General features: G+C 45.9%; 4 protein-coding genes across 7 annotated transcripts; 1 reads left to right on the top strand and 3 right to left on the bottom strand.

The window, feature by feature from the left end:
• Positions 1 to 27,231: 27,231 nt before the first annotated feature.
• Positions 27,232 to 46,972, bottom strand: Vps16 (VPS16 core subunit of CORVET and HOPS complexes). The gene is made up of 24 exons (XM_028878565.2): positions 46,821 to 46,972; positions 33,403 to 33,491; positions 33,074 to 33,171; positions 32,863 to 32,991; positions 32,639 to 32,783; positions 32,405 to 32,520; positions 32,184 to 32,306; positions 32,003 to 32,058; positions 31,577 to 31,666; positions 31,389 to 31,483; positions 31,153 to 31,229; positions 30,604 to 30,735; positions 30,379 to 30,506; positions 30,215 to 30,250; positions 29,964 to 30,072; positions 29,673 to 29,807; positions 29,468 to 29,576; positions 29,263 to 29,360; positions 29,068 to 29,175; positions 28,717 to 28,794; positions 28,457 to 28,626; positions 28,278 to 28,374; positions 27,541 to 27,644; positions 27,232 to 27,444 (listed from the first exon to the last, which is right to left on the bottom strand). The coding sequence occupies exons 1-24, from the start codon at positions 46,871 to 46,873 to the stop codon at positions 27,300 to 27,302; spliced, it is 2,520 nt and encodes an 839-aa protein (XP_028734398.1). The 5' UTR covers positions 46,874 to 46,972; the 3' UTR covers positions 27,232 to 27,299.
• On the top strand, positions 46,480 to 52,529 carry Pced1a (PC-esterase domain containing 1A). Of its 2 annotated transcripts, none has more exons than XM_028878567.2 (8): positions 46,480 to 46,775; positions 47,734 to 47,874; positions 48,371 to 48,450; positions 48,561 to 48,799; positions 48,891 to 49,041; positions 49,128 to 49,374; positions 51,437 to 51,712; positions 52,002 to 52,529. In XM_028878567.2, the coding sequence occupies exons 2-8, from the start codon at positions 47,751 to 47,753 to the stop codon at positions 52,247 to 52,249; spliced, it is 1,365 nt and encodes a 454-aa protein (XP_028734400.1). In that variant the 5' UTR covers positions 46,480 to 46,775; positions 47,734 to 47,750; the 3' UTR covers positions 52,250 to 52,529. The 2 variants fall into 2 exon arrangements, with proteins under 2 accessions (XP_028734400.1, XP_028734399.1); XM_028878566.2 differs by lacking the exon at positions 46,480 to 46,775 and adding an exon at positions 46,994 to 47,434 and having other exon boundaries at positions 52,002 to 52,362.
• Positions 52,530 to 66,115: 13,586 nt separating this feature from the next.
• Positions 66,116 to 67,664, bottom strand: Tmem239 (transmembrane protein 239). 2 transcript variants are annotated; one of them, XM_037205218.1, is made up of 2 exons: positions 67,200 to 67,664; positions 66,116 to 67,119 (listed from the first exon to the last, which is right to left on the bottom strand). In XM_037205218.1, the coding sequence occupies exon 2, from the start codon at positions 67,049 to 67,051 to the stop codon at positions 66,596 to 66,598; it is 456 nt and encodes a 151-aa protein (XP_037061113.1). In that variant the 5' UTR covers positions 67,052 to 67,119; positions 67,200 to 67,664; the 3' UTR covers positions 66,116 to 66,595. The 2 variants fall into 2 exon arrangements, with proteins under 2 accessions (XP_037061113.1, XP_028734394.1); XM_028878561.2 differs by having other exon boundaries at positions 66,116 to 67,065; positions 67,200 to 67,660.
• A 12-nt stretch (positions 67,665 to 67,676) lies between these two features.
• Positions 67,677 to 68,558, bottom strand: C4H20orf141 (chromosome 4 C20orf141 homolog). 2 transcript variants are annotated; one of them, XM_028878564.2, is made up of 3 exons: positions 68,478 to 68,558; positions 68,061 to 68,259; positions 67,677 to 67,970 (listed from the first exon to the last, which is right to left on the bottom strand). In XM_028878564.2, the coding sequence occupies exons 2-3, from the start codon at positions 68,216 to 68,218 to the stop codon at positions 67,733 to 67,735; spliced, it is 396 nt and encodes a 131-aa protein (XP_028734397.1). In that variant the 5' UTR covers positions 68,219 to 68,259; positions 68,478 to 68,558; the 3' UTR covers positions 67,677 to 67,732. The 2 variants fall into 2 exon arrangements, with proteins under 2 accessions (XP_028734397.1, XP_028734395.1); XM_028878562.2 differs by lacking the exon at positions 68,478 to 68,558 and adding an exon at positions 68,376 to 68,467.
• Positions 68,559 to 69,906: the final 1,348 nt, after the last annotated feature.

Here is a 69,906-nt window from a genome sequence, read left to right as displayed (position 1 = left end):
CCATGACTACAACAATCTGAAACCAGCACAAGAGAGAATGTGTATCCTTGGAAACCAGCATTTTGCTTCCCTCAATTAAGAAAGGGATAGGAGAGAGAGTGCTTTAGAATAATTTAACTTGGTCTAATGTGCCTATTGCACATGACAACCATAGGCAAACATCCTGTCCCAAGCCAAGTTGCAGAGAAAGTTGTGTGGTGCTTAATGGAAAAGTTCAAATTAGTACCACAGGGGAGGGGCTCGTGGTTTTTGTTTCAGTCTTTAAAAGAACAGCAATATAAGCTGTACTAATAAAAACTTCATGAGTCATATCTAAATAAGGAAAATGTTTACTAGTTTTTTAGCACCTTTCCTGTTCAACTGCATGCTACTAACATCTGAACTCATATATACCCTTGCATGTTCTGGAAGGGCCTTTTGTTTCAGGTGTTTTGTTTCCTTTTGACATTGTGAAATGTCAAAAATGGAAGATTTTTCCAGGTTATGAATCATTTAATATTCTCACCAAAGTACCTGTATTTCCTAACATAAGCTATACTGCATTCATCTCACTTACATTCTTCTTTTTGTCTTTTTTTTTAAGACAGGGTTTCATGTAGCTCAGGTTGGCCTGATTGAAATTTCTCTTGGGCTATCGTTAGTGCCCCTCTGTGTCAGATCTAACACCCTGCCACTAACAAGGTTAAACCTAACATCTGGATAAAACAAACCTTTGAACATATTAATTTAATAAAACCCTAGGTCTACCAACCAAAGGGCTAAGAATGCTCTCAGATAGCATCTAAGCCTACAGCTGAGAATCTCCTCTGTTTTAAGTTTCTACCAAAGTATTTGAAAAGTGCCCTGACTTAAGACTTTCTTTGTTCTGTTACTATAAAAACTTGATGAATCTGCTTCTGTGTCGGAACATGGAATTTGGGGCAACCTAAATCTGTGTTTCCAGAGTGAATGATCTCTCTTCTCCTCTTTGAAACGAGAGCTGTGCTTTTGCCTTGACAAACCCCAAACCCCAAATCTTTCCCAGGGATTTGTGCTCATTGGTTCTGTCAACTTTATAGAGACACATGAGAAGAGGGGATCTCAACTGAGACATTATTGCCATTAGATTGGCCTGTGAACATGCCTGTGGGGTATTTTCTTGATTAATGATTGATAGGTAAAGATTGTATGTAAGACTAGATTATCAAACTTGAGGGGTATTCTGTGGGGTGGCCAAGGATATTGCCTTATAGACAGAGAAGACTGGTATCTATATGGGATGTAGTGAAAGGGATGAGAGACATATTTGTCAAAGTCAGAAAAAGTGGAAAGACAAAAAAGAAACAATTCCATTGGGTTAGAATGGAATTAGAGGTATTATTGTGGCTTTCAGGTGTTTGTGTTTATTTATATGCACATGTATATTCAGCATGCATATCTATTTGTAATAATCTTAATATTTGGTAATTCATCATCTGGCACCTTGAAAGCAGATGCCAAAGTTAGAAGCAAAGTTATTTCTATCCATACCATCCTTGTTTTTGAGGGCATGCACAAATCAAACTGCAATACTCCCATACACACGGACCCAACATCTTCCCACCACTATAGGAACATGATTTCCACTCATGATTGTCTCTGGCTCCTCGCCTTATGACCATCCTAGTGGTTTTCCATTTGGTCCTGCACAGCATGGTGTATATCCTGCTGCTGGAAAACTATGGAATAATAAAGTTTGAGTGGTGTTGACCTGGGCTGTTACTCCGTTACCCCTATTAATTAGATCCCAAGAATTTAATAAAATAATCTCATAGCCAGGTGTGGTGACTCACACCTGGAGGCTGAGGCAGGCAGATTGTTACAAGTTCTAAGTCAGCCTAGGTTACAGAGTAAGTAAGCCCTGTCTCAACAACAGCAAAAACAAATTGTAGTTCAGGACTCAAGGTGTAAGGGAATCACATCCTAGTTGCAAGAAGCATTTGTAGTGCTCAGATTTGACGCCTAACAAGACTCTCTAAAAAGAACCAAAGTTCCTTGAAAAAAAATGATTGAGTCAGGACAAGATGAAATGAAAAATCATGTTATGCCAAAAAGAAAAATATGAGCATATGAAAAAAAAAGGACACAAGCTTGAAAGGTTACCAGTGACTAAATCTAGGACAACTTGATCACCAAAGTAAGTTTAAAAAGCAATAAAACAAAATAGGAAAGCATGTTGGTAATTTTATAAATTTAAAAGATAAAGTGAAAGCTCTTTCTTGTAGGAAATGTCAGATGAATGAAGAATGATGAATTTGTTTCTTAATTTGCCATCTGGCTACCACCATAGTAATAATAGATTCAGTCACAAATCTTCAATGAATACTAAAATTTGTTGGTCAGAATTTGAAATGGGCAATTTACATAACCTCGAAGTGTCACTCCCACAAAATGAGTATTTACTTATCAATAAGCACAAAAATAATTTTCAGCTAACTTTTCAAAGGCTTACCAGACAATGTCTTGACCATGTGATAAAACTGAACATAACCTGTAATGGCACAGATGGACATGTGCCTCCTGGTATAATGCCGGTGACAAGCACACCATGTCTGTGGTATTCTGCCTAAAATGCATCATCTTGATTTCCTCACGAGGGGATAGAGATGGCTCAACGCTCAAGAGCAAGCACTGCTCTTGCAGAGGACCTGAACCTGATTCTTCTCGCAACTGCCTGTAACTCCAGTTCCAGGCAATCCAACAACGTCTCTGGACTCCATGGGTACCCACACTCACACATGCATAAACCCGCATGCACATACACACATACATGCATAGCCAAAAATAAAATAAATCAAAATAAATCCTCAAATCTATTCTAGAGGAATCATACTAACTCAGATGTAGGAAAACTCTGCAAATTAATTAGACTACTTAAAAAAAAAAAAAAGTCAAATCAGGGCCTAGAAAGATGGCTTAGTGGTTCTGAGTACTTGCTGCTCTTCCAGCACCTGCATGGTGGCTCACAGCTGTCCAGAACCCCAGTTCCAGGAGATCTGACACCCTCTTCTGTCCTCTGAGGGAGTCCTGTCAGGTGCACATGCAGGCAGAACATTCATACACAGGCAATGAAAACAAATCTTTAAAAAAATGTCAAATTACTAAAAAGAAGACTGAGGAACTATTCCTCTTTGAGAAAAAGACCAAAGGACCATGACACTTAGGTGCTTAACAGTGAATGGTCCCTAAACCAGAAGTAAAAGAGGTGGAGAGGTAAGAAGTTTTCTAGTTTTTGTTTTTGCTGCAAAGGCTATAAGCAAGAGATCAGTGCACTCTAAGAGAGGTACAGTTTATCTCATCAATTTGAATGGACTGAGAGACACCTGGGAGGTTAGGGACGCACAATTCTAGGTGTGGCTATAACAGTGTTTCCAAGATCACTGCCACGGTAGCAACCAAGGGAAAAAAGACTCACCACAGAGGTGTACGGGTCCATCCGACAGGTTAGGGCTCCAGCTGAACAATGGGGAAGAAGAAAGAAGAAAGGCTAGGGCAGACATGCGAGCACTGTCTCTGACTCTATCACTCTCTCTTTGCTTCCTGGCTGCCATGAGATAAGCAGCCCCTCCTGCCATGAAGTCATACTTCACCAAAGGTCCATAGCAATGGACCAAATGAGCGGGACTGAAAACCCAAAACCACGTTCCTAAGTTACTATCTGAAAATATTAGAACGAACAACTGCAAAATCAAAATCATTTTCAGAAGCAAGTTACTATCTACCAATTTTCTTTAAACACTACTTAAAAACCTTTCTACAACTATCTTTTCCAAAAGATTGTCCTGACCAGGAAATGACATGCTTATTAGGTCATGTTGTTTCCTTTAAAAGGAGTATTGGTTCAAGCCAGGCAGTGGCTTATACCTGTAATCTTAGCACTGGGGAGGCGGAGGCAGCAAAAATCATAAGTGCTAGGCCAGCCTGGGCTACTGAGATCTTAACTGAAAAAAAGGAAAGAGTACTAGGTCACTCTATCTTACAGTGGGGGTGGGGTGAGGTCAATAGGGTTCTCACTCAACAACCACTCACTCATGCTTACTAGTTACCATATTAGAGTTGAGATAAAGAAAAAAAAAAAACTGTAAAACAAGTAAGACCCATACCTCTGTTCTCAAGAGAGCAATTCAGCACAGGAAAGAAAGAAACTAACAAAATGCTGAGATTAAGAGAGTCATGAAAGGCCAGATCGGAGGTCTGGAGAGATGGCTAGGTAGGTAAGAGGGGTTACTGCTCTTGCAGAGGACCTGGGTTTGGTTTCCAGTACCTACATGGTGGCTTACAAAACCATCTCTGTAATTCCAGTCCCAGAGGACCTGGTGCCCTCTTCTGACGTCCACGGGCTCAAGACATGCACCTAGTGCACAGACACATGTCTGCAGGCCATACACATAAATAAAAAATTTAGCCGGGCGGTGGTGGCGCACACCTTTAATCCCAGCACTCGGGAGGCAGAGGGATCTCTGAGTTCGAGCAGCCAAAGTGAGTTCCAGGAAAGGCGCAAAGCTACACAGAGAAACCCTGTCTCGAAAAACCAAAAAAAAAAAAATTTAAAAAGAAAGAAAGAAAGGTGAGGTTAGATGGCACGTGCCTGCAATCCCAGCTCTCAGAAGGCCAAGACAGGGAAGTTCAAGTCTGGGGCCCACCTACTAATACAGCAAGATCCTAGCTCAAAAAAAAAAAAAAAAAAACATTAAATTCAAAAAGTCAAAGTGTTCAAGTACTGCTGGGCAGCATTTGTGATTTGAATATAGTCTGGCAACCCAAGATTCCTTCAAATACTTTTCTTTCTTCTGGTAGAGACTAAATATTGAGCATGCCAGGAAAGTACTCTACAGCTGAAAAATACCTCTAGTTCTCTCTTGCTTTAACTTGGCCAGGTTAGCCTTGCAGTTACTGCACAGCCAGGTAGGCCTTGGATTAACCATCCTGCCTCAGACTCCTGAGCTAGGATTATTGGGATAGGCCACCAGGCCTGGCCGCAAACTTCAAATCCCGAGGAGTATATACAAACAGAATTAATGTATGGCTTTTGTTTGTTTAAGATAAGTTCTCACGGTTTAGCCCATGGGAACCTTTAACCCATGGGACTCTTCTTGCCTTAGCCTTCCAAGATCTAGAATTATAGGTGTGGTGCACAATGCTTTGTATGGCTTCTTTTTAAATATTACTTTTCATACAGAAAGTTTTAGTCCTTTAAGTGAAGCTACCAAGGCTCAGTGAATGTGAACAGTAAGTGAACTCAGTTCTGCTACCATCAACCTCAATGCACAAGTATGTAAACCCATGCCTCAGTAAAATTATGTATCAGGAAACTGTAGACCACAGAATTCCTTCTAAGACCAACGTTTAATCTGTATGTTGTATGGATTATCATACAAGTATACAGACTACCACACAATTTGATAAAGTAACATGACAAAGAAAAGTACAGCCGACTAGAGAGAGCTTGGCAGTTAAAAGCACTGGCTGTTCTCCCTGAGTTCTTGTTCCCAGCACCCACACAGCAGCTCACAATCCTCTGTAACTCCAGTTTCAGGGATCCAACGCCCTCTTCTCACCTCTGTGGGAACCAGGCACACAGGTAGTGCACATACTTCTATGCAAGCAAAATACTCGTAAGCATAAAGTGAAGAGATCTTAAAAAAAAGAAAGAAAGAAACACAGAACCAACACTGAGATCAGACTTGGAGCAGTGAGGAAACAGTTTGAAGCTGAGGTGAGTGGCCCATGCCTATCTATATACTCCTAGCACTTGGGAGGTAGAGCCAAGAGGACAGAGTTTGAAGCCAGTCTGGGCTACACAGCCAGACCATCTGTTTTTTAAAAAAATAAATGTTGATAAACTCAAATACTGATCCCTTCTTCACATACCTGTGTGTATTGTATGTCTCTTATAAGGGTACTTGAATTAGGCCCACCAGAGTAATTCAAAATAATTCCATCTTAACACCACATCTGCAGGGAGGATCCTTTGTCCAAATAAATTTCTCTATAGGGGCTTCCATTCAGTCCACTTGTAGGAGGCCTGGTACTGTAGAACAAGTATAACTCTGGAGTTGGGTAGACATGAGTTCAAGACCCAGCGCAGACATTCTCGGTTTTGCTTTCTGATTTTGTAGAATGCTAAAAGGGCTATGTGAGATATTGTGCTACGTAAAAAGTGAATAAAATGCTTCTGCTCTGGGACTAATTCATCTTTCATTGAAAGTTTACAGTACCAACTGATTATAGACAGATGCTGTACAGCATAGTTCCTGCAGTCAACAATACTGTATGGCATGCTTACAAATGTAGGTGGGCAGATCCTGTATTATGTGTTCTTACTACAAAAGTAAAAATTAAAAAAGTGAAGTGACACACAAGGAAAATTTTCAGGTAATAGATAGGTCTTTTGCAATGATTGTGGTGATGGCAGCCCTGTTTCACATGATAAATCTCATCAAACTGTACACATTAACATATACATTTTAATGCATATCATTATCTCTCATGTGCTGGCTTTTGTCACTTGACACAAACTGGAGTCACCTGGCAAAGAGAGAACTTCAGCTGAGAAACTGCCTCCATCAGCCCGGCCTGTGGACATGTCTGCGGGGCATTTTCTTGATGACTGATGGATGTGGTACAACCACTGTGACTGGTGCCAGCCTTGTGCAGGGGACCCTAGGTTATACAAGAAAGCAAGCTGACCAAGCCATGGAAAGCCAGCCAGTAAGCAGCACTCCTCCATGCTCTCTGCTTCACTTCCTGCCTCTAGGTTCCTGCTTGAGTTCCTCCCCTGGCTCCCTCAGTGATGGACAATATTGTGAATGGGTAAGCTAAATAAAGCCTTTCCTTTCCAAGTTTCTTTTGGCCAGAATGTTTTATCACGGCAACAGAAACCAACTAGAACACTTGAATAAAACTGTTAAAAATTTTTTTAAAAAAGCAAGTTGAATGAAAAAAAAAGAAAAAGCTTGCTCTGTTAACAAGTTTAGACTTTAAAACATGAATTATTATGATTAGATCATGAAGCCAAAAAGATCTCTCCAGGTAGCATGTAATCAAGAACATGGAACAAGGAAGAAATAATGATTAGAGAATGTATAAGTCCTATCTCCCTGCAGACTGATGTGAGAGTCATAGGGACATGAGAAATGGACCAAAGCAGGCACATCTGAGAGACAAAACCATAACATACTACCAATGATATGAATAACAACATTCAACATTCTGGTGTAGCTGCTGGGTTCTTCTATTCACCAAGACAAAGATTAGAAACAGGTCAGTCCTGAGTCTGCTGCAGGCGTCTGGAAACGCCTCAATGGGGAAAACAAACAGGTTGTTGCTTATCAACCAGATCTGATCTAAGGACAATTTTTTCCTCTAATTCACAAGAAACATGAAACCATAGACACACTCATGCCCTTCCAAGAATGTGTATGGTAAAACATGAAGCTGTGGATAGACTTTAGTAAGCCCAAGAGTGGTCAAAGAAAAACGGTCTGAGGGAAATGAGGAGAGACCAGAGAGGTAAAGATAGAGGATAGTGTGCCATGTAGTGGAAGCCTGTTCTAGATGTAAACGCTATAGTTTGTTAGTTTACCCAATTCTTTCCTTTCTTTCCCTCCCTGACCCTTTCTACATTTTCCTCTGTTAAAACCAGGAAGATTAAAATTAAAAAAAAAAAAGGCAGTTTCTGTGATCATTTAAGCACACAGCACAACCACTAGCCACATTCAAGACACTATATACACAGAGCCACCCTTGGAGTCCAAGTATCGCTATAATCAGAGCACCCAGGCTCTCCTCTCAGTCTTAGACCCTAACTACTGCATTACTGTAACCATGGCCCTGTCTTTTCCATCCAGTAACCTTGATTCTTCAAGACGGTAAAACTGTCCTCCAAAGCTGAGTAACATTACAACCCGGGAAGACAAGCTGTGAGTAATAAAATAAAGTAGATCAAAGTTGTGGTACTGATACTTGTTTAGGTTTAGGATGTGTTCTTAAGTGTTGGCGGTCAGTCTAGCCAACGAAAACCACCGGCCCTACAGAACCAGCTCTGCTGCTTTTGCAAGTTTAACTCCTTACAGTCAGATTGCTCAACTCTTCAGGAGACTGTGTGAAGGTGGTTCAGTCCCACAGGGCAAGTACTGGCTGTGCTTGCCGGACTTGAATGTATAAATAAATGAATGTATCTGAAACAGCTAGGGAAGACCAAGTCAATGACTAAGGGGGTTGGAAGAATTCATCCGTGAAATGTTGACATTATTTAAAAGAGCGAAGAAAGACAAAATACAGAAAAAGAATAAGAGTTTCCCCATTTCTACACAGTTACTGTTTACAACTACAATCAAACAAGACTAAAGAAAATCTGGCTCTTACTGCCACTTTACTATGTTAATTTACAGCCCTTCTCTATACAAAAGCCCCTCCCAGCATCCAATCCACACACACAACTGGCTGCTCTAACTACTGTCTGCCCCATGAGAGCTCCCTCAAAGCAGAACTTCTGAGAACTAAGAATGAATGGTGGTATGCAATCTGTATGACAGCAGGGACCCAGCTGTCTCTGCCCCCCAGTGCCAGGGTGACAAGCATGTGCCACCGCGCCTAGCGTTTCCACCGGGATTCAAGAGGATTGAATTGAGCTCCGGATGCTTGCCCAGCCAGCACTTTACTGACTGAGCTTTCTCTCCAAACTCCTAAGGATGCTTTTGTAAAAGGGAAGTTGGAGGCTGGGGGCAAGAGAAATGATTTTTACTATAAATCTCTACATATTTTAACATAAACAAACATTAATTACTTAAACATGTATATAATTTTAAAATGTAAAAAATTAGTAAAAAAAAAAACAGTACCAAAACCATGTGTTATACCTGTTTTGAATGTCCTACTCTCACCCTAGAAACTTAACTAGTGACAACTACTGCCAGAAACACTATAGTACTGAATGTTCATTACGGAGACAAATGGATCTTCTTGAACCCACAAACTAGAAGCAAGATCTCGGGCCACAAACAACCTCCCTGGGCGGCTGCTGCTTCTCAACTATGGGGGTTTCAGACTTGAGGACTCGGGAAACCCTCTCTGGCTAACACTCAGACTTGAGAAAGAGAAGCTCTACCTGGGAGCCACCGTCAACTCAGGTCCTGGAACAAAATGAGAAGGCCCAGCCAAGAGGAGGGAACTCTGGAGGGCAGCCACGTACAGGCTCGGGCAAAGGCACCCAGTGACTGACTGGCCTCACTCCTTGCAAGGTGGGAGAAGCATGCGCATCACTGGAGACAGAAGGAGAACAAGGGAAACAGAAGCATTCGGGTGAAAAGATGCGGCCGTCGAACATTCGAAGTCTTGGGACTGTCCCCATCACTCCATCAACAGTACTTGAAAGGCATTCTCTTTACCGATGGGCAGTATCAGTTCATCAGCTGATGTTGGGAAACCACACGCACAATTCCTAACAGCTGGATTTCAATTTCTTCTTCCACACAGAAGCTAGACTCACCAATAACCCTCTCTTCCAAAGCCCCAAATCTGCAACTTTTCTTTTTCTTCTTCTCTCCTCCTCCTCCTCTTCTTTTTTGAGGGTTTTTCTCTGTATAGCCCTGGCTGTCCTGGAACTCACTCTGTATATCAGGCTGGCCTTAAACTCACAGAGATCTGCCTGCCCTCTGCTTCTCTAGTGCTGGGATTAAAGGCATGTTCCACCACCCCTTGACCCCCCAAATATGGAACTATAAACACTTTTACTACTTAATCATATGTCCCAACTCCAATAGTATGCCTTCACACTAAACCAGTTCCAAATGCAGTTGCCAGTTGGGTCTGATGCCCTGGGTATCTGACACCTTCTTCTGGCCTCCACAGGCACTAGGCATGCAATGGGTGCACGGACATACATGCAGGCAAAACATCCATTCACATAAAACAAAAAAAAATTAAATAATGTTTTTTATGTGAGCCTCCAAGCTGTAAAGTGTTTTCTATGCAAGCCTGATGGCCTGAATTAAATCCCAGAACCCATGTAAAGGAAGGAGAGAATCGACTTCACAAAGTTGTTTGATATGTGTGTTGTGGCATGTGTACCCTTCTTCACATACATCATACAAACACACAGTAATAACAAAAATAAAGTTAAAATTTTTTATGTGGTCCATGAAACCAAATATTTTTCTTGATGGTTGAAACCTACCTTTTCTTTCTCTCTCCTTTCCTTGTTGGTATTGAACCCAAGACCTTGTGCATGCCAGACAAGCACTCTACCACTAAACTATATCGCCATCCTTTTAAAGCTCTCATTCTAGTATTTCATACCAAAGCAATGCAGCAGTCCGATTTCCAGTCAACACTTGGTTATAATGGACAACAGTAAGCATGGTTCCAAAAGGCAGGAGCTCTATGATGTGATATTTTCCCACCATTCAGTCACATAAACAATCTGCTTTAATTCTGGACAGAGGGTTGAGGGAATGGCGCAGTGAGTCAAGTGCTTGCCACAAAACACGTAAGTACAACGACCTGAGTCTGGATCCCTAGTGCTCATGTCAAAAGCTGGGCACAGTGGCACATGTCTGTAATTTCAGCATTGAGAGGGCAAAGAGAGACAGGCGGGTCCTTGGTGCTCACTGGCTGGCTAGCCTAGCTCAATCTGTGAACTCCAGGTTCAGTAAGAGACGATTAAAAATGGTATGGAGTGCAGAAGACACCCAATGTTGACTTCTGAAGATCCACATGCACACAGCAACACAAATACGCCTCCCCCCAACACACACTTTTGAGCATGGTGATCCATACATGCAATCCCAGCACTCAAGAGGCTGAGGGAGGAAGATTGTAAAGTCAGATCAGCCTGGGCTACACACCTAAATCCCATCTCATATCTTCCCCTGCCCTAAAATATAAAAGAATTCCAGAACCACAAAAATAAATAGATGAATTGGTCTAGCAAATGTCCATTTTTCTCTGATGCAATAACTAACAACTAATTAGAAGATGTTACTTTTTAACAAATGGGTTTGAAATCTATTAAAACTCTTCATTTGGACTATTATCTACCAGCACCTGCCAGGCAAGCATGAGGCCCTCAGTTTGATTGCCAGAAGCCATTAAAAAGTTTGGCATGGTGGTGTACACTTATGATTCCAGTGATGGGAGGTGAAGGAAAATCCCTGGGGTTCACTGGCCAGACAGCCTGGACTACACAATAAAGTCAAGCTGGTGAAAGACTGTCTTAAAAACATTAAAAACAAACAAACAAACAAACAAGGTGTGTGTGTGTGTGTGTGTGTGTGTGTGTGTGTGTGTGTGTGTTGGGGGTGTGGAGAGATGGCTCAGCAGTTAAAACTACGTATTACTCTTGCAGAGAATCCAAGTCCAGTTTGCAGAATCCATGTTGGTTGGCTCACAACCACCCATAACTGTAGTTCCAGAGGGAGCAAATGTTCTCTTCTGGCTTCCTTGGCCATCTGTACTCAACACACACAAACACATCTGGGTATGGTGGTCCATACACGCAATCCCCCAAATAAAATCTTCTACAAATAACCAGGTGAGGAGTGGTGAGACGGTTCATTTGGTAACAGTGCTTGCTGCCTGCCGAGCCTGACAATCTGGGCTGGATCTTCAGGACACACATGGTGGAGGAACGCAGCAACTCCCACAAGCTGTGCTCTCACCTCCACCCACATGCCACAGCTCATGAGTGTACATACACAAAATAATAAATGCAAAATTAAAAAACTGGAAATGTCCCCGACACTCAAGGAACACCCGAACTGATCACTGGTCTCCACATACGTGTGTACATGTATGTGAACCTGTAAGAACAAATGCACAAAACAAATCCAATGCCTCTTACTCAGTTTTAATAACTACCAATATAGGGCAATTCTTATCTCATCTATAATCCTCCAGATACACCAAATATTTTAAAGCAACGTCCAGACATATTATTTCATACTTGAGCTCTTATCTCTAAGACAGAAATAGTCTCTTTTTAAATATAACAATACTATTATCATATGTAAAAAAAAAATCCTTTAAAAACCATCTAATATTTGAGGGCTACTCAAGTTATTCCCAACAGTCTCAAAAATACCTTTTTACGGTGGTGTAGATATAAATAAGGTCTGCACATTACATTTAGCTGGTGTCTAATCTTTTAAATATGTAGCCATTCCTCTCCTTTTCTCTTGGCATACATTTGAAGTCACTAGACTCACTTTGCTCTATAGTATTTCTCACATTTAATTATGATTAATAACATTCTATAAACTGTTATATCCAGAAACTTCATCTTTAATTTAGCTGGTGGAGGAGGAAACAAGAATCCTCATGAATGATGTCATGTCTTTCCTATCCTGTCACACAAAGGAGTAAAGTTTAGTTACGCCAATTTTGGAGGTGGTATGGTTTATCATGATTGTTAGTTTGACCCATCATTCTCAAGTTCCTTAAATGATTTTAATTGTTATTGATGATCAATGCACAGGTCTTTTATTTCATTATATCATTACATAGAAATCTTCAAGAAACAGATTAAAGACATTTTTATCAGATTACAAAATCCTATTTACAAGTTCCTCATGTGTAAAATTATGAGAATTTTTTTAAAAGATGGGACAAATTACAATGGCATTCTAAGTCTGTAAAATCAAACCACAGATCAAAACTACCTCATAGTTACTAGGATGACTAGAGCTGAAAATAAAGACAGTAGACATTGACAAGGATGTGAAGAAAGGCATTTTCAGGTGGCTGCGGGATTGTCAGATGATGCAATGGTTCTGGAAAACAGTTCCACAGTCCCTTGGCAGATTAAACAGAGTTAACCAATTGCTTTAGCAACTCTGCTGCTAGATCTATGTATCCTACAAATCATATCCACAAAAACTTTCACTAGTCGGGCGGTGGTGGCACACGCCTTTAATCTCAGCACTTGGGAGGCAGACCCAGGTGGATCTCTGTGAGTTCCAGGCCAGCCTGGTCTACAAAGCGAGTTCCAGGAAAGGCGCAAAACTACACAGAGAAACCCTGTCTTGAAAAAACAAAACAAAAAAAAAAAAACTTTCACAAATGGGAAAAGGGATTTGCAAATCATATACCTAATAAGAGAACATATCTACAGTGCAAAAATAACTCAATAATAAAAGAAACCATGTTTTTTAAAAATGGACAAAGAATCTGAATAGACAGTTTTTCAAGTAACATATACTAATAGCCAATATGCACAAGGAAAAGACACTAAACTTTTTGTTTGTTTTGAGACTGGGTTTCTCTGTGTAGTCTTGGGTGTCCTTTCTAAGAAAAAGAAAGCAGTTACTTTTAGGACTGGAGAAACGAGTCAGAGATTTAGAGATTGTACTGTTCTTTCAGAGAACCCGAGTTTGGTTCCTAGCACCTACATCAGAAGGCTCACAACTGCCCATAATTCTAGCTCCAGGGGACCCAATGCCATTCTCTGGCTTCTGTGGGTACCTGCATTCATGTCCACATACCTATATGTGCATATGCATAATTTAAAAATAAAAATAACTTAAAAAGCAGTTACTTTCTCATTCGTTATCAAATAAACACCATTGGAGCCAGAGAGAAGGCTCTACAGGTACAGAGGACACAGGTTCAATTCCCAGCACCCACATCAGGCTGCTCACAATTGCACTAACTCTAGTTCTGGAGCAGTGGTTCTCAACCTACAGGTCACAACCCCTTTGGGGTTTGCATATCAGATATCCTGTATACCAGATATTAACATTAAGATTTCATATCAGTAGCAAAATAGCAGTTATGAAGTAGGAACAAAATAATTTTATGGTTGGGGGTCCCAACATTAGGAAGGTTGAGAACCACTGTTCTAGAGGATCTACCAGCCTCCCATTGCCTCAAGAGCCTGCATGAACACACCGTACAAACAGAGCAGGTGCACATACATACACACAAGACAACAATAATAAATCTGAAAAAAAAATCACCTTACTTGAAGAGATCAGCTACTGATCTTTTTTTTTTTTCTGATATTGCTAGGCAGCAGAAAGTTGGCTTTTTGTTTTGTTTTTGAAATGGGGTCTCATCATATAGCCCAGGCTGGCCTCATTTAATCCTCTTCCCTCAACCTCTGAAGTGAATGGGGATTACATATATGCACTATTAAGCCTAGCCAAAAAAAAAAAAAAAAAAAAAAAAAAAAAAAAAAAAATGGCATAAAAATTATGGAAGGTGTGATGACTATTATTGGTTGTCAACTTGACTCCATCTGGAATTAACTAAAACCCAAGTGGCTGGGTACACCAGTGATTTTTTCTTAATTAAATCATTTGAAGTGGGGAGGGCCACCTTTAATGTGAGTCACACCTTCTGCTGGCAGTCTAAATGAAGAAGGAAGCTTTTCGCTTTTTGCCTGCTTGCTCTCATTGGCAAGCCCATTTCTTCACTGGCATTAGAGCCTACTTCTTTGGAATTCTGGCACATACTGAAGCCAAGCTGAGACATCCAGCCTCGTGGACTGAACAACTACTGGACTCTTAGACCTGTTGGTAGACAGCCATTGTTGGACTAGCTGGACCACAGCCCATAAGCCATTCTAATAAATCTCACACACACACACACACACACACACACACACAGCACGCACACAGCACGAGCACGCACGGGAGAGGGTGGGGAGAGAGGGAGAGAGGGAGAGAGGGATTCATTCTGTAAGCTGTTGCTCTAGAGAACTCTGACTAACACACAAGTCATCAACTCCACTACAAGATAACAAGTGAATGATAATCTGACTTGTTGCCCACAAGGGGGACAAGGAATGGAGTCTCTTCTTTGTGTACACGGAAGAGTAAAACTCCACATCTACCTATGTGTATGTCAGCTAGTGAACAATCTAAAGTGTCATTTCTTAGGAGCCATCCATCTTATTTGTGTTGATTTATCTAATTTTAAAAATACTGTGTGTGTGCACGTTCATCACACAAAAGCCAGAAGGTGTCCGATCCCCTGCAGCTAGAGTTCCAAGCAGCTGAGAGTGGCCAGATGTAGATACTGATAACCAAGCTCTGGTTCTTTGCGAGACAGGGTTTCTCTGCGTAGCTTTGAGCCTTTCCTGGAGCTCACTTGGTAGCCCAGGCTGGCTCGAACTCACAGAGATCGGCCTGGCTCTGCTTCCCGAGTGCTGGGATTAAAGGCGTGCGCCACAACCGCCCGGCTGCAACACTCACTCTTAATGGCTAGTATATTTGCTGTTCTTCAAGTTTTATTTTTATTTTTAACTGTGTGTGTGGACATGAGTGCAGGTGCCCTTAGAGGCCAGAGACAGCAGAGGCCCTGGAGCTGGAGTTATATAGGTGGCTGTCAGCCATTCATGTGGGTGCTACAAACGACCTCTGGTCCTCTCAAGAGCACTCTGTGCTCTTAACCACTGAGCCATCTCTCTAACTCCTATACATGTATATCTCCCCCCCCTTCCTTTTTTGGTTTTTTCAAGACAAGGTTTTTCTTGTGTAACACCTGGAACTCTCTTTGTAGACCATGCTGGTCTCATACTCACAGAGATCCTCCTGCTTCTGCCTCCCAAGTGCTGGGATTAAAGGTGTGCGCCATTACTGCCTGGCATATATTTTTAAGAAATAAAGAGTAGGATTTGTCTGTGATAGCACTGCTAGAATGCCAAAAAAACAGTGACAGTATTGCAAATTAGTTCAACTTCAGCACGAAAATAACCCTCTGATTCAGACAGCCCTCTTGAGGGGTAAGTGTCCAATACAATCATCCAAAAGTAACTGTACAAAGAAAAAGGGGAAGGAATAAAACAGACTTCACAAACTACATGGAGTACCACATTTTAAACAAGATACAGAAATGAATAAATATCATTTTCATGACATTAAAATCTCAGAAACTACATTCGATATGTACTAACTACAAATAAAATCAATGTCAGTACACAACCGAATGTGAATTTAGAGTGAATAGAGTTTATTGAGTGGGTTCCCTTTTCCATAGAGAATGTATTAAAGTCAGCTTTAATTTGGGGTAGCTAAGTTTGCGGCTCAGCTTTATTAAGTTTGTGTTACACTACTGCTATTTTTGCACCTGGGACCAAAGAAAAAATTTTTCTTCCGTTTTGGAATCTGGAGCCCTTACTAGTTCCTGTACTAAAAGTAAGAAGACAAGATTCTATATTTGGCCAACTTCCTGCTTCAAACTCAAGCCCGCATCTCATTTCTCCACACGAAGACAGCAAAAATAATGCAGCCATGTTTACAAACTGCTGCGGAGGTCCTTCAGGAATGGTACTGGACAAACACAAACACCAGAGCTGCAGAAAGTAAACCACCATCATCCAGTTCCAATCAGCTTGCACAAATCACATGACTCCTTCTGAACCAGGCTGGCACAGGGAAGGGAAAGACATAGATGACCGCTGGAAAAGCATCCCAGGTGATTCTGCTGGGTATTCCAATTTACATTTACTGAGCCACAGTTTAGGAGACAGAATAAATGGGCACTACTTCAAAGGGGTGGCAACTTGTTGCTATGTCTACAAATAAAAAGTATACAGAGGTCTTTTGATCCAATAGTTCCACTTCTTAAAATACATTGTGCAGATAATTGTATAGGCATATATATAACAAAATATCTAGAAGGATGTTCATTGTATTCTTGTCAGAGAAAAACCTAGAAACAAATGTTTAACATAAAGACTAGTTACAAATACAAATAACAGTCCTATGCACAGACAAACAGCTTATTTTACAGCTGTGTAACAAAATAAGAAATGTCAACACTGGTTGTTCTTCTAGAAGACCTGAGTTCAATTCTCTGCACCTACATGGCAGTTCATAGTGGTCTATAGTTCCGGTTCCACGGGCTTCAACAACCTTTCTGGCCTCTAAGGGCACCTGGCACACAAGTGGTACACAGACATACACGCAGATATCAACACAAAGAGTAAACAACACTTTGTGCTAATATGGAATGATTTCCTAAACATCTAACTTACAATGACTGGTAATGGCTTACAGTGACTGGTATGGCCACAGAGAGAGGAGTAGATGCGTGTTTATAAAGGAGCCACAGATGGAAAGGTTTATATGAAAAACCACAGATGCTCAACACTTCAGCCATCCCTGGGAAGAAGTTAGCAGACAAGAGGACAGGAAGATTTTCTTTCTCTACATATCCTTTCGACCGCTTGAATTTTCCTCTCCAATGCTTTATCTTTCCCCAAACAGAATGAGACTATCTCAAGAGGAATAATCATCCTCTGGGTCTAAAAGAATGTGACTCTGTTTCTGCAGGTCAGGGCCACTGCTTCCTAAATTGCACAGGTATCAGTGAGCATGTGGCTCCATAATGCCGCCAAATGACTTTCCAAGTCCCTAACTCCTTTGGTGCCTCTACATTGTCAAAACCCTAACACAACAAAATGAGCCTTCATTCTGATCCTAACCTCACCTCCCACCTTGTTTTGCCCCCACCCCCTGCCCCAAGTCCAGCTACACTTCTTCGCAGTGCCCTAAGACAGAGGGGTCTCCTCCTCCAAGATCGCTTGTGATCCCCCGTCTCTCCTATATGTGCAGTTGACAATATACAAATGTTGATGTCTCCTTTAGGGTTTGCAGAGGCTTTCCCCTCCCAGGAAAGCCTTCCCAGATGACCCAGGCAGAGACTCTGGAAAGAGACTGTCAGAATTCAAACTCTATTTCCTCATCTGTCCACTCATTTCTAGTCCTGCAGAGTAGGAATGAGCCCTTATAATTATTGAAAAGATTAAGCAAGATAATTCATGTAAGGCATGTATTATGTAGCCTGTCACAGGCTAATAGAAAACAGCAATTATTATTACTCTAATAGCACCTATGATGTAACTGTTTATATCTACCTGTCCCGCATTGGTCTATAATCTTCTCAAAGATAAGAGTATGACTTTCTCACTTTCATTTTGAATCCCAAGTACTTTGTCTGGCAAATAGGTGGTAGATGAATGCACTAAATCAAAGGGTTTGCTCTTCTGGTTCTGTGTTCACCCACATACTAAATCAGTGGCTAAAAGGTACCCAGTGAATGGGCTCCTGGATCCCTCCATGCCTTAGAGTGAATTCGTCAGGCCACTTGAGGCAGAGAGGCTGAAAAGTAACCAAGGAGTTTTTGGCCTTTCAAGGACAGATTAGAAACAAGTAGGATATAACACCAACCAGTTTCTCCCTGATGATTACTCATGGGTGCTGGGTGAAACAGACATGTGGAGATAGGGAATCGGAGTATGAAAGTCCTAGCCCACATTCCAAGCAGGCCTTCAGGAAACACGAGAAAACATTTCTCTTGGCAAGTGGTTAAGAACCTATATAGCCCCGTTCTCAAGAAGCTTCTCAAATGAAAAGAGCTCTAAAGGATCGCCTGGAACCTGGCAAAGGAAGGTGTGAGCAAAGGGGAAGCCAGATAGCAAAAACCTCCCAAAATATGAAGGGTCAGGCAAGCAGCTCGGAAAGGCTAAACACAGGGTCGGAGGGAAGGAGAGTGAAAGGATAGAGGTAACCATAAAAGATTAAGGTTTGGCAAGATTGTCAAGAGCCTTGTAGGTAATGATAACGCATTTGGGGTTTCATTCATCTCATGGGGGGAGGAAAAGGAGGGAGGTTTGAAGTGCACAAATGACAGCGTCAGATCTGTGTTTTTGAAAGGAGTATCCAAGCAGAAAGATGTTTATCCCGTGTCAGCCAATCCTCATCCACCATCTTTTGGTTCTCTGGCTGCCTCAGTAGCCAGCAGGTAACAAGTGATGCCATATCCGGGGACCTGACACTGGTTTCCAACAGGGATTCCCTATCCTGCCCAAGGGCTTCGGCCAGCATTCCTCTAAGAGGGTTTGGAGCATTTCTTTTTTTCCTGTCTTACAAATAGCATCATTGACAACAACAAAAATCCGAATCTATCAGGATCATCTCCGCCTCTGTGGTTTTTATTTTTAGGAGATACAATTAGGAGTTGGCCCCTCCACCCCAAGTGACAATTTTTAAGATTTACTGAAAGTAAACAGAAGAGATGTGCGTTCCCAGGTGGCTCGTTTTGAATTCTGGGCAGCTTTGAGTCCTCTTTTCTTTCTTAAGCATACCCAACAGTTGGGATGGGGCGGCAGAGAGGGTCCTTGGGAGTAGGACCAAGGAAGGGATTTTAAGGGGGGGGGGATGATCACTGCGTGAGCCACCTTTCTCCTCCCACTAAATGGACCAGAGCAAATACCGTTCTCGCTGCTCCAAGCTTTTTTTTTTTTTTTCCTTTCTTTCAGAATGAACTAGAGCTGCGCCCTGGCCCGGGCCCCAGGAGGACGTCCGCAAAGTTCCAGCCTGTCGGTGTCCCGCACGTTTCCGGGACCCCCTCCCCCTGTCCACCGTGCCAGGATGCACAAGCCGGAGGCGCTCCTCCGGGAAACGATCCAGGGACCGCTCCCACGCGCGGCCGGCCGGGCCACCCCACCGTCCCAAGCCCACCCGACGGCGGCAGGCGCGAACGCTTACCGAGCCCGGCGCTGGGCGGGACCGCGGGGGACGCGCACGGCGGCTCCGCCTCAGCACCGCGGCGGCGGCGTCTCGGCCCGCTGCTCCCCTCAGGGCCGCCGCCCGGTCCGCTGCTCGGAGCCCCGCGGCGGCGGCGGCGGCCTCGCCTCCATGGCGAGGAGAAGCGGCGGAGAGAGGACTGGGCGGGAGGCTGCGATGGCGGCGTGGTCCAGGGGTCCTGTGCTAGATGCCCCCGCGAGTCCCTGTCAGCGCCTCACTCGCCGCAGCCTCACTCCCGACGCGGCCTGGGCTGTAAGGCGCTTCGTCATTGGCCGTTGAGAGACGGGCGCTGGTTCGCTGACGCTAGGCGGGCGTCTCCGCCTCCGCGGGCCCCACCCCTGCGCGCCCGGCTGCGCCGTCCGGAGTTCCCTAGGAGTCGAGGGGGGTCCCCGGGTAACCAGACAAGATGCTCCCCATCCTCCGGAGGCGCCTGCCTCCTGGCAGCGACGTCTTCTACCTCGCCACAGTCCTAGGGCCCGCGGCCGGGGCTTTCTTCCCAGTTTGCAGATGGGGAAACTGACACTAGACATTGACCACACCAGTATCTACCAACTGGGGAGCTTAGGCACTCGAAAACCATCTCTCCACCCCTTCCCAAATGTGATCTTTTCGTCCGTGACCCCTCCTCTCCCGGCCCCCACCAACCTTGCTGCAAGGTACTTAAAGGACGAAGGATGTAATTGCGAGGAGAGAGGTATTTGCTAGTCCCTAGAACGGGTCTGGCTCTGTGGATGTCATCTTAAATAAACCAGCCCACATCATCCCCACCCGCACCCCAGGGAAATCTCTCTTACTTTCCAGATGTGCATGCTGGGCCTGACTCTCTAGAGCTGGGTGGAAGCCCGGCACGTGGTGCTCTGCCGCGGGCGGGGAGGTGCCTTTTGATATGTGCTTGGGGGTGGAGGGGAAGATGGAAAGCGCTGTGAGACCAGGGGCGCGGACTCGGTTCTCACACGTCTGGGCATCGGTCCCTCGCCTAGCGCTCCGAAGCCATCTGGCGGTGCTTCCGGAGGTAGCGGTTCCCAGTTGAGCATCTCGCTTGCTGCAAGACCTGGGGCGCCAAGTTAGAACTCTATGCACACCCTTCTGTATTTGTGGAATAAGTGTGTACTGACCAGAGCCAGGGCCTGGGAATTTGCGTTGAAATACGTCTTCTTTAAACTTCCTCCCTCTGGGTAGTAAAACTCCTCCTTGACAAAGATTTGTTTGTGACTCTGGCTCTCCCTCAGCAAGGCCATTCCAGAGACAGCCTACCCAAGACTTCTATCCAGTCTCCTAAAAGTCAGATTCCAGCCAATGAGCACTGCTCCTCCTACATGTCCAAGAAGCTGTTTTCCTGGGAAGTACAAAGTCTATCAGGGATGCAAACACAGAGCAAACTGAAAAGTGACTGAATCAAAGCTCTGGCCTTACACTTGAACGCAATGCATGAAAAAACAAAACCAACACAAAACAAAAAAAAAAAAATCTGAAAAACACTAAGTGCTAGCTTAGTTCTCGGCTAGCTAAGAGAGCAGTCTTAGAGCAAACCCTATCAGCCAAGTTTTTCCTTATCTACAGCTAACCTACACTGATTATTTCTATTTTTATTTGAACTTACAGTATCATAAAAGAATTTGCCATACTAATATTTGGTAATGTAATTAAAATAAATAGAATAAGTGGTTCTCCATGAGATCACGTGACAGACACTGCTGGATTTGACTACATTTGGGAAAACCTGCGGTGAGGTGTGGAAGTCAGAGCTCTAGGTTTCCAGGTCTGCCCCGTGGTGGATGATCTGAGCTTACCTGACTCTTCCTGGAACCTTCCAGGTACTTGCAGCTAGGTAAAGTAACCCATTCTCAGAAAACTGCAAATTTCTTTTTTCTATATAATAGTCAAGCAGTGTGGTATTTGTGTAGGGGTGACACAGAACTTCAGACCAAAGTTCTTAAGTGACCCACCCTAGAGACCCTGGGAAGGAAGGCTCAGTGTAGACAACTACACAGAGTTTTCATAAGGACAGAGTCTTGTTCTTAGCTGCCTTCCTGGTGAAACTGGCCAGCTCTTGTCCTACTTGACTCCTGGTCCTTTTCAGACCCCCCTACCCTACGGGCAAAACCAAGAGCTGTCTTGGGAGAAAAAAAAAAGAACCCAGATGATAAGTTGGAGTCCCCCTGCTCCACACGCATTGGCACCCACAGGTAAGGACTGCAGTAGCAGGGCTGGAGGACAGGATTAAGGAGCCCTGTTTCCTGACAGAGTCACTTCCCCTCTCCAGCCCACCTTTCTGTCTAGCAAATGAAACAATGAGTTGTTCGCTCCATAGTTCTGAAAGCAGACCATGTACTTGATGCCACAGAGAGCAAGTCAGAGGAGATCTCAGCTCTCAGAAGCTTACATTCTGGGGTGTAAATGGATACTAAACAAATTAATAAGAACATTTACTAAAGTGCTAAAATGAAAATGAAGCCAGGAAAGATGAAAGTTGAAATAAATAAAACCAAGTGCCTTTCAGGCCACGGTTCATCTCTTGGGGGTCATTTGCTGAAGTTTTGTAACAGGACAGACCATACAGGCTCTCTTTCCTAACACACTCTACAGCCACCATCGAACTTGATCTAGAAGTGTTTCTGTACTTGGTTCCAAGCCTGAATACTTGCCCAACCCATTAGATAAGACTTGATCCCATCCAAGACCACAGACACAGGCGTGCTTGTTCAATTCTCAAGGTAGAAAATAGTATAATTTCAGTTGAGCAAATAAAAACTTGAAAGAAAAAAGTCCTACTTTTGACTTTCATTTTGCAGTACTAGGGATGAAGAACTGTTTGTGTGTGTGTGTGTGTGTGTGTGTGTGTGTACTTTTTGTTTATGTGTGTGCACTTTTTGTGTGTGCACTTTTTTGTGTGTGTACTTTTTGTTTGTGTGTGTGTGCACTTTTTGTTTGTTTTTTGTGTGTGCACTTTTTGTTTGGTTTGGTATTTTCTGTCTTACTGGTGTTTTCTTTTTTTTTTTTTTTTTTTTTTTTTTTTTTTTGGTTTGTCTTGATTTTCCTTTTTTGCTGGTTTTAAGGGAGAAAAGGGGAAAGAACCTGAAGTTGGATGTGTAGGCAGGTGGGGATAATCTGGGAGGAGCTGGTAAGGGGAAATATGATCAAAATATAGTGTATGAAAAAATGTTTTTTAAGTAAAAATAAAAAATCTGTGCATTTCATTGTATGTAGATTTCAATTGAATGGAAAATATATGTAAATACTCTGTAGTTTATGTGCTGGCTAGTTTAATGTCAACTTGACATAAGCTAATCATCTGAAGGGATGAAAAGAGAAAATGCCTCCATAAGATCTGGTTGTAGGGCATTTTCTTAACTAGTGATTGATAGTGGAGAGCAGAGCCCATTGCGGGTGGTGCCATCCCTGGGCTGGTGGTCCTAGGTTCTATAAGAAAGCAGGCTGAGCAAGCCAGTAAGCAGCATTCTCCCGTGGCCTCTGCATCAGTTCCTGCATCCAGGTTCCTGCCTTGTTTGAGTTCCTGTCCTGACTTCCTTCTGTGATGAACAGTGATATGGAAGAATAAGCTAAATAAACCATTTCCTCCCCAAGTTGCTTTTGCTCATGGTGTTTCATCACAGCAATAGGAACTCTAAGTAAGACAGAAATACCAGAAGTACCAGGATAGTAGGGTATTGTTGTGACAGACCTGACCATTTTGGGAGGATTGTGGAAGAACTTTGGAACTCTGCACTAGAAAAGCCTTTGAGTGCCGAGAGCTCAGTGAGCTGTTCTGTGGGAGCTTGGAAGATAAGAATGTTGAGAGCAGTGCAGACGATGGAGACCTGGCTGGTTAAGTTTCAGAGGAAAGCAAAGACTACTGGGCCATTTGTGTGACGATTCTGTGGTGTCTGGTTAGCTAGAGCAGAAAAACTGCCTGTGATTGCAGGGCGGCAGTGGCGCACACCTTTAATCCCAGCACTCGGGAGGCAGAGACAGGTGGATCTCTGTGAGTTTGAGGCCAGCCTGGTCTACAGAGTGAGATCCAGGACAGGCACCAAAACCACATGGAGAAACCATCTCGAAAAACCAACAAACAAATTGGCTGTGATTAGCAAGAGGTCAGAAACACTAAAGAAACATCTTCAGTTCATTGCAGCAATGGATGCTGGTGAGCTGGGGCTGAAGAATAAGCTGTGATTAGGGAAAGAACAGCATCACTGATGTGAATCTTCTGGCAAGTGTTTCAATACACAGGTATATTCCAGAAGTGTTCCACAAGGTTGTATCTCCTGTTAGCAGCCAAACTTGATAATGTAAGAGTCACTTGGTTAGACCTGGTTTTGAAGGAATGGAGGGGTCATGGAGATCTGAAGCTTGTCACCACGTGGCAGCGCTGGAGTCTCTGAAGAGAGTCCAGGAGAGGCTATTGGTGAAAGTGCAGCCCAGCTGCAGCAGAAGACCCCAGTGCTTTGGAGATGCCAGCATCATGAGATCACCACAAAGGACTGCAACAGTAGAGTGGAGCCAGCAGAGCCCAGACGACAAGCTGTGTGTGCTGCAGAGGGCACAGGAGCCAGCAGAGCCTAAAAGACAAGCTGTGTGTGCTACAGAGGATGGAGGTGAAGTGACCCAAGTCCTCTGGAGAAGTCCAGATCACTGACATTGAACTATTTACACTGTCACCATTAGGTTTTGCTTTGTTCAGATTATGACTATGCCCTGGTTCTTCCTCTTTTTTTTTTTTTTTTTTTTTTTTTTTTTTTTTTTTTTTTTTTTTTTTTTTTTTTTTTTTTTGGTTTTTCGAGACAGGGTTTCTCTGTGTAGCTTTGCGCCTGTCCTGGAACTCACTTGGTAGCCCAGGCTGGCCTCGAACTCACAGAGATCCACCTGGCTCTGCCTCCCGAGTGCTGGGATTAAAGGCGTGCGCCACCACCGCCCGGCTTGGTTCTTCCCTCTTGAAGTGAGAAAGTCTTCAATTTATTGTTGATTTTACATAAGCCCAAAGCTGAGAGACTTGGAACTTTTGAAGAGATTTTTGGAATTTTACAGAGATTTTTTTTTTTAAGTGACTGGGTATTTTAAAGAGACTTAATTTTTAAGTGTTTGGATTTTTAAAGACTGTGGGACTTTTAAAATTTGGGATGTCTATATTGTAATGTAGGTGTTAATGTGTGATCTTGGGGATGAACAAGGAAAGGTTATGGCTTTACAGTGATGTGTTTGTGTGTCAAGATGACTAGGTATCAGTTGAGCTGGCTAGTATGTGCTGCATATATTAAAAGTCCTCTGCTTTTAATCTTTAATAACTCTCCCTATGGACAAATCTGGTGCTTTATACATGTACTTTTTTCATGAGGTTATAATCACTGTGTGCCATTGTTGTAAATTCTCATATATTTCTATGTAGTGTTTACTGTTTGCATGTTACTTTGGGAGTGTGGATTTATCATGTATACTCTAAAAGCATTGGCCAATTCTTCCTTTCCAGAAAGAACCACTTTTCACTAAGAACTCAAATGTCAGCAGCAATCTTCCAAAGGACATCAAAGAGACAACTTGAGTAGTTGTCTGTGAGGCTGACTGGGGAGGAAACATGTCCAGTATTAGAGGTCCTTTTCCTTCCTTGGAGGTGTCTACTTGTTCCAAAAAGGAGATTAAGTCAAACTGACTCCTCAAACAGACCACAATCTTCCCAGAACCTTGTGCTCCCCTGTCAAGAGGTGAGACTATTTCATGTTGAGCTAGGTGAGGTAGGTTTAGAAGACAGCTTTGACAGAATGTGGGGGGACATGTCGGACTTCAGTGCTAGACTGAGAAAGGCAACAGAGATTCCATCTGGCTACCACAGAGAACACTTGCCCTTGGTTGTGAGGTGCACCAGCCTGCAGCTGTTCTGGTCCACAACAGACACAAAAATGAACAAGCCTCCAGGTGATTTCATCCCCCAGCTATCGTCACCCTCAGCCTCTGAGCATTCTGTCAGCTGCTCTCCAGACCCATGAGCCAGGTATAAAGCAGCACTGCTGGATCCTGACCGCCCGCATTCTCGACCCACACAATGAACGCTGTCAGAGTAAGTAGTTGTTTTACACTGAAATACATGTTCTTGAAGGATTTTCACAAACTTGCATTTACAAATTAGATGGGAATAAAGGAAGCGGCACCTTACCAAGCCCAGACTCTCTCTCCTGTTTTTTTGCGACAGGTCTTGATGTGTAGCTCCAGCTGGTTTGGAACTTGTTATGCAGCCCAGGCTGGGAGAAGTCATCCCTACCTCTGCCTCCTAAACCCTGGGGTTTCAGTCTTGCACCACCACATCTGGCTGCTGCTGTTGTTGTTGGAGACAGGGCTTGTTATGGACAGCCTATGCTTGTCTTGACCTCACAGCAGCCTCCCTACTGCAGCTTTCCGAGTATGGGATTACAGGTGTGCGCCATCATGCCTAGCTTCTCCTGCCTCTTAAAAGCAGAGTTAGGACAAGGAGTGCCAGAGAGGGAAATGTGGGAAGCTCCAGGGCGGTCCTTTCCTTTCGGCTTTGGTTTCTTCCTGCTAACAAGTGTGTGTGTGTGTGTGTGTGTGTGTGTGTGTGTGTGTGTGTGTGTGTGTGGTGTGTGTGTGTTTGGGGGGCATGAAGGATAGGATTTTGACATTGACAGGTGGGAATGCTATAGTTCACTGGAGTATCGTCTAGGGGCTGCAGACAGAAGGCAGAAAGCCAAAGCCCTCTTGCTGACTGGAGGTGAAGGACTCACGGAAGTCGGATGGGATTAGGGGTTCCAGTTCACAGCAATTGCTCTGGAGATGATCTTCCATCCCTATTTCCCCAAGCTCTGAAACCACCCAAGAACTGCTCATTACTTCCTGTTCAACAGCCAAGGATCTCAAAGATGTTTCCTCCAACCTTGACAATGGGATGGTCATGGGCTTCCCATACATCCTCCAACCTTTACTGCAGGGCAATTTAGGGGCCTTGCCTCTGTCTTCCCAGATCAGAAGGCCTGACTTCAGTTCCAGCCTAGAGTCAAACCTAGGTTTCAAATCCTCATTTACTTCTAGTTAGTCTTACTCACTCACTCACTCACTCACTCACTCACTCACTCAGTTATTCACTCATCCACCCATTCATTCAGTGTGTGTGTGTGTGTGTGTTGTTGTGTGTGTGTGTGTGTGTGTATATGTGGGTAAAGGTCAGAGGTCAGGGGTTTAAACTCAAGTTGCCAGAATTGGCAGCAAGAGCCTTTAGCTGCTGAGCCATCTTGCCAGCCCAAATCTTTCTTTTATAACATATGTGCTTTCACCAATCTCTGGTTCTCGGTTTTCTTTTCTACAAAGAGAAGGATGTTATACATCTCAGAACTGTCATGAGGAATGAATGAAATAATGGCAAAGTATACAGAATGGTTCTTGTGAGAACACACACACACACACACACACACACACACACACACACACACACGCATGTAATCTTTTTGGTGTGGGTCTTGCTGGATTGGTGCTTGAATTTTATGCCATCTCTCTTAATACCTTCCTCCAGGCTAGAGATAGCTTCTGAGAGAGCAACCACGTGAATAAATAGGTCTCTCTTGTTAGTTCCTATTCACAGCTTCAATATAATCAAATATGTGGAGTTCTCTTGCAGAGGCTAGATGGTTCTGCCTCAAGCCTGCTTATCTTAGGCTAGACGGCATACAACAACTACTCTTAATCAGTGTTCCAAATTTATTTACATCTGGACATCTCCGGCTTGTGACTCGCCCCGAAGGGCAGGCACCTTCACTTCTTCTGGACCTGGGCTCTGGCCCGCTGAATCTTGTCCGCTGTGGCCCCATCTGCAGCCCCAGTGCAGTGGGACAAAACCAGGCTCAGCTCCGTTTCGTTCCGGTGCTCAATAGCCACATCTGCAGCCTGAGCCACGTCCCTGTGGTTTGAGCAGAAGGGGGTGATGTTGGGGCCGTTCCAGGGCACAGGTCCACTCTTCAGCTACCACACACACACAGGTCTCCATCTGACTCACCCAACAAGAAGCAAAGCCTTGACCTTTTGCTCCGGGCCCACCCGGGAAGCGTACTTCTTGGCCTCATACTTGTTATGTTGTTTCATGCAGATCTCTACAAAGGGCTTCACAAGACAGAGGAGACAAAGACTAGGCCTCTCTCCTCTCTCTTAGGAGCAGAAGCCCAGAGGACACATTGCCCATAGTATTTTATACCCAGTCAGTGTCTCGAGTCCCCTTTCCACCTGTGCGAAACAATATGGAGCTCACCATTTTTATAACAGAGACAACCAAACCGAAGACCTATTAGAGACTTGAGCCGAGTCCTCCTCATGCTCCTCCTCCTCCACCACCACCACTCTCCCACCACCAAAGCAGGGTTTCTGCCGGCTGTCTTCTCAGGCCTTGTGTTTTCTCTCAGGCTGCCGCTGTCAAATGTGCCCTCAATACGTCTCAAGCACCTCCTCCATGTCTTCCACTGCCTCACAGATGGCCCTTCTTGCCCCTTCTGCCCTCAGGCACATAGTGCCCCCTGTAGTCTTCACTGGGTAAAGCAACTCCTTCCACCACTTGGTAGGAGGCAGGCTTGGGCCTGTCCTCCAGAGTTCCCACGCAGTATGTGTCTGCCCACATTCACACGGCACAAGAAGTACTGGCTCAGAACAGGACAGTGGAATGGGAGCACAAATGGACCGTCATCCCCATTTCCCAGGCCTGGCCCCCTCCCAGGACTACTCTCAGGAGGATCCCTGGCTCACCAGGTAGCCAATCGGTGATTTCTTGCTCTTGGAAAACTTCTCCAGCTCCTCCCAATCTTCCAAATCTGCCAGGGCAGCCAGCTTTAGCCACCAGAGCCTGCAGGGAAGCTGGGCTCAACATAGGTATGCAGGAAAGGCAAGAGGCCCCAGGACTACCTACAGCCGGGATCCTAACCCACCTTTTGTCAGGGATGCGAAAATCACGTGCTAGCTGCTCCGCACGCTTGTTGTGGCCTCCCAGGATAAGAGTGGTGACGGTGTCATGTAGAGACAGGTCTAGGAACTGGCCCCCCAGCTCATCTTCCAGACGACGCTGCAGCCGCAGGAGCCTCATTTGATCCTCTGTGGCCTGGAGACCAGAATGAGGCAGGTTGGGGATGAAGGCCAGGGGAGAAAGACCAAGAAGGCATGACAGGGAGCTTAGAAAAGGCAGTCAAACCTTGGCCGCAAATTCATTCTTGGCCTTGTAGAAGGCATCAGCCGCCGTCTGCAGCGCTGCCACTCGCCCCTCGATCCGCTACATAGATAAAGGTGTGCAGAGGACAACGTATTAGCTAGCTTTGCCTCTCTCCACCCTTGTGCCCAAGTCAGCCTTATCCGCTAGGGGCATTCCTCTGGTGTCTTCGAGAAGCTAGCTCCTTTGAAATCAGTCATATCCTTGCCTGTGTTCTCAGATCCCCTCAACAGTTATGACCAGAGAGGGTGTAACCAACTGCAGAGAGCTAGGTCTCCGTGAAGGAACGGAACAAAAACTAATCCAAAGGCCCCGGCCTCCCTCTGGACCCCCGACCTCTTCAGCGGCATAGCTGGCCCGGATGTGGAAGCTGCCCAGCTCCTGGTGATTGTCATCTTGATTGTAGAGGTCCTTCAGCGTGTCGAGCTCCTGGTGCTTACAGAACTGGGTCATGGGCAGAAGATTAGTCAGCAAAGCCAACTCAAGGGCTCAGGAAGCTCCAACCCTTCCCTCCCCTTCACACGCGTCTACCTGTCGATACAAACTGAGGGCCATGGGTTGGTTCCGGAGCGTCATGAAAAAGTCTCCTCGATTTAGTTCGTTCTTTAGGTGCAGCAGCACTGTGAACACTGGAGATGATAAAGTAGGTGGGGCCTCCAGCCCAGCGCCGCACACTCTAGGGCTCACTCACCTTCTCATCCCACCGCCACCCGGTCCTCACCCACACCCTGCTCACCCAGGTCAGTGTCCCCACTCTCGATGGCCTTGCTCAGTGCTAGTTTGCTCCTCTTCATCTTTAGGAGAAGAGGTACCTGCTCCCCTGATCGTGGCTCATACTCCAGCAGCTGTCAGGTGGGTGGGGCAGAAAGCAAAGAGAGGCACGTGCCTAAGGGCCTGGACCACCCACCCTGGGGTGTCTGGGGGAGGTAACACAATCACACCTTGATGGCTAGCTCAGTGCGGCCACAGCCGTAGGCTCTCGCAGCGATGTCAGAATATGACACACCAGGCGTGTCACCCAGCTTCTGATTGATAGCCCGTGCCACATCCTCATCTGAGACATCTTTCTGCTGCACCTGTAAGTGTGTATGTAGGTGTCACACAAGTCTGGATGCCATTCTTCACCTGCCCAATCCCATAGGACATCCGTCAGAAGCCACCCTTTACTTCCATGCTCTGTATTTCCTCTGTTTTTCCAGGGCCCAAGGTTACCTCACATCCCATGTCCTTGCCTTGTAGCAGGCCCAGTGGGCTAGGATCCTGCTGACACCCTGTACTTCAGGAAGGCGCAGGTACTCGCATATCTTAATAGCTAGAGGGTAAAGCCTCCGCAACACAAGCCTGGCAGACAAAGGGGGAAGGGACACAGGGCTGAGTTCTCCTAGTCCTAAAAGGCATGTGAGGAGTAGTACCCACAAGACCCCACATAAGGCTGTAATACTACCCACCCTTGCCCCCCTACAGCACCCCTGAGCTTCTGTACCTGTCCAGCAGCACCTGGATGGTGAGCTGCTTATATCTGTATTTTCCTTGGTTAAGGATCCAATTGATGTAAGTCCTGTTTGCCAGGGATCTGCAGACCACATCTCCTGCCCCTTCCCCTGCCACGCCCAGCTGTAAACACCCTCATGACATGCCTGAGGATACTGGCTATAGGTCAGAGGGATCCCAATGTGGTAGTCCCTGATAGCATTGAGCACTCGAAGGTCCTGACACATGCGCACGAAACTGTCAGGTGGGAACCTGTCAAGGAAACACTTTCCAAAGGAAGCCGCCTGAGAAGAACCAAAGGGCAATGGAAAAGAACTTCCCTCACTGCCCAGCCCAGCCCATCCCCAGCCCACCCTCCCCGAAAACCCCCTCCAGGCCAACCCTGAGCAGACTCTTCTGCATGTCTGGCTGGTGCTCATGTCCTGCAGCCTCAATGCACTGCTGCACAGCCTGGACCAGCTGCCCCAGCTCCTGGATCTCCCGTAGGTACTCGTCTGCTTTCTGGCTCTCTTTCTGTGGGGAGAGGTCCAAAGATGGAGCATCACAGAGAACACCTCACGGTGGCGCCTAGCCTCTTGGGACTACATAGTTCAAATGGCAATGACTTAGAAAGGCCAAACAGACCCGATCCACTCAGTCTACTGGAGGGGCTCACAACTGCTTATTGTGTGGGGGTGGGGTGGGGGTGCTTGATACCTCCCAATAGTAGCACCAACTTGAGCCTGGGTACAGCAGGGATGCCTTGCCCTGCCCAGCCAGTTTAAATGTGCCAGCCTTCGTCAGCTCCAGCCAGTCTTACCTAAACCCTTCCCCTGCCAGGTGGCACCTGGTTTATCCTAGGTGCTCAGGCAGGGCCAGAGGGCTGGTCCAGTCAGGAAAAGAGGAAGGGAGAGAGCATCTTGGGAGTCTTAGAAGTCGACCAGAACTTACCTCATACTCCTTCTGGGCCTCCAACAGCAGTGCTCCCGGGGCCATTGAGGCAATTTTGAAGATCTCTTCACTGGCCACTAGGGGAGGAGTTTTTGAGTAGCGATGAAGAAGCGTGGAAATTCTCAGCTTGCCCCTAGTCCCCAGATCCTGTTTGGGGCCATTGTCATAGGACAGTGTGGGAGTCTGTGGTCAGGAGCACCCGCCTTAGGAACACTGTACCCTTGTGGGGGCCTCACCTGGGACTTCATGCAGGAATTCATGGGTGCTGCGGGAGAAGATGCGGACCCCATCAAGCTCAGGCACTAAGTAGGAGTCCTCATCTAGCACAAACCTGAGTTTCGTCAAGGCTTCTTCTATCCAAAGACAGGGCACCTCCCTTTTCCCCTCCCTCTTCCGGCCCACACAGGAAGCGTTCCAAGGATACTGAATGCTTTCAGGTGCATTGCCCACCACCATCATCCGCCTCTCCCAGGCCACCACAACGGCCCTTTCCTTGCTTCGAGGACGACTACACCTGTGGACAACATGATACACATCTGGGACATTCAGGACATTGGGCCCATGGCCATGTCTTCTACATCACTGCTTGCACCCCTTTTCCTTGGGACGGCCTTGAACATACTGTGTCCCTTAGTCCATTTCTCTGGCTATACAATGACCCATGTGCTTCCCCTCTCGCTTTGGCACTACCAGTCAAGTGGCCCACAGAGGACAATGGTCCTTTAAGGGCGGGCAGAGAAGAGAATGCCTAAGCTCCACTTAGTCTGAACAGAAGACAGGATGACTCAAGCTATCCCAGGTTTCAAGGCTATGCTCTAACCCCAGCTTTAAAGCACGCCTCTCTCCTCACCAGACCATCTGCTTCGGCGGTGCCCGGATGTTGCAGTTGAACTCACACAGCTTCTCCTGAAATGGCACAGCATGTCAAGGCCCTGTCCCAGCAGTCACTTGCTGTGGAAAAGCCATGACCCTATTCACAACGGATCTCCCCCGGACAGAGCACACTACCCTTTGTTGTTTCAGGACCACACCTTGAGTGACGCTGTCCCCATCCAGATGTAGCCCGTGTCTGTGAAGAGTGCCAGGTAACGATACGTGAAGGATACAGCCATCTGTAGGAAGCTGCTCACTCCCGGGGCTAGGCCAGCAGGCGTCTGGGGCAGAGCCAGGGAGGAAACCAGATAAACTGACTTCTCAAGGCCTTCCTACTGCTTGGCCAGCTCTTCCGTTTCATTCCCACTTCGGTTCTCACCACTGTGGAGCACGTGGCATGATCCAGGAGGTAAAGATCAGGTCCTACAGCCAGAAGAATGTGCGCTACTCGGTCGTGGCACAGTGTGGTCCAACATGAGGGTGCACTTTGCAGACCTGTGACAGAGAAGAGGATCCTTTGGAATGACCAGAGCCCACAGTGTCTGTCTCTGCTGGTCCCAGTCTGGAGGCACATTTGTGGAACGGAAGGGTTCTCTTCAGTATCAGGGCTTACCTGGCACCTCTGGCATCCGTCGGAGTTTGAGGTCACCCACATTGGCACTCAGGGTGAAGCGATAGGCCCCTGTGAGGATGGCCACCCCAGAACCAAACTCAGTGTGAAAGATCCGGGCGTCCAGGACTCGGTTCTGAAGCACCTCCTAGCAAAAGGGACCATGGGTGAAGAAAGCTACAGGTGATGAGGTCCACCTTCCCTCCTCAGGCTCCCGTGGCCCTCACATTGCCCATGCTGAAGTGCCTCCGGAAGTCTCCATGAAGCCCATAAACCAGCACCGCGCCGTCTTCCTGCACACAGAGCAGCTCCTCCTCAGCCGACCAGCCGAGGGCCACCACAGGCCCACTCTTCCACTGCAGAGGAGAGAGGTTCCTATGCTTTCCTTGGAGTCGGCCAGCCTTGCCCATCACATGGTAGGGTAGGCCCCATGCTTACCAGCAGGCTGGCCAGTGGCATGCCAGAAGCAGAGTAGATCTCCAGTACTGGCCGCACGCTGGCAGCCTTCTCTTTTCTCCAACAGTTCCTCAGTAGAGCTGCATTTTGAGAAGGGACTTCTGTCCTAGATCCTCAGGGCCCATGTGAGGTAAGCCTCCTGGAATAGTTCCTCATGCCCACCCCATGGCAATCAAGGGACCATGAGGTTAAGAAATCTACAGGTGATGATTTCTCATGAGGACCCAAATTAAAAGCATTTTAGCAAGGTGGATTGGCAGAGAACAACCCTGGGGCCCAATAATATATAGTAGAAATAGAGGGGTGCATACCAATGGGACCCCCATAGGGTGCAGCAGCCACCAAGCAATCTTTGAGTTCCTCCTTCAGGTCCCAGTCCATGCTGTACAGTTCATATTTCCTGTCCATGGAGATAAACAGATTAGCTTCCCCATGATCCTCTATCTAGATAGAATGAGGCCCAGAGAAATGCCTGAAGCTACCATTTTCCTTTGCAGTTAGTGGAGGAGAGTCCTCCTACACACACAAGAGGCAGAGAGGAGGAGGATGACTAGAAACTGACCAAATTACAGAGGCCTCTGAACCACAGGTGAGATAGCATAGCATATTGGCAAGGAAGACTGTAGCTTTTGAGGCAAATATCCAATATTGGTAGGAGCAACTGCGATGTGCAGGTCATGTACAAGACACTGGAACGGTGCTAAGGTAAGGGAGGGCTCTGGCTGGAAACAGTGGGAAAGGGAGACCTTCAGAGGCCCACTCATGGAAGAGGAGACCTCTTCTATTCCTGGTTCCAGTGAGGAATAAGATTGTGTTCTTTACGTTATGGGTCAAGCTAGAGTTAGAGATGAAACCAGTTTTAGCAGCACTGAGTCGACAGTGCCTGAAAGACACCCCAAAATGAGCTCTTCAATGAGATAGGGCTAGAGAGAGTCCGGCTGGTGGAGTCCTGTGAATCCTGGCTTATGTGAGATGACAAAATCTCAGGCAGGAAGGAAGACTGCAACCCTATGCATGTGTGAACGTATGCTGCATGAGAAGAAGCTGACGCTCCAAACACGCTATCACTGGATGCTTGGAGGTAGGGGAGGGAATGGCCCTCTTGGGGCTCTAGCCAAAATAATTTAAGAGAAAAACAACAAGCAAACAAACTAAATCAGGCACAGTGGCTCACACCTGAAGCCTAGCACTTGAGAGGCTATGGCAGAAGTATTATTTCAAGTTCAAGGTCAACCTGGGCAACACTAGTAGTTCTAGACCAAACCTGAACTTCAACCTCCTCCCAGCATAAAAACTCTAGGCATATATTTTGGAGAAAGAGCAAAACTGTTCCTATAAACTGTGCCCCATCATCTTAGAATCTGGAATGCTTTGTGTGATAGCTGTTCTTGCTTGTCAACTTGACTACATGTGGAATGAACTAAAACTCAAATGGCTGAGCACACTTGGGAGGGATTTTTTCCTTAATTAAACCATTAGAAATGGAAAGACCCACTTCTAATCTGGATCTTTGAGGTGGGAGGATCCACCTTAATCTGGACTTCACCTGATAACAGCCTGTATAAATGATACAGAGGAAGGAATCTCTCTCTTGGTCTACTTGCACCCTCTTGCTAGCAAGTCTACCCCTTCCCTGGCATTTGTGGTGATATAGTGTGTGTACCCCAGTAAACTTTGCCAAATCTACCCTTTTATCCTATCATTTCTATATAATACATTTCTATATCACATTAGAGCCTACTTTGGGATTCCATCATCTACTGAAGACCAGATGAGACACCCACCTTATGGACTGAGCAACTACTGGATTCTTGGACCTTCAGTTCGTAGGCAGCTATTATTGAATTAACTGGACCCCGTAAGCCATTCTAATAAATCCCTCATATTATATATTTTAATGTATAATACATGTTAAATATATTATAACAAGTAAATATTATTAAATATATTCATAATATATTATATATATTCTATATATATCCATTCATCTATCTATATATATGTGTGTGTATAGATACATATATGGATCCATCTATCTAGCTATCTATGGATTTATTCTATAAGTTCTGTTTCTCTAGAGAGAACCCTGACTAATATACTTTGAAATCTTTATTTTCTTGAGTGTTGTTTCAGATTTTGGAACATTTTAGATTTTGGAGTTTCAAATTAGATGATAAACTGGCTAAGTCTACACAAATAGTCTAAATTACAAAGAACTCTGAAATATGAAACACTTATTTCAGTTTAAATGAGGGATACTCAGCAAAGCACTAAGGACAGTAAGAGAACTCAGCAACAAACGTCAGCCCATTTTCTATGGCAAGAAATTTTCCATTCACAGTAAGACTCGTGTAGAATGAGAGAAAAGGAGGGAAGTGGAGGGAGTCGAGAAAGGATGAGAGAATGAATGAAGAATGAAAATGCTTGAGAAAGCACTTTCAACTTGTTTTTGTTTTTGCTTTTTGAGATATGGGCTTACAGGCTGCCCTGGCTCTTGCCATGTAGGCCAAGCTAGCCTAGAATTCACAGCTATTTGCTTCTTCATTTGCCAAGTGCTAGGAATAAAACATGCATTCACCACACCTGACTTATAAAATTAACTTTTAAAAGATTCTAGTTATGCCAGCAATAGTGGCTCATGTCCTTAATTCCAGAACTCAGCAGAAGTAGAGGCAGAGGGGCGGGGGGGGGGCATGGGGGAGGGGCAGAGGGGCACGGGGGAAGAGGGCAGAGGGGGGGGGGGGGGGGGGCAGAGGGGCAGGGGGACAGAAGGGCAGGGGGAAGAGGGACAGAGGGGCAGAGGGACAGAGGGACAGAGGGACAGAGGGGCAGAGGGACAGAAGGGCAGGGGGAAGAGGGGCAGAGGCAGAGGCAAGAGGATCTGTGTTTGAGGTCAGCTTGGCCTACATAGTGAGTTCCAGATTGGCTAGGATACATGGACCTTGTCTTTAATAAAGTAAATATCAAAAAATAAACAAAATATTCTATTTATGATAGCAATAAAAATTTTAAGATATTTAAGAATAAACCTCATGAAAAATGCAATAAAATCATACTAAATTTTCTTCAAGGATACAGAAGACATGGCTAAATATTGTTAAGATGACCCACAAATGTACAATTATTCTGACAAAAATTCTTCCCAATATTTTCTTTACAGAAATGCATACATTGACTCTAAAGTTCATGGCTGCAAAAGGGACTCTTTGAGACAGAAAACAGTAGAAGGTATTTAAGAGCATTTGAAAATATAAGAATACACACACACACACACGTATATGTATATATCAGATATAAAACATACTATATAAACTAAAGTTGATTAAAACTGCTGTTTTGAGATAGGAATATGAAAACAGATGAGAGGTTGAAGAGAAGGCTCCTGGTTAAGAGCTCATACTACCCATGCGGAGAGCCCGAGTCCCATCACTACCACCTGTAACTCCAGCTCCAGGGGACCTCTTCCCTCTTCCGCACCGAGGGCCTGCACTCACACTCACAGACACGCTTTAGAAATAATATTAAAGCCGGGCGGTGGTGGCGCACACCTTTAATCCCAGCACTCGGGAGGCAGAGCCAGGAGGATCTCTGTGAGTTTGAGGCCAGCCTAGGCTACCAAGTGAGTTCCAGGAAAGGCACAAAGCTACACAGAGAAACCCTGTCTCGAAAAACCAAAAAAAAAAAAAAAAAAAAAAAAAAAAAGAAATAATATTAAACTAAAAGAAGTCAGGTACAGTAGTGCACACTTTTAATCACAGCTTCTATCTTCGTGCTGAGTCACATAGTGGCTTGAAGATTTTTTAAATTTTACAATACATATACATTTGATATTTTGTTACTAAATTCACTGAATGAAAATACAGGAAAACATACCTTTTTTTTGTTTGTTTTGTTTTTTGTTTTTTGAGACAGGGTTTCTCTGTGTAGCTTTGGAGCCTGTCCTGGAGCTCACTCTGTAGCCCAGGCTGGCCTCGAACTCACAGAGATCCACCTGACTCTGCCTCCCAAGTGCTGGGATTAAAGGCGTGTGCTACCGCCGCTCAGCAGGAAAACATATCTTAATTCAGACTTAGCATTGCCAGTTACAAACTGACAGCTGTTCAGTTCCAAAATCTTATGTTCTACAATAATGACCACTATTCCTTCAAGCCTGTCTCTCAGTAAGGCCAATGTGACGCTTTCTCAGTAGAGGGCGCTAGAACACTAAACAACACACAGGACAAGCACTTGATGCTTTCCTGTTGCTGGCAGCCTTGGGGTATGAAGAGACCTGGTGGTGGCGCTCAACTCCAGTCATGTGAACACATCCGGAAAACTCTGCCTAGGTCCTGATCACTTTCTCAGGGCTCTTCTGCAGACACTACACTCTAAGCTTTCTGTTCATATCAGACTACCCACTTGTCTGTACACCTTCATGTCTGGCTATATACATATTTTGCATACTAGTATGTTTCTAGCCTTTACATGCTATACATCCAGTCTTTGGGTGGGGTTTGCCTTACAGATGCTGTGTTCCAGGGCTCCCAACTGTCCCTTTATCTCCATTCTTGTGTGTTCACACCTTGCTTGGACTACTAACTAGTCATGACCTGAGAAGCAGAAAGCTTCTATGACAGGTCTAAGATAATCTCTTGTAGTTTATATGGTTGCTATTACTGAAAATCAACACAATTTTAATTTTGTGGGCTTTTAAATTACAACAGTTGAGTTTATCAGCATGCCATATCTTATGTGGAAGTTAGGGTACTGATCAGGAAACAATGGGATCCCGAAACCTAAATAGGGGTATGTAGTTAGGTCCGAATGAAATTGGCCATTTTGTAGCCTCTCTTCTTGGTGAAAGTAGCTTGTCTGTCATCTCTCGGGGCAGCTACCCTCAACCTGAACACCCTATCACGATCTCATTTCCAGCAGATGTGATGGAAGCTGCTGAGCTAGTCAACACAGTGCTGTGTTTAAAGCAGGTCCCCATATGGTACAATTCTCATGGGTCCAACCTGCAAGATGATAACACTGGGCTCTGAAGAGGCAGAGATTAGTTCTTATTGGAACAGATAAATATTCTGGGTAGATTCACCTTTCTTGCCTATAATGCATTTGTGGGCACTCAGAATCTCTCGACATATAGAATGCTTTATTCATCACTGTAGCATTCTTCAAAGCACTGCATCTCATCAGTGAGCTCGTATCTCAACACAGAGTGCTAAGAAGTCAGCTCTGGGCCACAGAACCAATTGCTTATATTCTAACACCCACAGGAAGCAACCGAGTGTCAGACTGCTGCTGTGACAGATAACCGAGAGAGAGAGCTGAAGGGAGGAAAGATCTGCACTGGCTCACAGTCTGTGGTCGTCTGAACGAGAGCGGCTCCTATAGGTTCAGATGTTTGAATGTTTGGTCCCTGGTTAGTGGAAATGTTTGGGGAAGGATTCGGAAGTGTGGTCTTGTTGGAGGAGATGTGTCTCTGGGGCCACAATCTTGCTCTCTCTGCCTCCAACTTGTGCTTATAATGTAAGCTCGTAGCTACTGCTCCAGAACCATGACTGCATGCCTGCTGCCATGCTTCCTGTCACGATGGTCGTGGGCTCGCTCTCTGAAACTGTAAGCAAGCCCCCAATTATTTTATAGGTTGCCTTGTCATGGTGTCCCTTCACAGCAATAGAAAGGTAACTAAGTCTGAAGGGCTCCAGTTCAAGGTCAGACTTCGGGTGTGAGACAAATGGCGGCAGGAACAGGTGGCCATGGCTGCTTATGACGGCTAGGAAGCAGGGAGAGAGGAAGGGCTGAGGAACAAGATCTATGGTTCTACTGCATATGCCTCAGATACCCACTTCCTACAACTAGGCCCCACCCCCCACAGTTCTAATATCTTCCAGCCCTCTATTCCAATTTTGAATCCATCAGTGTATGAAATCATTGATTAGGTCGGAGCCTCCATGATCTAACTGCTTCCCCCTAAGCCTAGCTAGCAACCAAGCCCCTAAAATATACACAGTTAATGGGGAATATTTCATATCCACACCACAGTACTGAATTAACAGATGATGAAGTTACAACACTAATTGGAGTCAAACTACCTTAAAAGAATGGGGTTCTGCCTTCTGCTTTGAGTCAGAAACCATCACAAGACATAGTTTTCCCTGCAGAACACGAGAGCTAGACCAAAGGGGAGCAGTGAGAGTGTCTACTTAGTAGTAGTAGCTTCTTGTTCTGGAAACTGCGGCCTGGTGGCTTGCAGAGCTGAGGCTTCTAGGGGCAAATGCTTCTACTAGGAGATGCAACAACAGTTTTACTGAATTGGAAGGTAAGAGTGCCACCTTACCACCTTCAGCTGTTCTGCAAACAGGCATGAAAGGGGGACTCGATTTACCAAAGTGGGTTATTCTTCTTAAAAGGGGAAAAAAGTTAGCAAGAAGCTATGCCAACTTAAAATCTGGGGACTCCTCTGTGGCATCTCTCTGCAGTTTCACGCAGAGAGATGTAACAGGAACCAAACACAGCAGCATGACTTAGGAAGGAAGGCTTGTCACTACTGGGGTTAGAAACAAAGGCAAAGGATGTTCTGGCTAAGGGCAAAGGTACAGTTATAGGGGATATGCAGGTGCAGATGAAAGCTGTAGATAGCAATTACGACCTTTTATGACTGTTCACAAAAGCGAGACCGGCGTCGCTTTGCACATTTTCTCTAGTTACGTGTACATATATACGTACGCACTAGCCTTTCTCTTCTTCCCTTCCCCATTTGGACACAGTTATACAGGGGCGTATATCTTCAGTGGTTCAAGAGAGCAAGTTTAGTCCGGTGAAATCTAGGCCTTTCCATGCAATGACTTCAGTTCTTAGAAGGTGAAGTTATAGGGAACAGTGCAAGGAGATCTTGATTTTCGGGATTTCTGAAGTATCTGAATCATTCACAACTGCCTCACCATGCAGTCTTTTACACATTGAGCCTCCATGGTGAATACAGGATGACTCCACTAAACAGGAGCAGAGGAGTCCAGATAAAACTGGGAGGAGCATGGGTCTGTAGTAGTCCCAGCTGCCCACGTAACTTCACATTAGCACTCTGCAGCCTTGGCACGGGCACAAGGAGACGGTTCTATACAGCCAGGGATGACACGAGACAAAAGAATAAGGATGCTAGAGAAAAGACAAGAACAAAAGTGAAGTGAGTGGCTGTAGCCGTCCTCCTCGATAGACAGGGAGAAAAATGTCTGTGGAAGCAGATTCTACGTGCTTGAGAGGGCTTCAAAGCTCTCTGAATCCAATCCTGTAAAGGTAGAGCAGTTCTGGACATGCACTGGAGTGGGGTGAGACAGGCAGGGAGGGCAAGGAGGATATAATCACTTGACTACAAACTGCCGGAACTGTGAAGCTAAGTGCTCACTTATGTTGTCCTCAAAAGCAGCAAGAGCTGGGATGTATAGGAGGTTGTTGAGCCAAAGCTTCCAAACAATCATTGAGGAATGTGGTCCAGGAGTTCAGCAGCTACAAAGGCCAGGAGGGAAGGAGGAAGTGACTAGCATAAAGGAACTAAAGGGTATGCAGGAGGAGGGTATGGGAGACAAAAGCAACAATGGGTGGATCACCTCCCAAGGCCTTTGAGGGAGATAGCTCCTGGGGACAACACATGCTATGCCTCTTGCGTGGCGTGGGGAACAGATGTGCAGAATGGAGGGCAGCCTCTCAGGAAAGCCTAACAGTGAAGCTTCCATGAAGGCGGCCATCCCTCAACGTAGAAGGCTAGTTATACGCTGTGGGGTGGTCTGTATGTTAAATTGCTCTGATTGGTCAATAAATAAAACACTGATTGGCCAGTGGCAGGAAGTATAGGTGGGACTAACAGAGAGGAGAAAAGAAAGAACAAGAAGGCGGAAGGAGTCACTGCCAGCTGCTGCCATGACAAGCTGCATGTGAAGACGCTGGTAAGCCACCAGCCATGTGGCAAGGTATAGATTTATAGAAATGGATTAATTTAAGCTATAAGAACAGTTAGCAAGAAGCCTGCCATGGCCATACAGTTTGTAAGCAATATAAGTCACTGTGTTTACTTGGTTGAGTCTGAGCGGCTGTGGGACTGGCAGGTGACAAAGATTTGTCCTGACTGTGGGCAAGGCAGGAAAACTCTAGTTACAGTTATATCCTTCTCTTCCATTCTCACATCCCAGAAATGGAAATCTCCTGAGCAGCAATAAATAGATCCTAGATTGTAATCTGGGAAATTGGGAAACCTAGCACTTTTGGGAGCCTCCATTCCAGCCCCTGCAGTAATCGATGAAGAAGTCCCTCTGGCTATGCAGGTAAACTTCTGGGAAAGCACTGTCCATCGTGGTGGGAAAAGAGCCCTGTGTACAACAGGCTGAGCAGAGAAGTCTATCAGGTCTAACACTAGGGAACAGTCCAACAGTCTGTAGGTCCCTAAAGGGGTCCACTATCATTTCCAAAACCCCTTGCTTCCAAACAACTCAAAACTAAATGATGCTCAAGGACTCTGGGGTACTGCGGCTGGTGTGTAAATTGCACAACTGCTGCTGTGGAAGACAGTATGGCAGCTCTTAAAATGTGAACGGAACTGCCAGACAATCCACTCATTCTATTTCCGGATATACACCCAGAAGAAGTGAAACAGAAACAGAGTCTGAAAAGGGGGGTTTGTTCGTTCATTTCTTGCATTTCCCTCCACAAACTAAGCATGTACTCAACTAGCCTTTTTAAAGACACACACACACACACACACACACACACACACACACACACACACACACACACATTTATGAGAGCATTATTCTCCAGAGCAACACTGCTATGTCTAATGGCTTCCTGGTATTAGAATCCAGGGTCCATTTACTGCTGCTAACAAGATTTCTATTTCTGGGGCCTGGGTAGAAACCTTTACCACTGAGTGCACAGCCTGTCCTCATGAAAGCTGTACCGCCCACCCCATAGGCTTTTCTGAGAGGCTATCTATCCTCCATTCTGCATATCTGTACCCCATGCCGCTTACTGACAGAATGGATAAGGAAAATGGAGTATGTACATACAAAAAAAAATCTTTTAGCCTTAAAAAATAAGAAACTATGACACAGACTATAACATTAACCTTGGGAATACTATAATATTAAGTTAAATAATCCTGTCACAAAAAGACAAATGATAACTATCGCTTGCATGAGTTACCTAGAATAGTCGAATCCAGAGAAATGGAAGTGCTTGTTTAATGGGGAATTGTTATTTAATAGGCACAGGATTTCAGTTTTGTTAGATGAAAAAAATTTAAATTGGCAGTACACCACAGTAAATGTACTCAACACTATTAAACAGTAATTAAACAATGGTTCAGATAAAGGGCTGGGAAAGGAGCTCAGTTGGTAGAATGCTTGTCTAGCATGCCTGAAGCCCTGGGTTCAACGCCCAGTACTGGATAAACCAGGTACAATGGCACATGCCTATATCCCTAACATTTGGTAGGTGGAGGCAGAAGGTCATCCTGGGCTACCTGAGAGCCTGTCTCAAAAAACAAAATCAAGGAGGGCTGGGAAGCCAGCTCAGCAGTTAAGAGCACTGGCTGCTTTTCCAGAGGGCCCAGGTTCAATTCCCAGCACCCACATGTTGCTTTACAAATATCTGTAAATTCTGTTCCAAGGGGTCCCATGATTTTTTCTGGTCTTTGTGAGTAATGCACACATGAGGTACACAGGCATACATCTAGACAAAACACTCATGCACAAAAAGATAAAAAAAAAAGTAAGTAGTGATATTTTCCCTAAAAACAAGGCAAAACACACAAAAAAGTTAAGATGACACATTTTGTTATATATATATTTAACGATGCTTTAAATAAATATTTATGCTTATTCAAAATACAACTACAATACTAAAATAATCTCCTGGGGCTGGAGAGATGGCTCAGTGGTTAAGAGCACTGGCTGCTCTTTAGAGGTCCTGAGTTCAATTCCCACCAATCACATGGTGGCTCACAACCATTCATAATGGCATCAGATGCCCTCTTCTGGCATGCAGGCATACATGACGATAGAACACTCATACATAAAATAAATAAATCTAAATAATAATAATAATAATAATGATAATAATCTCCTTCCCTTAAAAATAACAAGACTACCCAGTATCCAGAGAGGGAGAAAAACAAAGAAAGGAAAACCAACTCTATAAGAATAAATTATTCAGGGTTATATAAAATGTATCATCACTCTTCTTCCTTTTACAAATGAAACTAAAGTTTCTAAAGTGCCTGAGACTCAGTGTGTTCAAAACCAAGTTCAGGGGCTGCGGAGACAGCTAACTCATTCACTGAAGTGCTTGCCGCACAAGTATGAGACCTTGAGTTTGATCCCCAGCACCCACATAAAAATCCAGGCATGGTGGTGCATGCTTGTGGTTATGGTGCTGGGAAGGTGGAGACAGGTGGATCCCTGGGGAATGCCCAGCCTAATCAGCAAGTCCTAGGTCCAGTGAGAGACTTGTTTTTCAAACAGAGTGAATGGCTCCTGAGGAGCAACACCAACCCTCCCCCTTCTGCAAGAGCATGTGTACCTACATATAGCACAAACACAAAATACACCCACACATACAAAACAAGTCCACCCTCTTCTCTGCCAAATCCACTTTTCCCTTTTCATGATTTTAAGCTGAGAACCCACGTCATCCTCGATTCCTTGATCCTCTCACCCCCAAGTTCAGTATTCCCCGTAGTAACCATGATCAAAGGTTGAGTCCTTATCCTCCATGTCATGTGCTGGCTGTAAGCGTTATGAACGTCAAAGGCACTCTATGTCTGACTCAACTTACCGACACATACCGAGTCTGGCAAAGGTGGGATCACATTAATGAATGGAATCAACTCAAGTTGCAGTTTTAGGATTAAAATGGCTAAATCTCTAGAACCCGGTAAGAGATGGTCACCACTTCCGCTCCTCACCTTTTCAAATCCAGCAAGTTCTTGAGAAGACCAATCCAAAGCAAAGACTCCTGCCCTACAGATGGGACTCAAGTGAAGAGTCTACTTTTTCACCATTCATCCACTATTCAGGATCACAGACTAAGTCCTAGACGAGGATATGAATGAAACCAAGCACCTATTCTTAAAACACTTTCACATTGGTGAATAAGCTAGAAAATGCTTTTGCATTTTCCTGTCTTAAAAAAATTTGGGCCAAGAGGGCTTAGCTTTGTGAAGGCACTTGCTGCCAGCCTGATAACCTGCGTTCAATCCCCAGATCCCATGTGGTGGGAAGGGGAGAACCAACTCTTCCTACAAGTTGTCCATTGACTTCTACACATGTGCCATGGTACGTACACACACACACACACACACACACACACACACACACACACACACACAGACTCTAAATATAAAATAAAAAATTCTATGTTTTGGCATTTAGAGTCTACCACTATTCTCTTGTTTTTGTGGGGGGGGGGGGAGGTTTTTCAAGACAGGGTTTCTCTGTGTAGCCCTGGTTGCCCTGGAACTCACTCACTCTGTAGACTAGGCTAGCCTCAAACTCAGAGATCCATTTGCCTTTGCTAGGATTAAAGGTATGTGCTACCACTTTACAGAACCACTTAATTACTTAACCTGGACTCTCTGTCCCTCAGCTTCCTCATCAGTAAGTTGGAGCAAATCATGCTCCTGATTCCATGTGGTGGGATACTTAAGAAACTACACATAAAGTGCTTAGCATAGTGTCCAGTTTAAGAAAGTCTTATGTGTTAGCAACTTAGGACATATATATAATCTCCAGCAGGGTTAACATGTCTAATCATTTCTGAGTTCAACACAGGTAATGGGAAATTAGCCACTTCTATGACACATGCCCACACTCATATCTTTTGAAATTTTATGCATCCATGAAGCTAAGATTTCATACAATAAACAGGAGGAGCTCTGTTGTAATGAGGTCATTGTCTTCTATGCTCTGATTTAAAAGTACTTTAAAAATAATAGTTAATATTTTATTTTTATTATTTTTTATTTTAAATAATCTGTATTTTGGGACAGAGTCTCTTCTTGCCCAGGCTAGCATCCAATGTATATATATAACCAAAGTTGGCTTGGCTGTATACATATATAGTGTATATAGTAATGTGATTACAGTGGTTAGCGTCTCGTTGACTTTCTAAAACAAAGTACAAACTGTTTCTTTCTAAGATAAAGTATAAACTGATCAGTTACTAATCATGATCCTCCTGTCCAGTAGTATTTTCAATGGGTGAAATCATTAATAGTTCCTGTTGATGTCAACTAAGTGTTTCATTTTTTTTTTCATTTTTCATATTGTACATGTGTCTAAGAGGAATTATGAATAAGCAAATGCAACATATCTCTAAAAATTATCACAAGGCATCCTTTGTCTAGGAAATGCATCACAATGGAACAACAAAATTTCATTTCAAAGTCTGGCTATGAGAATGGTAAATTGTTTCACTAGTGGAAGCAAAGTCTTCTATTGAAATAAGACACCAATGCAATGTCTCTGTGATCTACAGGTACATCAATAAAACATTCTTTGCAATTTTGCAACTAGTTGGGCAACTATTAGCTTTTGTTTGTTTCTGTGTTGTTGTTTTGAGACAGGGTCTTACTATGTAGCCCTGCCTGGCCTGAACTGACTATGTAGACCAGGCTGGCCTGGATCTCACAGAGATGAGCCAGCCTCTGTCTCCAGAGTGCTGGAATTAGAGTCATGGGACACCACAGGCTGGACAACTATTAGGTAACAGGCACTGGTCTATATATGCACGGGAAATAAAAGAGACATTCTTAGCCTTCGAGGAGCTCAGCAGATGAAACCTATACAAATATTGCCTTCATTTGTTACCTATAATAAGACTCTACAACTGAACTCTGAAAGGAAAAAAAAAAAAATTCTACTGTAAGAAGATCAGGGAGGTCCTGAAAGGTGAGCAATAATTCTTCAGTGTGATAAAGAGGGAAATAGCAATGCCCACAAAAGAGACGATAGGGCTGTGAAAACACACAAAGCCATGAAATTGCATGACGCGATGAGCCTGCAATTCTGTGCGGCTGGAACACGACTAGAGGATGGCTGAGATCAAATCGGAAGCCGCTCAAGGAGACAAAATAGAGGCTGGCCAATTGATGTGTGTTCCACAAGCAGTTTGCACTTTCTCTTAACAAAGTAAGTCAGCGAGACGCTAACCACTGCAATCATATTACTAGTTTAGACTAGAGAAAGACCCACTGCTCAGGACTCTCCAACTTCGGTGAGTTGCCAGTGCCTAGGGTTCTTCATTAACAGTGCCCCAAAGCTGAATGGCTATTCACCCCCCTCTCTCAGCTTTGGTCAGTACTGTCACCCCGCCCGCTGTGGCGATCCCGCCCTCCTCTGAGAGCCCCTGTGGTCTGACTTCAGCAGCAGTTTCCGGAAGGAGACTGGCACTCGCTGTCGCCACGGGCGGCCTTCCTCAATGTGATCTGAGCATCCTTCCGGAGGCCGACAGACCTCGGTATTGGGGTGCCTTCTGAGCTTGCCTCCGTTGGAGCAGAGGAAGGAAAGATTGCAGCCCCTAGGCAACCGTGCATAAAGTGGCCGACGCTGGGGCGAGCCGCCCGAGGGGCGGACGCCAGCACCCGTAGTGACGCAGGGGGGCGAGCGCCGCTGGCTCCGCCGGGGGAGGCTCAAGCCAGCAAACGAGCACGGTAAGCTAGGCGCTGGGCGAGAAGGTGGGGCGGCGGGCGGCTCACCGGTAAAAGGCAGAGTCCCCGAGTGGATTCCAATTCGCAGTGTAACAGTCCATGTCTGGTACAGCTGACGGCTGCAGGCGCCGGGAAAACACCAGCCTGGCGCAAGCTCCAGGCCGCACTTCCGCTTCCGCCCGTCGGGGTCACGTGGCGAGGCCGCCATAGCGGCCATCAGCACTGTGGGCAAACCGCACTGAGCTATCCTTCTGCCCTCCGCTCTTACCCGGGCTTCGCGCCCGCCCGGGTGGGCCTAGCCCTGATTCCTATCCTTCACGGCGGCCAACGTCGCTGTCTTTCTGACCCTTCCGACGTTGGGGGTCGCGCAGGGATGGACATGAGTGACCGGAAGTGGGAGCCATGACCCTCTCCTCCTGGAGCTCAGATGCTGGAGTCGCTGACTGGACCACCGCGACGCACGCATGGAGAGCACTGGGCGTCGAGCTGCGCACCGACAGCTAACCTGGGCACCTGGGCTCTGTGGGGCGGGGTCTTTGCAGAACCTACCGCCCTCGAGATGCGCGGGAACATGACTCTAGATCAGGAGCCCGCTGTGGGCAAGGCGCCCGGCACCCGGGCCTGCCCTACTGGCCGGTGAATCCCTGGAGCCCGGAGACTTGGTAACTGGCGCGAGCGGACGTGTGCGCACACGCGCGGCCTCCGCTGACACGTGGCTGGGAGCAAGGGAGTCGCTGCGCGCGCGAAGCGCCGTAGTATAGGCCCTCAGCCTAAGCGACCCTCCGCCTTCCTTCCAAGTGTGATGAAGGCTGGTGCTATCATGGGATGTGCCATGCGGCCCCACCCTCCTCCCTTTTACTCAGAGCAGCCAGGGAGGGGCCTGCGCGCATCTGTCATCTTGGGACAGACTGATCGTCCTTGAGTCCCTGCTCTCTGTCAGCTTAGTGGCCTCTCCCTGCAGCCCGTGCCAGTGGCAGCATGGTCTTCTGTTTGGAAAACGAGATGCCACACCGTCTGCTGCGAAGCACCATGGTCCACTTCCAAGCCTCTGAAGTCCAGCAGCTGCTACACAACAAGTTCGTGGTCATTTTGGGGGACTCCAGTGAGTGACCACTCTAGGATGACATTTCACAGCCCTGTATCTGCAGCCTTTTCTTTATGTCTGCACCCCGTATCTCCATTTCAGTTTTCTTCTCCATCTTTTACTCTGTCTTAGACCACTAAACTGTTTTTCCCCCTACATACCTTCCACGGGTGTCCTGGCGTATCATTTGTACACCATTTTAGCCCATGCTTTTGCTTCTTTGTCTCTTGTAGCCATCCATGATTTTTTTTTTAAAGGAGCTGTGGGTTATGTTGTGTGTTTCCCTGGTGACAGGGCCAGTTGGTCTTGGGTCACTATACATGAGTTAGAGGAGAGGCATATGACTAGAAAGAACCCAGCCTGGGTTTTTAAACCTCATCTTTTCTTCTTTAAGTCAACCCTCCATAGAGCTGCTGTTGGGCAGCCAAACCCTGGGAGACCAAAGGCCTTCATTTGGGAGGCTCTGAGACCGAGTGAGGCCTGCTTTAACCTTAGGACCCCTGTCTCCCTGCAGTCCAGAGAGCTGTGTATAAGGACCTGGTGCTTCTGCTCCAGAAAGACACACTGCTCACAGCTTCCCAGTTAAAAGCCAAGGTGAGAGAAGCTTGGCAGTCATGCCAGTGTTGGGTGGGTGCAGACCCTGGCCTGAAAAAGACCACCTGCCTGGCATGGATCTGACCGTCGGGGTGGGGGTGGGTGGGTAGGGGGAGCTGAGCTTTGAACAGGATCAGCTGGTGGCTGGGGGCCAGCTGGGCGAGCTGCACAACGGGACACAGTACCGAGAGGTCCGCCAGTTCTGCTCTGGCTCTGGCCACCACCTTGTGCGCTTCTACTTCCTCACCCGTGTTTACTCCGAGTACCTTGAGGACGTCCTGGAAGAGCTGTCGTATGGACCTGCCCCTGACCTAGTGATCATCAACTCCTGCCTCTGGGATCTCTCCAGGTTCAGGACGGGGGGGAAGGGAGATACTGGTTGGAGGTGGAGGTATGGCGCCATTCCTGTGCCCATGCCCACCCTAAGTGTTACCCAGCAGATATGGCCGCTGCCCAATGGAGAGCTACAGGAAGAACTTGGAACGAGTGTTTGTACGAATGGACCAGGTTTTGCCAGACTCTTGTCTGCTGGTGTGGAACATGGCAATGCCTTTGGGGGAACGTGTCACTGGGGGTTTCCTCCTGCCAGAGGTAAGTGAGGGCCCCTTCTGGACAGGGGATAGAGTGGCTGGCTGGTAGATAGGACACCATCTTAGAGGCTCTACTTTCTCAATTAGCTGCAGCCCCTGGCAGTCTCTCTGCGACAGGATGTTGTTGAGGGGAACTTCTACAGTGCTACACTAGCTGGGAACCACTGTTTCGACGTCCTAGATCTCCACTTTCATTTCCGGCATGCTGTACATCATCGTCATCGAGATGGTGTCCATTGGGACCAGCACGCACACCGCCACCTCTCACACTTACTTCTGAGCCATGTGGCTGATGCCTGGGGTGTGGAGCTACCCAAACATGACCCTCTCCCAGGTAAGACCTGCCACAGAGTGGGTGGGTAGTGATGTAGACAGGACCTTTAGCACACAAGGCACAAAGAGCCAAATGCAACAGAGGTACTGGTAGAAAGTAGATGATCACTTGAAAAACAGTTGTGGCTCCTGAGTGTTTCTTTCTCATTTCCTGGAAATGGGTAGATCACAGGAGTCCCATGCCTACCCGACTCCCAGTTCTTCAGCTTTATGATTCCTTCTGCGTACTTGAATGAAAATGTTCAAGTACTGATTGCAAAAGGCAACCCCTACTCAACAGAGGAATGGGAAAGAAATGTTAATACTTCTAGGTAGTCTCAGGTATAGGAAGTGGGACGACAGATATGGAAGAAGAGCAGTCCAAGCAGTGTCACAGAGGCAAGAGAGCTTATCAGCTGGAGAAATGAAAGGTTCAGCCAGGTAGCAGGTTGTTGTAGAGAGACGATGTAAACTACAGTGTCTCTGCAAGTCGGTCTCAGGTGATAGGGGTAGTAGACATCAGCTCGTGGGCTCCCCAATTCTGCTTAGGCTCCGAGTCTCACTGGATCCTGCCTAGTGCAGTCCTCCACTGGCCCCGTTCTAGTCAAACTGTAGCAGGTGCCAGAGTGTCACTCCTTTAGCTTGTTTTGGGGACACTACTTGAATTGCATTCCTGCTGAGATGTTCTCTGCTACAAATCTTATGTTTGCTTGTTAGTCTCTCAGTCCCTGGCTGCCTGCAAAGAAAACATCGGAGCTTATTTCTACATCTGCTTCTCCCCTGCATCAGGTCACTTGTTGATAGTTCATCCCCTCCAGCCCAGTCCAGGACAGATGTGCTGTATTTCAGTGCCAAGAGTGCAGTGTTTGTCGAACTGGAGGCCTGAGTCATCTTAGATGCTGTTTGTTGCAGCAATGAAGCTGTGGGGGACCTCGAAAGGCAAGGGATAGAGGCAGACCACTAGGGTCTAGAAACTAGGAGCTGAGGCTTTAGGATGGATTCGGGTGGATTATGTACTGGTTCCATTTCCTCTGTTTTGCTTAATGAGAGAATTGGTCCTCAGTAAATAAAGGAATGCTTTAAAGGTTGAAAGACTGGTTTGTGGTGCTTCACAGCTTTTGATTCCGTCTAAGAACTATGGAAACAGCTGGAAATGTGGCTCAGCTGGTAGAGTGCTAGACGTTGATGCATGCATGAAGCTGTGGGTTCAATCTCTAGCACCATATACAGCCAGGCGTGTGGTGCCTGCTTGTAATTTTAGCACTTGGGAAAAGGAAGCAGGAGATTCAGAAGTTCAAGCTCATCCTTAGCTACAAAGTGAGTTTAAGGTCAACCTGGAAGATATGAGACCTTGTCTCAAGGGGTGAAAAGGAAATGAAGGTTGTTAAAAGAAAGACTTGATTTGAAGTGGGGAGATGAGCAAGTGGGTTTGATTAGGGCAGATCTGTTTGACATGTTGTGGAGAGACTTGGAGTCATCTGTACCCAGCAGAGGTATATGAGTGTGAACTAGGAAGGAGACAGCAGATCAGTGCTCACACCTCGGATTGCAGAGAGCAGATTGATGGGGAAACAAAAGTAGTTGAGAATAGAGAGGTGCTTTCAGGACAGGGTGTATTGTTGATGTCATGTGACTGGACTGTTGGAAAGAAGAGGTTTGGTAGGTTTGTCAGGCTGTTCCATTTAGTAGGAAAAACATCGAAGGCATGAATACACAGTTGATGAAGGATAAAAAACAGGGTAGAATCCTCCCTGGGAGGGTTTAGAAGCAGATGAAGACTAGTTGGGAGAGGGAGCTGGATCTTCATATTTGACTAATTTATTGGCCTGTGAGGACTCGGGAAGAAGAAAAAGCTAAAGATACAGGCACTGGGCAGGAGCAGGCATGAACTCAGAACACAGGTAATCATGAGCAGCAAGAAAAAAGGAACACAACTTGGTCTTGGCTTGAAGTGAAGGGGAATGAGGAGGGCTGCTGGCCTTAATCCCCAAGAGGGTAGCAGTAGAGCTCTGGAAGTGTAGATAGGTAGCATTTGGGGCAGCCTGACTTCCCAGGCCTACTTAACACAATCATTCCATTCCTAGACACATGGATTGAGGACTGGCCAGAGATGGCTCATCCATCCCAGGGAAGCCATAAGCAGCCCCCAGACTTCAGGGAGAAGCTGGCCTTGCCCCTCCTCCCTCCTTTCCATTTGCCTCGTCCCATGTCTTTTCCTTATCCACGTCTTCAGCCCTCACCACCTCCCTTGTTCCCGCCCCTGCACCAGGATGCCCCCTTTTCCCAAGGCCAGCCCTTTCGACGCTATGAATTCTTCAAACACAATGCAATGGAGGACTTCTCGGTGTCATCTAACTTAGGTAGGTGCCTCTGCAGCCTCTGCTCACACCTTCCCCAGCCTCCTGTGCACATTCTCCTACCTAGCCACCTGTGTTCACATGCGCTTGGGAGTTGGGTTTAGTCACATTAGTCCCTCAGATCGGAAGAGCATCGATAAACTTATTCATCTGCTCACAGTTCCTGGTCTGGGGTGAGGGAAGTAGAATCTCCATTCTGCAGATGGGAAATGAAAGCACAGAGAGACTTACCCCAGAGGAGCAGAGCTACCTGGTCAGAAACTTACTCTGATGATGACTGGTTCTCTTGTAGGATGTGGCCCTGGAGTGAAGTTTGTGCCTGCCCCCCTGCCACCGTCAGTCTCTGGCCCTGTCTCCCATGGTCAACACCGGGGCCCCGTGGTCCACCGGGGCAAGCCACGTTGTGTTCCCAACAACCCCTACCATATACCAAGGATTGGGGGGGCATGTAGGCAGAGACTCAGGCACTCAGACAGACTGATCCACACATACAAACAGGACAGACGGGGACATGCCCATTCAGGGACATGGCCTGGGTAGACAGGATCTAGAGGTGCCAATGGCCCTGAAGGGTCTGCCTGATACCCTAGCTCTTGGGTTGGGGTATTTTTGTCCACTGCTGATATCAATAAAAGCATGGAAGGACAGAGTGACATTCCTGTGTGAGGGAGTGGGTCTCCCAAACCATGGCCTTAAGGGTTGGGAAAGCTGCCTCTTGGACCTTTGTGCAAACTATTTAGAAATCCATGAATACACTCTTTTAACACAGTTCTGTCTTCACAAGAACACATATGCTAAATAAAGATCCCAGTGGGTCCGTTGTTATCAGCAGGTCTTTGGGACTGGAAAAAATCAAGGACTGAGTTAAACTGTCGGTATTTGAGGTGAGATTTTGGATCTGGCTCATTCTGACTTTCCCTCTCAGTTGTACACAGTCATGTGTGTGCTTGGTACTCATCTCTTCCTGGAGGTGGGAAGACACAGCCTTAGCACGCATTCCTGGCACAGAGCAGGCGTGCAGTAAGTTGTAAGCACCTGAGTGAGAAGCTCCCAAATGCAGGCGGAAGACCAGTTAGGATCCCTTTATGTACTTGATACGGTGTGCGGTGAGAGAAAAGCAAATACTGACCAACCTTTGTTGGTAGTTAGAAACAAGAGCTGATGGAGAAGACATCCAAGGTCATTACAGAACAGGGGTGGTGCCAGAGATGCTCTGCTAAACTGGTCACAAAGTCAAGCAGAAGTTCAAGGCCTCAGCTTTGACAGAGGGGAGGGAGGGGCTGGAGTATGGCAGTGATAATGGGGCAGAAAGTGGGTCATGTAAGGACCCATTAAATTTGAATTAGAATGGATGGAACAGAATTCTTGGATTCATTTCTCTTCTTGTTAATGAAACCTTATAAAAAGGCAACATCTCACCCAAAAGAAATGAGAAACCTGATCAGAAAGATGTTGACTTGGTTAACAGAAAGATGTTGACTTGGTTAACAATCTGGTAGGTTAGTAAACGATGGGGTTAACATAGGCTGGTGCTAAGGAAATGGTCACAGACAACAGGAGTTAATAAAACCGTTTGGAGGAGCCAGGAGACTGCAGAGGCACCAACACAGTGCCTGAGACAAATGTATGAATTCCCTTTCTTATGAACAAGATTAAAGGGAGACACAAATGAAAAGCTTTTTTGGTTTGTTTTTATAGAGATAAGAATTATGACAATTTTCCTTGCAGAAATGGATTTTTTCCTGTTCATCATTGGAAACTTAATTGGTAGAGCAGCCTTCTCTAGCTGCAGTTTATCCAGTCCCTGGTCACTTTCTGCATTTCCTTCAGAGACTTCTGTATCTTTGGTTGTCTAGTGTTGCTGGAGAAAACTGCACCTACATTGATTGCCAGGAAAACACTGAGTTTTCCAGCTTCATGGGCCTTCCCTGTTGCTGGCCATCCCATTCTCCAGGGTTTTGCATCACCTGCCCTCCTCAGCTCTCCTCAGCTTTTTCTACTTGTTCCTTGAATTCTGAACTTGAGAATTCCCAATTCTAGAACTTACACTCTATAAGCCACCTCAAGACAGGTATGCTTAATATTGTCTGCATTCTTCTTATGTTCTAATTTCTACCCCATTTTACTCTGGCTTTCCAAGCCCCAACCGTTTTTTTTTTTTTTTTTTTTTTTTAAATTATCTTGCATCCCTTTAAAGTTTCCTGAAATAAGATAGATGCACTTTAAAATCTATCCTAAAGAGAGGATAAAGAGATTTTATTTTTCATTCTCATACAATTGAAAAAGTTAAGGAATAGCCTTACACATGCCATCACTTACATTTCAGTTTTATTTCCTGGACTTTGTTTTGAGGTATAAAAATGATCAAAAACTTAAGTTACCCCAATATAAAGACCCACTATTGGCTAATCAGGACGGAACTCAATTTTCATTGTCTTCCAAACCATTGATTCACACTGCCTCGCTCAGTTTTAAAGGATAGGTCCAGTATTCCATTCGAAGAAACCACTGAAAGCAGGACACGCTGTGTATTCGCTAGTGTGTCAGCTTTTATCTCTGTGGGGAAAGGACTGCTTAAGTAGGGGTGTGTGTGTGAGAGAGAGAGAGAGAGAGAGAGAGATGAAGGGGAGTGGTGTGCTACAGCACACGTGGAGTTCAGAGGACAACTTTGTGGAGTTCTTTCACCTTTATGTGGGATCCAAGGATTGAACTCAGGTTGTCAGGCTTATGCAGCAAGTCCTTTTACCCCCCCTCCCCCCCACCCGGTCTGCTTCCATGACCCAGAGTGTGCATGGTGTGTTGTGTGTGTGTGTGTGTGTGTGTGTGTGTGTGCAAGACGAGGTCTGAGAGGTGTCAGATCGCCTGGAGTTAGAGGCAGTTTGTGAACTGACTGGTGTCAGTGCTGAGAACTGAACTAAACCTAAAGTTCTTTTACGAAAAGTAAAACGACTAGATTTTTTTCCCCTAGAGAATTTGATGAACTGAAAGTTTTCCAACAAAAGCGGGTAGCTGCCTGTTCTTGTGGGGCGTGTATGTACACCATCATGTTGAAATGCATCCAGACATACAATAGCGAAAGTGTGTCCTTTCTCATCACAAGAAAATAGATGTTGTTAAAATATTGTATGTGACTAAGGCATTTAAAGCACACAGTTTGGTAAGTGTATCTGTGAGATCATTGTCACCATCAGGATAACCAAATTATTTTATACTTTCTCCCTCTTTTCCCTGCCTACAGCTTCCTTATATTTCACTACTTTAGTCCCCAAGCAACCATTAATACCAATCTGCTAGGATTTTTATATAAATAGAGTCATTTGATAGGCGTTCTTTTAATCGGGCCTTTTCACTCAACCAAATGAATAGGATTTAAAAACCATTCCAATTTTTAAATTGATGTTGGAGATTGTGTACTTGTAAAATAGTTGTAAGACAAAGGAATCACACCCACGAGACTAGCTCAAACTTCCATGTGTGGTCCTTAGCTTACACAAGCAAGGATTCAGAGACAATGGATATGGAGTTGTTTTAGTTCCCTATGACTGGATTTTTTCTTTAATAAGAAAAGTTGTGTATGTAGGTGCACAGGCACTTGTGTACATGCATTTGGGGGTCAGAGGTCAACATTGGGTGTCTTCCTCTAATTTTTTTTTTTTTATTTTCTACTTATTTATTTTGAGACTGGGTTTCTCTGTGTAGCTTTGCGCCTTTCCTGGAACTCACTCTGTAGCCCAGGCTGGCCTCAAACTCACAGAGATCCATCTGGCTCTGCCTCCTGAGTGCTGGGTGTGTGCTACCACCACCCGGCTCTCTATTGTTTTCTTTTTTGAGACAGGGACTCTCACTAAATCTGGAGCTCACTGATTAGCTCACTGGCTCCCCTCCATTGCAGCTTCAGGGTTCTCTTGTCTCTGCCCTCCTCCCTTGCACCCCAACCTCATGCTGGGAGTCCAGATGTGGTCCACCATGCCTGGCTTACATTAGGTACTGGAGGCCTAGATTCAAGGGCTTGCATGGTAAGCATCGTTCCCAGCCCTGCTTACCCGAATCTCTATCTAGAAGGAATTGTCTCTAATTTTCACCATTAAACATAGTTTAAGTTACTCTAGGTTTTTGATGACTGGCCTTTATCCAGTTAAGACATTTTATTTCTAGACCATGAATGGATAAAAGATAGCAAAATGAAGGCTGGAGAGGTGGCTCAATGGTTAAGAGCACTGGCTGCTCTCAGGGGACTTGGGTTTGATTCCCAGCACCCACGTGGTTACTCAACAACCAGCTATAATTCCAGTCCCAGGGTACCAGGCGCACACATGGTGCACAGATATGCACAGGCAAAATACCCTTACACATAAAATTTAAAAGTAAGAAAACCAAAAACTTAACATCATGCTGATGTTAACATCATACTGATGAAAGAAACTGAAAACTTTCTCCCCAAATCAGAAAGAAATATACTCACTTTCACTGTTTCTGTTCAGTGTTATACTGGAAGTCCTAGCCACTACACAAGAGATCTAAATAAAAACCATAGAGATTGGACAGCAGGAAGACTTCCTGGCAGATAGCAGGATTATCTGTGTAACAAATCTAATGGAAATTTATTTTTAAATGAAATCCGCTAAGTATTAAGTGAATTTAACAAGTTAGTTACTGTGCACATAGGAAGACTTTGTCTCAAAAAATATATATTTTGGGGTCAGTAAGATGGCTCAGTAGGTACAGGTGCTTGCCAGTGTCTGGAACCAATATGGCTGTCTTGGGGTGCGGGGTGTAAAGGAAACGGCTGACATGACCACGCCATGACATGGTTATGAGAGAACAGCCAGAGGCATCTGGAAGATTTCAGAGCAGAGAGGGGAGGCCGACTGGACGTGGCCAGGGCTAGGGAAGCAGGAGAGTGGGAGAAATAGTGGAGCTAGCAAGACAGACTAGAGCACAGGGAAGAAGGCACGCTGATGGAGAGTGTGCTAAGACTGGCCAGAGAGTAAGTGCGGGGAGAGTAGAGAACCCAGTTATAAGGGGTTGAGCAGCTGGGGGCGGGGCAGGAGGCTGGTGTTGGGAGCTTTGGAATGTATGACAAGTACTTGTAACTAGGGACTGAGGGGGGCTGGAGGCTGGCATGGGCTTCGATATGCAGCTATAGATGTGTGTCCGTGGAACCATATGCCCCTTCTGCCAGAGGGAAGGGAAATGACTCCTTTCAGTAGACAGGAACCGGCTTCACGAGTTCCTGAGGGATGCTGGTTTTTAATCTAACTGTCAGAAACCCTCCTGTAGTCCAGGCTGAGCTCATTTCTGGATATTTGGACAGCCTGAGACCTTACAGTGGTGAAAGGGAAAAAGAGATTTCCACAAGTTGTGCTCTGGCCTCCACATCCATGGACACACACTAAATAAAATTAAATTTTTTAAAACTGGAAGTGGTGGTGCACACTTTTAATCCCAGCACTCGGAGGCAGAGGCAGGAGGATTCCTGTGATTTTGAGGCCAGTTTAGTCTACAAAGCAAGTTCCAGGATAGTCAGGGCTGTTACAGAGTAACCCCATCTTGAAAAACCAAAAAACCAAAACAAAAACAACAAAACCACCTTTTTAAAATGACGGTTTCTTCAAATTGATCTAGATATTCTGTATAATCATAGCCAAACTGCAAACAATTTTGCAAAAGTTAGCAAAGTAATACTAAAACTTTATATGAAACAAAAGATCGAGAGTAGCTAGCTAACAAAATTTTAATAAAACTACATTCAGAGGGTGTGATACTGGCACAGAGACAGGCACAAGTCTGTAGAGTCTAGAGGGATGGAGAGATAGCTAGTGGTTAAGAGCAATGGTTGCTCTTCCAGAGGACCCAGGTTCAATTCCCAGCAACCACATGGCAGCTCACAACTGTAACTCCAGTTCCAGAGGATCCAACATCCTCACACAGACCTGGCAAAACACCAATGCACATAAATAATTCTTTTAAGTCTAGAAAGAGCCACAGAAATATGGGCTGGAGAAATGGTTTAGAGGTTTAGAGCACTGACTGTTCTTCCAGAGCATCTGGGTTCAGTTCCCAGCACCCACATGGTGGCTCACAACCATCTGTAACTCCACTTCCAGGGATTACTTCTTCTGGCCTCTATGGATACCAGGCACATAGGTGCTACTCAGACATAAAGGCAAGTTAGTAGAGGATAGACTTAAAAAGTGGAGAAATCACTGCATAGTCATCTTAGGAAAATGCATTTCAATTTGTAATTCATACAACATAAATATTAGTTTGAAATAGCTATAACCCAAAATGTAAAATTTAAAACTACAAAGTTAGAGGAAAATAGCTGTAGCCTATTGTTGGGCAATATGTTCTAGTTATAACACCCAAAGCAAAATCTATAACTTTCTTTTTCTTACTTTTGTTTGTCTATGTAGTCCTACCTGTCCTGAAACTCACTGTGTAGACCAGGCTGGCCTCAAACTCACAGAGATCTGCTTGCCCGAGTGCTGGGACTAAAGGCAAATGCCATCATGCCCAGCCCATAAAATAACATTTTAATATGCTGTTGTGCCGTATGGTTCAGAGAATGACCTGTGATAACTATATTTTCAATTTTGAGTGGCAGTTTATTACTCTAATAGTAAACCAAAGTAAAAGGATAAGTAGACCTTGAGAGCTTGTTTGGAGGTTCTAGTAGGGGAGCGCAGCTACTCGTATACCCTTGACCGAAGACCGGTCCTCCTCTATTCGGGGAAGGTCGTCCTCTTCGACGTCCAGCTTCGGGAGGGACGCACATGGAGCAGTGAGGGAGGAAGGGGGACACCCGCCTAGCCAGCCAGATCAGCCGAATCAACCCTGGCGATCAATGGGGTGACAGATGTCGCAGCCAGATCACCCTCAAGAAAGACACAGAGAAATGGATGAGATCTACATGAACAGCCTGGACATGAGTGGGAGCAATGAAGGGCGAGGGTCGAGGGAAAGAGAGTGGGAGATCCTAGCTGGATCAAGAAAAGAGAGAGAGAACAAGGAATAGGAGACCATGGTAAATGAAGACCACATGAGAAAAGGAAGAAACAAAGAGTTAAAGAGGCCCACAGAAATCCACAAAGATACACCCACAAAAGACTGCTGGCAATGGTCGAGAGACAGCCGGGACTGACCTACTCTGGTGATGGGATGGCCAAACACCCTAATAGTTGTGCCATAAATCCCATCCAAGGACTGAGGAATCTGGATGAGAATCCAGCTAGCTGGTAGCCTGGAGTCTAATTAGTGAGAAAGAGGAGGATTTATATGAGCGAGAATTGTTGAAACCAAGGTTGGATAAAGCACAGGGACAAATAACCAAATGAATGGAAACACATGAACTATGAACCAAAGGCTGAGGGGCCCCCAACGGGATCAGGCCCTCTGAATAGGTGAGACAGTCGATTGGCTTGATCTGTTTGGGAGGCAACTAGGCAGTGGTACCAGGTCCTGGGCTCGTTGCATGAGTTAGCTGTTTGAAACCTGGGACTTATGCAGGGACGCTTGGCTCAATCTGGGAGGAGGGGACTGGACCTGCCTGGACTGAGTCTATCAGGTCGATCCCAGTCTTCGGGGGAGACCTTGATCTGGAGGAGGTGGCAATGGGGGGTGTGCTGGGGGGAAGGGGAGGGGGCAGGAAGGGAGAGAACAAGGGAATCTGTGGCTATTATGTAGAACTGAATAGTATTGTAAAATAAAAAAAAAAGTATAAGTAGCAGGCTGGAGAGGTGCTCAGTGCTTAAGAGCACTGGCTGCTCCTCTAGAGGTTCTGTGTTTGGTTTCCAGCACCCACAGGGTGGCTCACAACTGTCTGTGCCTCTAGTTCCAAGGGATCTCATGCCCTCTTTTGGCTTTTGTGGACACAAGAAAAGCACACGTGTACGGACATACATGCAGGCAAAACACTCCTACACATAAATAAAAAGTAATTTAAAAGAATAAGTAACAAGAAATAGCTAACCCAGGCAACATGTCTTTAGTCTCAGCACTTGGTAAGCAAAGGCAGGAGGATCTCTGTGAGTTTGAGGCCAGCCTGGTTCTACATAACACCTGTGAGTTTCAGGTCATCAGGACTAAACAGAGAGACCCTGTCTGGAGGGGCGGGGGTGGAGAGCAAGTGAAAGCTAAATATCAAATTGGGTGCTCAGAACATCCAGCAGAAATGTACTGGGGAAGCCTTCTCAGGGCAGCCAGCTGGCATTCCCAATAGAGAGAATCCCGGGGGAGCAGTGTCTCCTTGGGTGGGTGTCCAAGTAAAAGACATAGCAACAGATAATGTCATCAAGTCAGGCCCAACATCCAGCAGCAACCAACTGGGGAAGCTGAGGCAGTCCATTGGAATCCCAACTGAACTTTCTCTCCATAAATGAACTTCCCGTGACTGAATTTGTGAGTTCTTTTCCTGCTGTGGGCACTTCTGTCATGGATAAACATTAGTAACCTCTGTTAAATAGCTTGCCTTCTAGACAGAATCCCAATCCCCTGGGGGACCCTAGCCAAGGCTACCTTTCAGGGCCAGAGCCACACATCCCACCAGGGGGTGTGTCTTGCTACACTGAGCACCCTATTTCCCACACTGGCATTTTGGGGGACACCCATAGTCCAGGCCACCTTGATGTGGAGTAGACACAATGGTGGGTTTGGCAGTTCTCTCCCCACCCTGTCACAGAAATTAGAGGCTAGTCCACCCTCAGACAAGGGGAGATTGGAAGACACTTTGATACAAACATGCTTTTTCTGAAATGGGTGTGGGGAATCTGCTTCCAGAGCCAGCTTCTTGGTGAGCTCAATCAACACATGACAATTCACCAGTACAGTTCATTGTAGTTGTATTTCATTAAAATGTAAAGCTTCTGTTCTCCTAGAGCTGTTTAAAGATGGCAAGCTGTAGCCTGGGAGAATGTCTTTACAAATCATACTATCTAGAATAAGAAACACCCTATTTCTGGTATAGAATAAATAACTCTTAAAGCCCAGTAAATTTAAGGGAATGCAAACAGTTTGAACACCTAAGGGAAGAAGATAGATTGTAAATAAACGCGTCAAAAGATGTTCAACATCTTCAGCCACGAGGAAAGATGCAAATACAAACCATAATGAGGTAACACCATTTACTGCTGGAATGGCTGATGCAGAAAAGATTGTTCTGTATGATCTGACCATTTCATCTTTAAGTGTTTACCCACACAAAATGAAAACATGTTCATAAGAAGACTTCATAATCGCAATTTCAAATGCTGAAAATGACTCATGTCCATCTATCAACGGGGTGGATTGATAAATTGGGTATACCACTCATTAGAATGCTACTCGGTTATTTTAAAAAGTGGACTATTGGGCTGGGAGGATAGTTCAGTGGGTGACGTGCTTGTCTTGCAAGCACGAGGTTCAGAGTTTGATTCCCAGAACTCACATAAGTGCTCTAAGTATTGTGGTACACACTTGAATCCAGTGCTGGCGAAGACGAGACAGGCAGACCCCTGGGGCCATTCCAGCCTAATTGCTGAGTCTCAGAGGATGTAGATGGTGTTCCTGAGGCTTATCCTGTGGCCTCTGAGCATGCAGACATACAGTGTGAACTATCGATGCGCACACCAACATCTATTTTATTTGGGGGTCTGACATTTGAAGACACAGAAGAAAATATGGTAGAAATAACAGATGTTAATGAATCTCTGTTTAAACTATTTTATTGCAGTTCCAGGAACCAAACCCTGGACATCACACATGTCAGCCAGGCTCTACCACTGAGCCACATTTCTGGTCTAATTTTTTTTTAACTTTTAAGATGGAAAAGACTTGAAAGGTGAGTTATCAGTATAAAGAAAGCAAAGGTTTCATTACAAAATATAAATGGAAATGTTGACTCAGCTGAAAAAGATGTTTTCCACAGTTAATTGTGTCCAGATTCTCACCAAAGGCAGCTGGCCCTCACAGGATTTTCATCAGCTGAGCCCTCCAAGCCTTGGTTTTCTCTTTCTGGGTTAGGCAAGCTGGAGATTTAGGAAAGTAGGCAAGGAGGCAATAAAGCTGGCATCTGGTGATGGTAGACCTGCTATTTCTCCATGTCCCCAAAGTTTCACCCCACTCACCCTAAGACTGGCATCCAAGCCTGTGGAATCCCACTCCCCTGGGCGACCCTAGCCAAGGCCAACCTTTCACAACCAGAACCACAGATTTTTGCCTGGGTGAGGAGGAGCATTGCTACATTGAACACCAGTTTCCCCATGCTGGAATTTTGGGCTCTCTCTGGTCCAGGACAGCTATCACTCCTTCTCCTTGTGGATGCTAATGGCCTTCATGTCCTAGGCTGGGCTTGGAATTTTCTTATGAGTGTCAGGCCCTTGTCCACCCTCTCCACATCAGTCCACCTCAAGGCTTGTCAGCTGCCCTCACTACTCCTCTCCACTTAGCCAGACAGGATTTCCAGAGGACACCACCTAGACTAGGTGTCCCCCAAGCAATACAGACACACTCCTGCGCTAGCGATCTCCCCCTTGCCCCTGCCATTTGGTACAGCCAAGCGTGAATACCATGGTAGGTCCTTGATTCTGGGCTTTCTTCTGTCACTGCTCAGGTCGCCTCCTGGACCAGGATGCCGGGCTTTCTCGCTCTTCAATTTGGCCAAAGGCCAGTCACCCTTGAGTACACTCTCTCGAGTCTAGTCTTACCACACTGAGCCTGGAAAGTATCCCAGGCGTTGCCTGTCTTCCTGATTCTAGGGACCCCTTTCCTGCCTGTCCCACTCAGCCAGGCATGCTCATCAATGAGTACCAAGATACATGCATTCCCCTTTAATCATCTTTAAAGGTCCTTCTAGGTCCAGGCTGTTCCTCTTTTCTCCCTGTACCATGAGACAGAGAGAGAAAGGTCATATTGGACACACACACACACACACACAACACACACACACACACACACACACCTTAGTATCATATTGGTACCATATACTGATAGTGCTACTCAGCATCAAGATACGGTGTTGGTGGGAATCAACTAAGCCATACCTGACCGTTTTTTTGTTTTGTTTTGTTTTGTTTTGTTTTTTATGAAAACCATTGGTGGAACCCAGCCCCTTTACTCCAACCCCATCGAAAAAAAAAACTGTGGATGAGGTGAGGAAGGGCAGGCAAAAATATTCACCCATCACGTCAGTTAGGACACCTCTTTCCTCTTTGCCCAACTGGAAAGGCTTAGGACACTTTGACTCAAGTGTTTCCATTCTCCATTAGGTTGTATTTTAAGATCTTTTAAACTGTAAGTGGATGGCTTTGTATACATTAAAGGATTTTCAGGAATTATGTTGAAACTTTTTCTTTTCTGCAAGGTGTCTCACACTGTAGCCCACTCCCATTTGCCTGCTGCTAGTCATGCATGCATTCTGCTTGACCCTAGTCATGCATGCCATTCTGCTTGACCCTAGTCATGCATGCCATTCTGCTCGACCCTAGTCATCCATGCCATTCTGCTTCTCGACCCTAGTCATCCATGCCATTGTTTCTTGCAAAAAGCAATATTGTGCCACTATGCAGTTTAAATGTGTGCAATGAGAACTGTATTTTATATTAAGATCTCATGACTGATCTGGTAGCTTCTGCCCCTTCTAACTGCTGCCTTCCTCTCCATGCTTTACCCTTCCCATCTCCTTGCCCCCATCAACAGTGCAGTCAAATCCTCAGCCACATGTCCAGTGCCGTGTCTCTCAAACACTTGTCACCTTCGAGTCTTTAAATGCAGGACCTAGCTCAGCAGGTCTAAGGTGGAGCTGTAAAATATGTTTTGAGTTTTGTTTGTTTTTGTTTGTTTCTTTCTTTCTTTTTAGACATCATCTCATGTAATCCAGCCTGGCCTCAAACTTGATATGTAGCTGAGGGTGGCCTCGAACTTTTGTTCCTCCTGAGTTCATCTCCCAAGTCAAAAACTACCATCCAGGCTTCTGTGGTACTGGGGATCGAGGCTGATTGCTGGGCAGACACTGCCAAATAAGCTACATTCTTAGCCCCTGAGAGTCTACTTTTCACTTTCAAGTTTTATTTTATGCGCATGTATGAGTGCTTGCATGTATCTGCACCACATGAGTGCTTGGTGCCCTCAGAAGAGAGGGGGGCATCAGAGCCCCTGCAATTGAAGTTACAGATGATTGTGAGCTGACATGCGGGTTTGGGGGACTGAACCAGAATCCTCTTGCAAGAGCAGCAAGTGTTCTTGACTGCTGAGCCATCTCTCCAGCCCCCACAGAGTATTCATCTAAAGAGCTAAGGGATGACTATACTGCTCTTCCTGAGACCACGTTTTGAACAGTAAGACCCTCTGAGGACCTCTGTGAGAATTCATTTGCATTTCTAGGATACGAGCACCCCTGATTTATAAGGATTGCCCATCTGCTTTCTAGTTTCACTGTTTCACCCTGCCCCATACCAGCAGGTCAAGAGGGTGGAAGATGTATTTTGATAGGAGGAGAGGGGAAAGGCCTTTCTTGTTCTCACCTACATTATGTCCCCTGCTATCCTGTGCATATGGTCTTGGATAAAACCTCCCCTCCCCTTAATTAGAATGGTCCCAGGTCTCTGGAGTGATGTCCCTTGTCAATGAAGCATAGCTAAATTAGTAAAAGATCCAGGCTAGGCATCTTAGTCTCTATTTCAACCACAGACAACTCTGAAGTCTCAGCCCTGTAGACATCTAGACACATTTGACTTAGGACATCAACTAGACCTTGGCTTCACCTCTAGCATGGATTTCTCCTTAGTAGCCTGCTAGAGTGACCTAGGACTCAAACAGCCTGGCCTTGGCACTGGTGAGTGGCTATCTGATCCTGACATAATAGTCACGGTGTACATACGTGTGTGTGTGTGTGTGTGTGTGTGTGTGTGTGTGTGTGTGTGTGTGTGTATGTGTGTGTGTTGTGTCATTAGGGGCTAGTTCAGGCACTTGCAAGCTAGATGCCCCAAGGCAAGTGTCTTTTTCTTTGTTTTACCCATGTAGAAAATGAAGTTCAGAAAGACTTGTCAGGGCTGGAAATGTAGCTCAGTTGGTAGAGCGCTTACCTAAGATGTAGGAAACCTTCAGTTTGGTCATCAGTACCAAATAAACCAGGCATGGTAGCACATCCCTGTAACCCCAGCCCTTGGGAGGTAAGGGCAAGAGGATCAGAAGTTCAAGGTCATCCTCAGCTAACCGTAAAGCTACAGCATCGCCATGTCTTGCCTTGACCCTTGCAATGGCCACATTGCAAGGGGAACTTCAAAGAAACAGGAGGGGCTAGGTTGGGGGTTTAGGCAACAAAGCTAAAGATGTCTAACCAACGACATACAGCGTTCCAAAACTGTGGCAAGTTTCAGACAAAATGAACCGTGATTTGAGGTGCATGAATGTTTAGGTGGCAGAAGAGTTTTTTTTTTTTTGGCCTAGAGCTTCTGAAGCAAAGATTTTAGTTAGATATAAAACAAAGAGTTGGGAAGCAGCAGGGACTGGGTAGGGGTTGGGAGTGGATAAAGACTGTTAGCTGTGCCCTGGCTGTGGGCAAATTATCTAGCATGTTTATTACTTCATTTGGGAACTGATACTCAAAGTTTTGTTTGGAGGGGTCAGCAGATAGGTAAATGGCCAGACTCTGAGGAAGTATGGATGCTCCAAAACCTTCTGGGATGTCAGCAACTTGCTTGATCAATTTTGGAAATCCCTGAGCTATTATTTTCCTACTCAGCTTTGCAAGCATTTCCCACTACCAGGCTCCAGCCTCGAGCATTGCACAACCGGTATAGTTTACTATCTGGCCATTTTGAGGTGGTATGACACCAGCTTTTACATTTCATCCACACCATCCATTCTGGGTTAACTATTTTAGGGCTGAGATTCTATGACAGGATTTCTCTGGACTCCTAGAGAAACTTGCTCCATCATCCAGCTTCTGGATCAAAAGGACTTTTGAGCTTGTAGAATACCTTAACTGCTTTTTGGCCTTACAAAGTACTTTTCATAAAACCAGGCATGGTGGCACAAGTTTTAATCCCAGTACTCTGGAGGTAGATAGAGGCAATAGGATCAGAAACTCAAAGTCATCCTCAGTTAGTGAGTTCCCATCATGGGCTTCATGAGACCCTGTCTCAAGATGAAAACAAAAACAAAAAAGCCAAAGAATTTTGCTGATAGATACTGACTTTGGATCATAAAAATTTCGTGAATAAAAATGGGACCCACTTAACACTGAGGTTCAAAATAATGAATTGGCCAAGGTGTGGGTGTCTGAAATGGGACTTATTCTTTCATAATAGATCTGGAGGCTCTATATGTATGTAGGGGCGGGGTATATGCTTATGCACAAAGCCTTTGATTCAATATCTAATATGTGTATGCATACACACACACACACATGCACGCACACGCGCGCACACACACACGAAACTCACTATGATGATTGACCCCATTTCTGGTAGGTGAGTGAGGTGAGTCCCCAGGGTTTTGGACCAGGACCTTCTATCTTTCTTTCAGTAAGGCCCATTCCAGAGTCTGTGCTCCTCCTGGAAGTAGAGAGGATCCGTGACAAGTCCAGGGGTATGTGAGTGGAAACTCAGGAAGCCTGAAGCAGGGAGGGCTGAGGTGGTGTGACACAAAGATGCTGCTCGGGAGACCAAGTGATGCTACCACATCCATGTGGGTGTTCTCGGTGGCTTGACCTCTTGTCCTGGGTTACACCATTTGTCCTGTCCCCAACACCATCATGGGTTTAAGGTCGATAGCCCAGAAGCCAGGCCTCCACCTGTACTTGTGATTGGGGGTCTGAGGTCTGTTGAGGCTCCACTGCCCTCCCCCCCACAGGGCTCAGGCCCTAGTCTAGGGCTCAACAGACACAGGCAGTAAGATGGGGTTGCCCTTCTATTGGTCCAAGTCCTGAGCATAGCCTGGGTGAGTCATGGAGGTAAGGAGGCCCACGAGGCTCAGCAGTGTGGAGAAGAGCAGCAGGAAGGAGGCAGCGAAGAGCAGAGCAGGCAGGGCACTGAGAACCAGCAGCAGGAGAGCTGGCAGCAGGTGGCTCCACATGGCAGCCACCACAGGCCACAGGGAGCTCAGCAGGTGGGAGCCAGTGGTGAAGAGTGCATGACACAGCATCAGCGCCAGCAGCAGGTAGAGTGTCCCCTCCAGACCCCATAGCATGCGCTGTAGTGGTTGCCGCCAGCCTGATGTGTTCCACCACTGGGACCAGCTCCGGGGCAGGTGGCATGCCCACCAGCGCACCCACTCCTGGCGGGTGACCCAGGCTGACCAGGGCACTGCCCGCTGGGGCCCCTCGCCAGCCCCGATGATATCCGTCTCCACTCGTGGCTGCTGCATCACGGTTGGTGCACCTGTGGACAGGGCCAGGCCAGCTGCAGGAGCGGCCCTGGAGATGCCCAGGACCTCTGGATAGGTGGGGTTGCAGGGGTCAGGAGGAGACCTGCACGGGCAGGACTGGGCTTTTGAACTGGGGTCTAGGACTTACCTTTGGGTAGAGCCACTTAAGTCATGATGCTTCCTGTTGTGCCCAGGCCAGCCTGGCAGCCAGGTCCCAGTCTCAACCTCACTTACCCCACCATCCTCAGAGGAGTCCATTATGACCTGGGCTGGGGCGGGGCCCGGCTAAGAGAGGAGCTAGTGCATAGTGTCAGACTCACTTGAGTCCCTCACTTATGGACCCTCCAGGCTGTCAGCAAGCCTCACAGTTACCATCCCCTTTGCTTATGGGAAGCCTTCCCAGCTCTTGTTCCTCCTTGATGGCTTCTTCCATCTACAGGGCTGGAGTTGGTTGCTGTATCCACCGTTTTCTCTGCCTTCTCTTGTTGCCCTAAGCCTCAGACCCAGTTCTCAAATGTCCATGTGGAACTAGAGGCCTTTGAGGTTCAAGCTGAACACAATGGAGTATTCTACCCATACCCCACAGCCTTACCCTTGGGTGGCTCAGGATGGAGGAGAAGAAACCTGGGAAAGCAGAATGGCTGATGTATTTTTAGAAGGTATTCAGTTTTCGGAGGGCCCTTAGTCCCAAGGATGGAGGCAGAAAGCTAGGCCCAGCAGGGCTAAGGGTATACCAGAGCCTCCCAAGAACAGGCCCAGGCCCAGGAACAGCAGGAGCAGTGCATCCTGGAGACTGAGCAGTCCTGAGACTATGCCTGTTGGGAAGAGGGGAGCTGCCTGCCGTCCTGGGCCTTCACCAGCCCCCTGGCTCTGACCCATTGGGAGAAGTCTATGTCGTAGTGGCGTGGGACCTGAGGGCCTGTGGAGAGAGAAGACAACGGCAGCTCGAGGCAACTGCTCATTTGTCCCTGCGCTTGTGACACCTACCCGGCAGGCTGCTGCCACTTACCCGTGAAGCAGGTCAAAAGCGAGGAAGCTGAACAGCAGCAGGAGCAGCAGCGCTATGCCAGCTGCCGAGAAGACTGTTCCAATGGTCACTCCGAGTGCCCCCAGCCCTAGGAGACTGTCCAGGAGCTGGGCCTGGCTGACATCCCAGGGGACACACATGGCTCACTCACCTGCTCAGTCCCTCTCTAACATCCACACCCCTGGGAAGGATAGGACGGGGTCTATAAGGGCTTTGGGCATGGGCAAGCAGAGCTGGGGCTTGGCGGTATTAGGAAGAGCTAGTGCTAGGAGATTAAGAATCAGGAGGGAGGAGGACCTGTATACACGCAAGGGTGAGCTCAGAGAATGGGGAACTCGGCTCTTTGTCGATGCCCCCACCCCCAACTCCCACTCCACGTCTTCCCCAAACCCTCCTCACCTCCTCCCACTTGGGTCAACCATTCTGGACTTGGACACCTGGGGCATTGTGACTTATTGCCAAGGGAGGACCTTGAGTTAAGGACAGGGCAACAGTTTGTCTTGCCTCATAAGCACTAGTAGCCTAGGTGGGGCTTAGCTAGCAAATCAATGTTTTCTGAGAAGTGGGACTCACCCTTGGTTATTGCCTTGGCTAATAATTCTCTGCCCCGGGGACTTCCCATGGGTTCTGGGTTGTCAGGAAAGCATGCTAACAGCATGACTACTTGGACTTCTGCCCAAGGGAGGAGAGGCTACTTCTTCTTGGAATCTCCTCAGGCTGTGTGTCTGAGATGTCATTTAGTCATTCAGTTTTTCTGTATCCAGTTCTCTTCCCTGAATGTGGGGTAAGGCCTGAGGGGTAGTGGAGGAGTCAGACCTGCAACTCTGAAATGCACAATAGGTTTTTTCAGGAGGCAAGTTAGGCTGTAGGTGGCAGGAAGATGCACTTGGATGTTTTAAACACTGCAGTTTGAGGAGATGTTACAGTTTCAGAAATGAGACAGAGAGCTGGGTATGGCTAGCATATGCCTTAATTTCAGTGCTCAGAAGGCTGGGGCAGAAAGACTGAGTTTCAGGCCAGCCTGGACTATATAATGAGATGCTGCCCAGAGAAATTGAAAAAAAGAAAAAAAAGATAGAGGCCTATAACATCGTGACCCCAAGTTATTCTGAGCAAGGTCTGTTTGTGTGTTCCAGGCTGGCCTTGACATTTCCATATGATGCAGGCTGCTCTCTAACTCTTGGTAAGTCTCTGCCTCCTCCGGAGTGCTGGGACTGCAGGCATACACAACCATGCCGTATAAACAACCGTGCCGCATGCACAACCATGCCTCGAATACACTCCAAATGGGAAGTTAAAGGCTGCCACCTAAGAATGAAATTAAGGAATGAACATGGAACAAATGGATTGGTGCCATTACTGATTACAATTATCCAATAAGAATAAACATATTCCCACTGAATCTATGAAGGGGGAGTGGTTACAGAGTTACTAAGTACATGGACTGTTTGGTGATGAAGATGAGTAGAAGTGACATATAAGTTTAAATACTACTTGTACTTTGAAGGAAAACTGAAGGGGTTGGGGTAAGGGAGACACTGACAACACAACCCCCAGAAAAAGAAGAGATTGAGTGATAGTGATAGAAAGGACATTAAGCTGCCCCCAGGAAGCCCTCTCCAAAGACCCAGGCCCAGTGACCTTGGCATGTTTGGTGTGATGGAGTTGGCACCGGAGAGCCAGTATCATTTGCCCTTCACACCATTCACCAGTTGCTCTTCCACTGGCTTCTGTTTGCCTGGGAACCGTGTTTCCGATATAGATTTGTCTAAAGGGACATAGAGACACCAGAGGATCCTGCTTTTTTGTCTAAGTCTCAATTGTCTTT

Source organism: Peromyscus leucopus, chromosome 4 (assembly GCF_004664715.2).
Source record: "Peromyscus leucopus breed LL Stock chromosome 4, UCI_PerLeu_2.1, whole genome shotgun sequence".
In the NCBI taxonomy this organism is placed as follows: domain Eukaryota; kingdom Metazoa; phylum Chordata; class Mammalia; order Rodentia; family Cricetidae; genus Peromyscus; species Peromyscus leucopus.
This window is presented reverse-complemented; position numbering and strand designations above follow the sequence as displayed.

Bases quoted from the DNA above. Each gene is read 5' to 3' on its own strand.
- Vps16 (XM_028878565.2), bottom strand. From the start codon at position 46,873: ATGGACTGTTACACTGCGAATTGGAATCCACTCGGGGACTCTGCCTTT. The intron at 31,484-31,576 runs GTATCCTTGGAA...GACGAAACTCAG, and splicing joins AATGCACCTGAAAGCATTCA to GTTTGTGCTAGATGAGGACT. The intron at 29,808-29,963 runs GCAAGGACATGG...ACACACTTACAG, and splicing joins CCCACTGGGCCTGCTACAAG to GTGCAGCAGAAAGATGTCTC.
- Pced1a (XM_028878567.2), top strand. From the start codon at position 47,751: ATGGTCTTCTGTTTGGAAAACGAGATGCCACACCGTCTGCTGCGAAGC. The intron at 48,800-48,890 runs GTTCAGGACGGG...GTTACCCAGCAG, and splicing joins TGCCTCTGGGATCTCTCCAG to ATATGGCCGCTGCCCAATGG. The intron at 49,375-51,436 runs GTAAGACCTGCC...TTCCATTCCTAG, and splicing joins CAAACATGACCCTCTCCCAG to ACACATGGATTGAGGACTGG.
- Tmem239 (XM_037205218.1), bottom strand. From the start codon at position 67,051: ATGCAGCAGCCACGAGTGGAGACGGATATCATCGGGGCTGGCGAGGGG.
- C4H20orf141 (XM_028878564.2), bottom strand. From the start codon at position 68,218: ATGTGTGTCCCCTGGGATGTCAGCCAGGCCCAGCTCCTGGACAGTCTC. The intron at 67,971-68,060 runs GTAAGTGGCAGC...CTCTCTCCACAG, and splicing joins GCTTTTGACCTGCTTCACGG to GCCCTCAGGTCCCACGCCAC.